The sequence below is a fragment of the Varanus komodoensis genome, unplaced genomic scaffold (genome assembly GCF_004798865.1).
Source record: "Varanus komodoensis strain SLA01 unplaced genomic scaffold, ASM479886v1 scaffold45, whole genome shotgun sequence".
Classification (NCBI taxonomy): domain Eukaryota; kingdom Metazoa; phylum Chordata; class Lepidosauria; order Squamata; family Varanidae; genus Varanus; species Varanus komodoensis.
In genome coordinates, this window is record NW_025336011.1 from 329,958 (window position 1) to 401,308 (window position 71,351).

Genomic DNA, 71,351 nt, shown 5'->3' on the forward strand with positions numbered 1-71,351 from the left:
GGCCAGATATGTGTGCTCCTCCCGCCCTGGGAGCTTCCATTTTAATCGCCTTGGTTGCTCTGAAATTGGCTGCTGCGTGCCCTGGCAAACTAGAAGCGTGATCCCATCTCTGGGTATCTATTAAACAGATGTTTCCACCGTCCATCCATCCATCAAATGTCTCACCAGGTGACTGGGGCTTTGCGGCTCCCTCAGCGTTTCAGCAACTACGCGGACTTAGCGCTGGTCGGCCGCCAGAGGACGGTGTTGGCAAACAAAGCTGGAAGCTCCGGCTGTTCGCGATCTCTTTGTGTGGGCGATTCTTTTGTGTGCTGTTAAGGCTTCATCTTCCAAAAGAGATGCTCAGATGTTGTCAGCTTGGCTGGTCATTAGAAAGCCTCATCTGGAATGCGTAACCCCAGCTGTGCCAAAGACTCTTTACGACAATAACGCTTTGTGCGTGTGCTTCCTTACGGTGCTGGTGCCTATGAGGCTCCGCGTGAATCTAAATGACCCCCACCTAGAAGGCTTCTGTTTCTCCTAGCATGCCCACCAACTCCATGCACACACGATACTCTCTTGCAAAGGGAGAAGTTTCCAATTTCTAACAGGAATGGAGCTGCGGATCAAACTTGCTTGAAAGCCGCACCAGACACATGGCACCGCAAATCTGGGATTTATTCAGGCTAGCGCTTCGTCGCATTTGAACAAGAATGTGTGCAGCCTTCACCCTCATTTTATTCAGTGGGGATGGCTTCAGAGGGAGACAAGGCATGGGGAGAGGATCCTAAATGGGGGAGCAAACGGAGGGTGGAAGGGGAATAAAGAGCCCAAGCCTTCTTTTCAGATGTCTGGCAAGGATGGAAGAAAGAGGGCTATAATGGATGGGGCAGAGGAAGGAACAGGGGTGTGAATGCATGGAGAGAAGCACCTTTTGCAAGTTCAGGCCTCTGGCAAGAGCAGTTTCTCTGTCCCCTGGTAGTCTGTGGGATGGAAACAGGAAAGAGAAAGAAGAAGGGTGCCCCCATGGAGGTTGTTGCGGACCTCCAGCATGTGGCCTATCTCTCCCCCAAGGGTATCGAACCCATCCTTGCATTCTGAGGAAAAAAGAATTCTGCCCATGTTCAGAAGCACTCTCATTTCAATACTTGGAGGATGAACCCTACAATAAGAGCTGGGTTGTGTCTCAGCTGAAGTTCCAATTCTTCTTGGGCTTAGAACCCCCTTAGGTTGCATCTCCAAAGTTCAGCTCTGCCTTCTGACACAATCGTGTCAACTTGATGGTCGACTTGTTGGCCTCGGCCAAGGGAGATGCAGAACGCCCTGCCCTGCATGAAGAGTCTTCTTATCTATCTGCTTTCCCAGTGGCCTCGCACTGGGCAGTGACTGGGCTGGAGGAGAGAATAATTGAGCTGGACGGCATGGCAACAAAAGGCCATCTATTCAATGCCAGCTTTGTCAAGTATCTTGGGGGTGGAGATGGGAGGGGTGCCTGTGAAGAAGGAGGGAAGTTCAAAGGCCTGCTGTACATTTAAATTGCAAGAGGCAGTGTGTTCTAACATCATTTGTTCTGTTTCATGATTTCAACAAAATTTCATAATTAAAAATGATCACATGGGGTCCAAAATATGACAGGGAAGGTGGTATGCAGCAGGTCCTTGTTCTCCTTAAAAAGTGCCCACTCCCTCAAGCTGCCTCTCAGTGCTGTGGAAGGGTCTTTCTTTGCCAACTTTCCAACAGTGCTGCGGATTCTGAGAGCTGCAGCGGACACAGGGAGTGAGGCCTTTACGTTTTGCCTCCTTTTCTGTCGGCTGGTGGCTGCGCACAGCCGTCCATTGTGTGCGTGTCAGAAGCAGCGAGAGCGCTTCCAAAAGCAACTTCTGGCCCCGAGAAAGGTGTCTCTCGTTGGTGAACAAAGCCACACAGCACTGCAGGGAAAGTGACAACTGGGAAGGAAAAGGAAATGATGGGTCCAGCTAAGCAGAGGAATCCTGTCCCTGAAGGGTTATAGCAAAACCAAAGAAGAGTTTTTATTTTAAAGGCTAAGGAATTGGCAAAGCTCTAAGTGTTTGGTGAGTTAGGGCCCAACAGCTGAGAGAATGCCTGCTGTTTCCATGCCACTGTTGGGCATCTTTCGAGCTCCCCTCCAAGGGGGCTGTGATGATCTCACGCTTTCCTTCTTTGTGCGGCTCTGCCTTGGAGAGCCCCTCCTAGCACCAGCCTCCTTCTCTTCTGGCCAGGAGGAAAATGCCGTTTGGACTCCCAGGCTGTTTACGGTGTGATCCTACCCCTGCCGCATAGCAGGAAGGCCCACTGAGTCAAAGCAAGAGGCTCTTACTCCCGCACAAGTGAACGCAGGGATCGTGCCTCCCTCGCAAGGACGCTGCTTGATCCTTCTCTATTGCTGTAGGATCTCGTCTTTGCAAACGGCCCCAGCGGGTTACTCGAGCGAGCGACTAAGCGGTTAACGCTGGGTGCGTGCGAGCGTGCGAAGGCGTGCACCCCTCGCGCAGGATTTCTCCGCATCCCTTGCACGAGGTGTGTGCAGCCTGGGACACACTCGAAGAGCGGCGGGTCGGGCGCCTCTCCTGCGAGCGAGCGAGCGAGCGGCGGGATTGGGGCGGGATCCCTCTAGATCCCTCCTCTCCCCCCACCCGCGCCGCTCGGTGCTAATTGTACGGCTGGGATTAGCTGGGAGCGCAATGAGAGCAGGGAGCGAGGGAGATGCGCAGGCGGAGCCGCTCCCCGCCGCCCTCCTCGCCTAGCCCGGGCTGAGATGCCGCGCACCGCGCTGCCCGAGCCGCGGCGCGGCGACGCCTAGACCCCCGCCCCGGCGCCCAGGCGCGCACCCTCCCCGCGGGGGGGGAGGGAGGGGGGCGGGCGGGCGGCGGCGCGGGGGAGGGGGCGGGGGGCGCGGATGGTGCGCCGCCGCCGCCGCCGCCGCCGCCATGCCGGTGATGAAAGGCTTGCTGGCTCCGCAGAACACCTTCCTGGACAACATCGCCAACAGGTTCGATGGGACACGTAAGTCTCGGGCGCGGCGGGAGCGGGTCTCGACCCGGGTTGGGAGGCGAGGAGGAGCGCGCGCTTGGCCCCTCGAGTTCGCGGAGGATCGCGTAAAAGTCGTGCAGGGAGAATCCTCCCGTGTCTCGCAGCCAGAGCCCCTCCCTCGCTCGCTCGCTCGCTCCCTCCCTCGTTGTGCTAAAGTTAAAACTCCACCTAGAGGGACGCGCCCTGACGCCCCGGGGATGGGCGCTCGGGTCCTGGGCTAGAGTGAGACATTAGCAACGCAGAGGAGCTGTCACGGTGCTTTACCCTTCCCTGCACCCCCACTTCTCTTTCGGTGGCGACGAGGAGGTGGTCGAAAGTCCTAAATCAGCGCCGGTGGAGGGAGGGGGAGATCCCGCCTGGGAGGGGGGAGCAGATGCGTGGTACCTGCCCCAGGACCAGAACAATAAAAGGACCCCCCCACCCTCACACCCCCACACTGCTTCTCTGCCCCCCCCCCCCCCCCCCCCCCCTCCCTTTTTTTTCCCGCCCCCCCCCCCCCGCCATCCCTGGAGTTAACAAAGAGTCAAGAGAGGAAGAGAGAGCCGCTCTTTGTGTTTCTGCAAGCAGCACCGGCAACCGATATCGGGCAGGGGATGGCGGAGAGTCCGACCCCTCTCGTTGCCCGACCTCCAGCACCCAGGGACTGAGCAACTCAAGGTCTCTGGAGCCGAGCACGCACCCCCTCTCCGCGGGTGGCGAGTCTTTTCGCGGAGCCCTCCCCCTCCTTTGAGGTCTCGATGCGCCACAGACGCTGATCTTTCCGCCATCGCGCAGTTACTTTAGGAGTCGCGGGGGAGGAGGAAGCGCTTGGAGTCATCCCGTGCGCCTCCCCAGTCGAGCCCAGTGCGAAGGGGCGAGAGGGACTGGGGTGGGCGAGCAGGCTTTCTAGGCCAGCCGTCACGGGGAGAAGCTCTGAGACCTTCGGCTTCTCTCCTACGGGGACTTCGCCAGGACCCCCCCCCCTTCAGGTCGGTAGTTTTGGACGCTGCTTTCAGTGGTCTTCATGGGGCTCTTCGGATGGAAAGGTCCATGGCCTCACTTGCTTCCAAACGTGGTGCGCACATCCTGCTGGGTCTCCCAGGGGAGGAATTCCCTTTGCACCTGCCCAAAGCCCTGCTCGGAGGGTGCCACTGTTTGGAAAGCCAATTCACAGCATGGGGGGTCAGGTGCTGGGCTGCCCCCTATACGTGTTTGTGTGCACAGGTGTGTGGGTGTACAAATATGCACACTAGTTGGATCACTGAATTCAAGAGGACTGGCTCCCTGCACTTTGAAGTGAGTGAAGTGTATGCACCTTCATCAGAAATTTTCTGCGGGAAGAGGGTGCGTGGGGAAGAAGGTGTTTGGAGGGTCCTTTCTCCCAACTGCAGACTGCCAGAAGTGCAGCTAGGCTGGGAAAAGAGGGGCACCAAGAGAATCACTCCTACATGCTGTCTCCCCCCCCCCCCCCGCCGCCCCTTAGTGCCGGAGGTGGACTGGGGGCACCCAGGCCAAACACATGGCTCATGGCCTTCTGGCAGCCTGTAAACATGTGAAACAGGAATATGAAGAGTGCCTCTTACACTCGCCAGAGGGCTTTCCCTCCCTAATAGGGAATCCTGGTAAAACACCTCAGCCTTCTGGACTTAACGATCCCCTTTGTTATCCTGGATCTCCCCTTCCTCTCTCCCCTCCCCTCTCTGCATTGTTTCCCTTTGTACAGAAAATTTAAGTTGTAAGCTCCTTGGGACAGAGTGCTATCCTTCCTTCCTTCCTTCCTTCCATTTGTTATACTTTTAAAAAATCACATAACTTGATGGTGAAACAAGGGCCTATAACTTACACATATTACTTGTTTGCAGAAACTTTAGGAACGTGTGTGCCTCTGAGATTTGGGGGTTCTTTCTCTCCCTGAATCCCTAGGAGCAAGATGAGGCAAGTGCCTTGAGTTATGAGGTTTGGGAGCTCTTAAAGGCATCAGGATATAAACCAGGCATCTTGGACTCTCCTGAGCTCTGTCAGGGACTCCTGCACACATCTGACTGAACAAGAGCTTCATAATCAGTGGTGCAGTCGGGTAATTTTAGATTCTGGACTTAATTATTTTATGGGGAACTACATTTTAGATGGAAATGTGTATTACAGTTCACCTACATCACAATGTGCCTACTGTGTTTGGGGCTTTCTTGTACATGCCACAGAATGGAGCCCTAAATCCCAACCCTAACAGAACTGCTAGGCACAATCCCTGTTGCCTTGGAGGCCATTCTCCTTAGGCAGCTTCTAATATCAGTTTTCTTTCTTTCATTCGCTTTATACCCTGCTCTACTTTATCCTCACAACAGTCCTGTGAGGTAGGTTAGGTTACTGGTCCAAAGAGACCAAGTGAGCATCGTGGCTGCAGAGATGCCATCGGAGAAGGGATTTGGTGTGGGTTTCTCAGGTCCCAATTAGTAAAATAAACAGGGAGCCAAGGTTCAATTTTGATGCCAGGAAGTACTTCCTGACAGTTAGAACCCCAAGGGTATGGAATGGGCTTCCATGGGAGGGAGCTGAGGCCCCATCAGTGAGGGTGTTCAAGGATAGGCTGGACATGCACATGGTGGGCATGTCGTGAGCGGAGCCGGGGGTCAGACTAGATGGCCCGGGAGACCCCTTCTGACTTGCTCTGTGTCTGTGTTTCTATGAACAGGAGGGAATACAAGGAGGCTGCTTTTCCACACATTGAAGTAAATGGGGTAATACATAGTCATGGCATCACCCTGGGGAAAAGTAGGCATGGCGGCTTTTTTCCCACCCGCATGTGAGCTGGTTAAACATCACACAATCTGCCTAGTTACCCTGAAGGGGTGTGGAAAGCATCCCCACCACTCATCTTGCTGCTGGGTTCAGGTGACACGGCAACCTGCAAAACATGAGAACATTACGCAAATCATGTGCTGCATCACCAGTTTACATGGGGGTGATTGTGTGAATCTGACCAGTGACTGGGTTCGCACAACATGATTTTCTCATAAGCAGGGTTCAGACAACCTCGCCAGCCACCCCTGGTTTCTAAACCAATGCAACCTATCATGTTGTGAGAACCAATAACTGGCATCTCAGGCATGTGTAGAAGGGGTGTGGTGAGCTGCAGCAGGGAGGCCTTGGGCCAAACATCCAGAATCTAATGTTACCAGACTCCTGAACTTCATGGCCAAGGGAAGGATTTAAACCACGATCTGTCCAGTTCTGGTCCAGTACTCTAACCGCTTTGTCATTCTAGCTCTTAGGAGAGGTGATCTAGGAGAACTTCCCAGAGATGCAGGACTGTGGCTAAAAGACAGTGCTGTGCAACAGGGAGTCATTGATTCAAATCTCACCTCTGCCATGAATATTTTAGGTAGCCTCCTAGGCAGGACACTGCTCTGTTTCACACACACCAGCATTTCCAATATGGGGATTTAAAAAACTAACCTCCTTTGCAGGGCTGTTGTAAGAATCAAGAGATGCCCCAGTTCATTTCAGTGAGGCTCCAATCAATGCACTTATTCCTTATGAGCGGCATCAAGGAAATTATTGCCTGCTAATGTGGCTTGGACTGGCTCTAGCAAGCCTTGTGTTAGGCTAATGATGTGAAAGCACCACTCTCTTATCCCAGGTATATGGGATGCTGTGATGTTTCAAGTGCATTCTGACTCTCCTTTATTGTTAATTCATATATTATCTTTTTTTCTGATCTCCGGCATAGTCTCTGGTGCTGAGGTCTTGGTTCAAAATAAACCCAGCCTGATCACTCTCTCTTTCTCTCAATCTCTCCCCCCCCCCCCCCCACCACCACTCTTTTAGCCACCTGCTTTGTCCTGCTGGGAAAAGGATTCATGGGTGGGGAAAGAAGGTGTAGCAATCATGTTTTTAAAAAACACACACAACTAAAATGCCATATTGTGGCTCAAGGATTTTCTCTTAAGAGGATTCCAAGGTAGGGGGTGAGGATTTAAATGCTTCCAGAAAGATCAATGAAAACTCATTTGGCATTTTCTTTTGGGGGATGTCTGGGAAGAGCTTTCATAATGAAACATGTTACTCTTCCCTTCCATTCAACTCTCTGTAACTGCCAGAGCTCTCCTCTGGAGCAAGGGAGAAGTTCCTGCTGAATTTTGAAGGAAGGGGGTGCTGTCACTCACGTACATCTGAATTAAACAGAACAGGCACTTTGTCTGGATTTAAGGGTGTCTTGTATTTACAGGGTAGGACTGTATTCGTAGGTTCCTTGATTATCTAGAGAGATTTTTGCCCTCACCCATGCCACCAAAGGAGTCTGGGTTCTTCTCAGTTAGGTCCGTATCCAGTGTTATTTCTATTTTGGGTAGACCCATTGCCATGTATGGAACAGAAATTAGACAAACTCATAGGGTAGTAAAAGGTCTCAATTCAGAACCGTGGACAGCTCCCAAACTCATTGTACGGGTCTTCCTTGTGCCTTGGTTGGGACTTCTTGCGTCCTTCACACAAGAAAGGTGCTCCATCCCAAATCCTTGGCACAGTCCAATACTCTCTTCAGACTCTAGGTGTTTATTCCAGCCTGCTGTTTAGGCAGGGGAAGTTCCAAGGGGAAGTTCCAAGGGGAAGTTTCAATAAAAGAGTTTCAATGTCCCACCTGCTTTAGAAACCACATCTTCTTTGTCATGGAGGTTTTTAGCTTGATGGATACTGACTGGCAATAGGACTTTGCACATGCACAGGAGTATCCATCATACACCCCATCCATTTGGGTAAAGGCTTGAAAATAAATTCCAAAGTGGGTGGGACTGATGGATCAAATAAGAGACTGGTGCTCACACAAATTGATGTCAAAAGGCAGCACTCTCAGACCTTGGCAAGGACTTCTAGGACAACAGAATGAGGTAGACATAGAGTCAGTTTTGGAAGCAAGCATGGCTTAGCAGCCAGGTCCCTTCCAGAAGGGGACTAATGTATAGTGAATTCTAACAAGGGCAGCTCCTTGTGCAGGCAGTGCTATCCAGTGGTTACAGCAAAAGGGGAGGAAAGTCAGGACTCTGAAGCCCCTATTCTGACTCTAACTGGGAAACCCTTTCATGGATCCTGCTTGACTGCAGCATGTTACAGGAGGCGCTTAACCAGGAGATTAACATGAAATCTACAGAGCCATGATTCCCCATTGCTTGTAAAGCTCATTCATCCCTTGGCTCAATTGCTTTGGATTTTCAATTCACATCCTTCATTGCCTCCCACATGAATGGCTGCTGTTGGGATTATCTGCATCACAGTAACCTTATGTCCTCATGGCCAATCCTGTTCTGGAGGCTGGCTGACTTGAATCTCTGAGCCTGATTCCTGTCCATCTTAGGTAGTTCCGTAGTTGGTAGCAGCCACAACGATGTGAGTCTTAAAGACTGTGTTGTGCAAAGTGGGTAACTTTAAGTCCTTGTGCCATCTAGGTAGGTATAAATTGTGCAAACTTACACATTCCATGGAACTTTTCATCACTCGGTGGAATCGTAGGAGAATGGAAATAGGAAAAGTGAGACTATTTCTGTGTTACAAATATGGAGAGTTCGCAGAGTTGAACTTTTGTGTTACTGTGATGGGACAAATGTGACCAAAGGTCTACCTTTTACAATACAAGAAGTCAAGCAATCTGGCTTACATAGAAACAGAAACAGAGCAAGACAGAAGGGGTCTCCTGGGCCATCTAGTCTGACCCCTGGCTTCTGCTGGCTCTGCTCATGACTTGTCTACTATGTGCTTTACAAGCAATGGGGAATCTATTCAAGGGTGTTCAAGGATAATCTAGCCTATCCTTGAACACCCTCACTGATGGGGCTTCAACCACCTCCCGGGGAAGCCCATTCGACACCCTCGGGGTCCTAACTGTCAGGAAGTGCTTCCTGGCATCCAAATTGAACCTTGGCTCCCTGAGCTTTGCTCCGTTGGAGCACATCCTGCCCTGCTCTGCAGGGGAGAACAGGTCTCTACCCACCTCTGTGTGACACTCCCTCATATACCTGTATGTCGCCAACAGATCCCCTCGGAGTCTCCTCTTCTCCAGGCTGAAAAGACCCAGTTCCCTCAGTCTGGCCTCATACGGCATCCCCTGCAAACCGGCCACCAACCTTGTGGCCCTACGCTGCACTGACTCCAACCTGACTATATCCTTTCTGTAATGAGGGGCCCAAAACTGAACACAATACTCCAGTTGCGGGCGCACTAGAGTAATGTAGAGTGGTAGTAATACCTCTCTTGATCTAGAAGCCACACTTCTGGCTATGCAACCAAGGGTGGCATTCAACCTCTTGACCACCGCATCACACTGCTGACTCATGTTTAGCCTGCAGTCAACCAGCACCCCGAGGTCCCTTTCACAAGTGCTGCTCTCCAGCCACTTGTCTCCTAACCTGTACTTATGACAGGTTATGTTTCCAGAGGTGAGGCTAAACACATCTGGCCCATGCCCTGGAGACCATGAAAGAACTCTGGGGAGCAGCTTGCAGTCATTGTGCATAATACTTCAAATAGATAAGCTAATGGTCTAATTTGGAATAGACTCGTAGTTGGAGGACATCTTGTGGGCTGTCTAGTCCAAACCTCTTCTCAATGCAGGAAGCCAGAGTTAGATAATTGTCCACCTTCTGCTTGAAGACCCCTGTCTCTCAAGGCAGAGCCCAGCACCCCTCAAGGTAATTGCTTCCATTGCCAAACTACTCTCATCAAGAACTCTCTCCTAATGTTTTCCCCAAATATGCCCTCCTGCAACTTAAGCCCAATTGATCTAGTCTTGCCCTCTGGGGCAACAGGGAACAAGTCTTTGCCCTCTTCTGTGTGGAAGCCCTCTTGATATTTAAAGAATGGTGCTATCCCCTTCCTTGCCTTGAACATACCCAGTTCCATCCTAGAAGCCTCACAGGACTTCTTTCCATACCTGATTAGCCTCACTGATCTCCTCTGAGCCAGTGTCAGTTTGTCTACAGTTTGCCTTCAACTTCGACTATTGTGTCCATTTCTAAGTTCAATCCCTAGAAATGGACGCAATCGTGCAGCTGAGGCCTGACTAGTGCAAAATGGAACGATTCCTTCCTGTCACCTGGAAATCATAGTTCTAGTAATATAGCCCAAAATCACATTTGCCTTTTTTGCAGTGGCATCACACTTATCCCTCTTGAACAGCTAGTGATCCAGGGCAACCCCATGATCACCTGCACTACATGTGAAATATATTTATACCAGTGCATTTCCATCCGATTGTCACTTTTGGTATCACGTGGTTGCTTCCCCACGAATTTCCAACTGTTTCACTGAGCCTTCCCCAGCTATGAAACCCGCCCATCTTTGTGCCCCCTTTGTCCCTCTTCTCAACACTCTGCCTATTCTGCTGCTTAGCCGCACCCCAAGCAGCTGTGAGCTGTGAGCAACTTACCGCACTCCTCCTCTTCAGTGCTCCCAACGGAATCAAAATCCACACGTGGGGGAAGCCTGAGCCTTGACTGCTGTCGGTCCTGTGGCTTAAGGAGGAGTGGACAGACTTCAGGCCTACTCTGGGGTTTGATTAGAATTCCAAGATTCACCAGCCAGAGCAAAGCACAGAAGAGGTACAGCTAGATTTAATTCAGCAGCTAGAAATCGGTGTCTGGTTGTTGCTTGAGTGGCAAAATTGAGTGGAGCTCACCATCCTTCCACCCCGAAATCCTATCCTGAGTTTCCCCCATCTCAGCCATATAATTTAGTTGGGTGGAGGGGGTCATTTTGGTTTTGCTATTGTGTAACAAGCAGGGGTAAGAACAGTTTGCCACTCTACTGTAAATCACCAAGGGATCTACTGGTAGATTCTGATCCATCTGCTCCCCAGCCTTCTGTTAAGCAATTTGAGCCTTTGCCGCAGGGATCCCACAAGCTCCTAGCATAAAAAAAGTGTATTTTACTATGTGGAGGTGCCTGGTTGTAAGGGGTGAGAACGCTAGTATCTCCTGCCCCAGCTGAGACTGAATTTGGCTGCTTCTTCCCTGTTTGCCCTTCCCAGTGCCTTATTACTGCTGAGGATGCAGCTTGAATAAAGATGTGGGATTTGAACAGATCTGCTCTGATAAAGCAACTTTTGGACCGCTCCCAAATCACGCTTTGAGACCACTGGGAGGCTCCTCGGATGAGCTGCTGTTTGCTGATACTCAGTCTGAAAGTTGGTGTGTGTTCTCCCAGGGAGTGCAGCTTACAGGCGGTCGTTCTAGCGTGGGGGGGGGGGGGCGGAAAGAGTGTGTGCACTGCTCAGGACCATGGAGAGTGCACATTTTAATACACTGCCATCTAAGCAGCCCCCTAATCCTGCATCCTAGAAGCCAAAAACTGGACTTAGCTACAGATGTAAACTATTTTTTGACATACACACGCTCATTCACTCGCCTCTCCCAAGTTAATCCAAGCCGTGACCTGAGGTGACCGAGAGTTAAACTCCAATTGGGGTGGGGGGACAGGGGTGGGGAACATGTGTTGCACTCCTGGTGCTGGTAGACGCAACTCCCATCACCTCTAGCCACTGCAGCCAATCGTGAGGCATGATGGGAGTTGTAGTCCAGAAGTATGGGGCTAGCTGCATGTTCACTCTCTGTGGGGTACTGTGATGGGAAAGCGCTCCAGTCAAAGCTGGAGGAAAGACCAAAAACTGGAATCATGCTCAGTGGGGCACAGAGGCTGCCCGCTTCAAATCCAGGTCTGCTCCCTGATGAAGGGAATGCTGCGGCTCCAGTCATACCCTTCCAACCCATCCTTCCTTGCAGATGGCCAGCAAGGAGGAAAGTGTCCTTTGTACATGCACTGAGGCCTAATTATGATGTCACAACCCCCAAGGGAGGGTGCCAATGCAGAGCAAGATGTAGAGCTGAGTCCTAGCTCAAAATAAGCACTGGGAAGATGGTAACAGGACTAGTTACTTCCATCAGAGCTATCAGAACATGGTGAAGTATGTCACAGGTGTCAGTACTTGCTGATTGACTGCCTTGCTCTAAACTGGATCAAGACATTTTAATGTCTCATGCAGGAAATCAAAATTCCCCTCCTCCCACTTGGGGGGGGGGACAATCAACTGCATGGGGGGTACAATTGCATGGAGGGTGAAATTTTTTTTTGCTCAAGCTTCCCTGCCTTTCCTATTTGTTTCAGTGCTAGTTGTGATTGACATGGAATGTATATATGTTTGCATTGGTCCGGAAGGAATGGACAAGCAATCCCACCTGTGTGTTGGGGCTGTGACCCACAATTACCGCATCCAGTTAACGATCCTTGACTCTTTTCGTGGACATGGACCTGGGTCCCATTTAGGGCAAAGCTTTGACCTTGCTAGGAGGAAATCCTAGCCCAAATGTCTTCTTTGGCACCTTCTGCACTGAAGGCCATCTGTCCATCTTGGCATTCTGCCTGCCCGCAAGGTGGCAACATCCTGATCAACACTGTGGAAAACATCTAATCAAAACAGGGACTGGGAGCCAGAAGCGGGAAGGTTGCAGTGTGTATATCTTGTGGTAGAAACCTATTTTGCGTGGAGAGGCGAAGTCATGCAGCTAAGGAGCAAAAATAAATTGTGCCAAGTGGGGGCTGACAAGTCTTCCTTTTTCTAGGGCATCCCACGAGATTCTGGTCTCTGGCAGTCTCAGAGATTTGCTACAGTTTTGGTTACAGTGCAGAATCCAAGGGTGGAGTGGGGCTAGACAGATGCGTCACCCGATTTTATATCTTGATGGCCACAGTGCTGCCATTAGAGCAGAACTTGGCAGCAGATGCCCAGGGCCCTGCTTAGCAGGATAAGCAGGAAGGGCTTCCAATACCCCTGCATGGGTTTATTACAGTTTGAAGTAATGCATTATTTCCATCAGAAGAGGTGCCCCTCCTGTAAGGACATGATGACCAGAGTATAAAATTATCTAATTGCAGTAGGACATGGTCCTCTGTCTCATCCTCAGCTAGCGCACTGGAGTCAGCTGCTGTTCCCCATCACCACCACCAGTTGACCCACCTTCTGCTCAGTCTCATTCTCTTGCTCACCCTTTTTCTTCTCCAGCCATCCTGCTTTTCTCCCGTCCACAGGGCTAAAATCCATGCTTCCCTAATCACACCCTACAAGATTGTTTCATCTCCTTAAAAAGCAGGTTTCTAGTTCCGAAGACTGCAGGAGATGCAAATCAAAACAAGTAGGCAATGCCCAGCGTGATCTCAGAAAACAGTGGAGCAAAGCTTCCATTTCTTATTTGGGTGGTGGGGACTCTTGAGTTCTTTGTATTTTGCTCCAGAAACAGGATCTGATATTTAAAATAGATGTTCACCTACCTGACCAAGCCTTGCATATGTTCTGAGCATCAGCATCTTCTTTTTTGGCCTTAATGCTCTGCTTTTGCTTTAAGCAATCCACTATATCCGAGAAGTGGGCATGGGGTAGGAGGAGAGAGAAAAAAGCAAGATACACTGCCTGTGCCTGGTGGACACACACTAACACCAGTTCACTCATTATCACAATTTCTCTTCGAGGCTTCTGACAGGGATCAAGTCAGCTTAGCGCACATCTCTCCTATAGTCATCACCAGAGGGGACAGGTGTGTGTCGGGTTCCTACAATTGCTGAGTCTCTGGGAAGCAAACTACACAGTCAGCCCAATGATCCACAGTCATTTGCATCAATGAGGAGGCTGTAGGCCCTGTGGGCATGGAGTGGGCATCTCCAACAGGGAGGAGGCGTCATGAAGGAGAATTGGACCCCAGTGATGGCCGCCATCCCACACCTTTCAGCTGAAATTGCTTTTTCCCCCCCAGGAGAACTTCCCACACTGAAACTCCAAAGCTCCAGAGTGAAGGCTGCTGAAATAAACCATAGGTTTTTCTCAATTGTCCACTCCATTTCAAATTTTAGATTGTAAGCTCCTTGGCACAGGGAGCTCTTGTGCTTTTCATAAAACACGCTGATGACACTATAGCAGTCAATCTGTAATTACTCCAACTTGGTTATTATGTTTTGCCCTTTTTATAGTCGTTTATATTCTGCATCTTTGGGCCTAAAACGACTCCCAGAGCAGCTATCAAAACATATGAAACATCCTATTGTATTAAAACGCTAGACAAGAAAACTGATTCAACAGCAATATACTAGATAAGACTATGAAATGGTGCAACCAGCAAAAATGCAGAAAATAAAGAAACACTAAGATGGCACAGTTTATATATACTGATCAAAACACTCCTGTCAGCAGTCTTCCCATTGCATTCTGCACCAGCAGAAGCTCCCAGACAATTTTTGAGGGCATCCCTATGCAGAACATATTAGAGCAATCTAATGTTTAAGTAATTAGGGCAAGCACAACTGTGGCAAGATCAGCTACCTTTCCAATAGGCAGCCATTCCTATGCTGGACAAAGCTGGGCAAATGTTTTCCTGGAGAGAGCCAGCATCTGCTCATCTGGGAGAAGAGAGGGGTGCGGCAGCTGAGCCGTTGGCCCTACAAAGAGTCCACTGCTGCCAGTGCTTGCTCTGGATGTCCCATGCCAGGTGGCTGGGTCTGTGAGCCATCATTCAAATTTCCTGCCCCAGCTCAGAACTGTGTGTTCCAGGAGCATTCTGGGAAATGAAAGTGGCTGCTCAGGAACAGCCAATGCAGCTGCCGCCGCCGCCATTGGGGCCCATCAGCGCAGGAGCGACTCACCAGAGGCCTTCAAAACCCTGAACATGGCCCTGATCGGGGCACTCACCACCCTAGAATGGCCAAGTGCACTTGGAACCCCAAACTCCAAGACAGGCTGAACATTATCCAGAGCAGTCTTCCTTCCTACTGTCAGTACTTCCATTCCACTTGAATTAAGCTTTTGTTTGTTAGGCCAAATATGCTCCTTTGTGGACTTCAGATCCCGCTCCTGCCAGCTCCACACCTTTCCTCTGGACCCAGATGGTAGAGAGCTTGGGCCGGGTGCTGTTGAAATACAGGTGACAGAAACCCCGTTCTTGACTCCAGGTGCCCCCTCTTAACAGCTTGATGTGAGGGTCACAAGTGCCCAACGGGCCTGGCTTTAATTCTGAGGGGACCTCCAGCCAAGGCCTTCTTGTGGGTTCTCCTCAATCTCACAGGAGAGCAGCAGCCAAGGGAAGGGGTGGCAGGGTCCTGATCAGCACAAGGTGGCTGCCTTTAAATTTCCCACAATGCCTTTGGCACAGTGCCATTCCAGGTCATGTTGGGAAGTCAGAATAGCAGCTGCCCATTGCTGCTGAATAGATAGCCGTTATTAATGGGCTGGGTTGGATCAGCAGCTGCCCCAGGATGCTGGAGCTGGGCTCAATATCACTGAACAGCAGAACGAGAAAATGCCCAGCGTAAACAGAAGAGTTTGAGCCAGGCTTCAAGGCTGTCTCCAGAGACAGACACACACAAGAGCCTCTGGAGACAAAGAGTTCCACTAGGTAGGTGACATAACAAAAACAGCCCTGAATACTAACCCTGTAATGAGGAAGTGCAAAGCAGCAGTGTTTTCCTTTGTTCTTGATCTCAGCAGGCAAAGGGCCTCCCATGGAAAGAGGGCTGTCATGAAATGGTGCCTCGGTTGGTGTCATTTACTGAGTATTGAGAGAAGGCTAAGTGGTGAGACCAGATTGCCACAAGGAGCTTTGGTCATTTCAGACCAAATGCTTCCAAAATGTTAGGACCTACAGGGCACTGCTGTTATTTAGAGATAATATAACGAATCAAGAACACTGCATTTTTTTAAAGAAAGAAGTGCTGCATAGGAATCTTCCCTGCTATTTGAACTTGGAGGGGGTGGTGGAATAAAGCTCTACTGTTCATAGACTCATAGAATAGTAGAGATGGAAGGGGCCGTGAAGGCCATCAGGTCCAACCCCCTGCGGTTGCAGGACACCAATTTACACCATCCCATTCAGGTGCTGTCCAATTTCATTTTGAATTCAGTTTTAAGTTTGTGGGGGCAAGTTGCATTGACTCATTGCTGAAGCATAGGCACTTGATATATGCTCAGAGGAACTTTTCTTCATTAGGTAGTATGACTTCATTTTTGGATGAAGGCAGGCAGTGGCTCTTATGTGATTTAAAATTGGGTTCCTGCTATTATTACTACTGCTGCTACTACTATTATTATTACATTTATATCCCACCTTTCTTCGTCTTGTAAAGAACTTACACAGGCAGCTTACAAGTTTCTCCTTCTTTCCATTTTCTCATAACAACAGCAACCCCAAGAGGTGGGTTAGACTGAGAGTTTGTGACTGGCCCAAAGTCACCCACTGAGCTCCATGGCTGAGTGGAGACTAAAACCTGGAGCTCCCAGTTCCCCAGTCTAGCGCTCCATCCATTGCACCATACAGGCCCTTACACTGCGTTGGGAGACTAGTCACTGCCCATGGTACTTATGTGCACATACACATTTCTCTTATGGACCTCGTCGAACCTGATTGTCCAGAGGCAAATGCGGAATAAATGTGCATGCCATGAGCACCGATCCCTGTTTTAAATGGTCTTCAAGTCTTGGGGTGCTGGTGGAACTGATTGTCTTTCTCCTGCTTTGGTTACTTCAGAAAAGGGCTTGGCCATCAATGAGACTGTAATGGGTACAGTTAAGAGCAAAGAGTCAGGGCCACAAAGATAATAACACCTGCAAGAAATTTTTGTGCGGTTAACTGCTGGAGGAGGTGTTTCCCTAGAGCAGGGTTCAGAACCTCAGGCCCAGGGGAAATGTGGCAGCCGGGGTCAGGTTTTCCTACATGGTTACACACCCTTTCCCCATTTCCATGCCCTTTTCCTGAAACATCAGTCATTCTATTTCCTGACTTTTGTGCAGCTTTTCCCCCACCCAAAGAGGTTATAATGCCTCCCCTAAGACTTAGTCACCAATATTAAAATCTCTCACCTAAAACACATTGATGTTTTTAGAACTTGAGGTCTGTTCTTTTGCTTTTGGCTCTACTCACCACTGCAGTGTGGCCCCTGAGAGATGCCTCAAGATGGAGTTCAGCCTTCTGATGGAAAGAAGGCCCTAAAGCAGACTGGACCTGGGCCATATAAGCCATCATAATAATCAAAACCAGTGCTGGAAAAAATGGTGTCTCCTTTGCTCTAGCAAATACAGGGTTAAAGAGAAAATATGTGTTTATGCAGGTGTAGCAGAATCTGCTCATAGACAAGAGAGATCAAAACAGAATCTGTCTAAGGATAAGTCTTTGAGCTGTATCTTGCAAGGTCATCCTTGGGTAAGTTCTGAAGGGAGGAAGGAAAATTCCCAGACTTGTGGAGGGGGGCCCATGAGAAAGTTGTCAGTGATGTTGTAAACAAGAAAAGCTTTGCTCTAATTTTAATTGGGGCATTCCCAAGGCATTCTGCCTAGACATGTGCATATTCCATGTTGTCTCATCTTGCCTTATTCCTAATAAACGTTGCTGGCTTTGCTTTTCCAATCCAAGGTATTTGGCTCCATTGCCTGCAGGATCTGACATCAGCCTCTGGATTCCTGGGTCGTTTCCTCACCAGCCTAATAACTCAGGTCATAGGTCTGTCTTCTCTGCTCATTGCAGATAGCAACTTCCTCCTGGCCAACGCTCAGGTGCACCGTGGCTTCCCCATCGTCTACTGCTCGGACGGATTCTGTGACCTCACTGGCTTTGCCAGGACTGAAGTCATGCAGAAGAACTGCAGCTGCCGCTTCCTCTATGGCAGCGAAACCAGCGAGACTGTTCTGCAGCGCATTGAGAAAGTGCTGGAGGGAAAGCAGGAATACCAGACAGAAGTCTGCTTCTACAAGAAGGGGGGTGAGTATTGGGGGTCCCGTGCAAGGGTCTTTTCCTCTTTGGAGTGGGATTTACTGGGACCCAAATGCAGTAGCTTTGGAACAAAATCTATGGACATCTGTTCAGACCTCTGCCTTTTATGTGACTGCATACTTCTGCTAGGATCAAGAGCCACAGAACTCCTTGCTAGTCGAACTTTAGGACAGCCTAGTGGATTTGTGTATATTCTGCAAGTACCATGTGCAGAGACTAGTAATGAGAGTAGAAATTAGCCATCCTGAAACTCTTAACTGTCCTTGTTAAAAAGGCATCTTTCTTGTCCTCAGGTGTTCAGAGGTAGACTTCAAAGTGTGCATGTCAGTGCCTAGTGAAATGTAAGAAGCTAAACTGGGGAAGACCACAATTTGCAGCCGGGGATAAGGCAGTGGCAGCTTCTGTAGCTCGGTGCTTGTGCCCTGACTATGAAATAGATTTATAGTAAGTTAGTTTCTACAGGTGGTAGAATTCAGGCTTCTTTGGTACAGATTGATGGGCAGAAAGAGAGCCTAGCGGGCAGATTGGCTGCAGAGTTGTGGGTACATCCCAAATCCAGCAGAGACAGTGGTGATTTTCCAGTAAGGTTTGGTTTATGGTGGCTCATCATATTATTGTTTCCCTCCAACAGATTACAAAGGGAAAGGAAAAACCTACAGCTGCTTAAGGCTGGTTGAGGGTCTGACTCTGGTGCCTCACTAGGGAATAGAGGGGCTTTGAAGCCAGTGGATCCAAATTGTTCCTGCCACTGGAATAACCTTTTTAGGAGTTGTATGCCTACAGAGGCTTCTGCAGGCACCAATGGAGCCCTGAAGTATGTAGATTACTGTCCCCGCTTCTGTTGCCAGAGTTCTTCCCTGCTGCTGCTGGAGGCCTCTGTTGCATCCAGGCTTCTGCCCCAGCCAGCAGATAGGTGAGCTGGAATAGCATTGGGAGTGATGCAAACTGCTGTAGGCTGGAGGTCCTTCCTACACCAGGATACTCTGGTCCAGAGTATAGACCAGAGCATGCACAGGCCTGCCACTGCTGCAGTTCAGAGGGTTTCTGGGTTCTTTCTGCAGTCCTGGGGAAAGAATGTGCCCAGTGAGACACACTCCTACATGGCTAGAGGCAGGTGCCAACTCATATCAGTGTGCTAGCATCAGCCCAGGATACCCGTTATCTCCTTGGTGCAATTTGAGTTGTAGGTTTGTTGTTGTGTTCCAACAAAACAAAAACCTACTCCCCACCCCCAACACCCTCAGAAGCTTGTGCTTTGCAAACCCAGGAAACAATTTGCCCATCTGGTTCTTAGCAACCACTGGAGTGTCCAGGATGAGGGATGTTTCAGGTGGGAGCTGCATTTTGGGTACGAGGAGCCTGCAGAGATGTGGTTTTCAGGGCTGCTTCTGTTTCCTGAAACCAGGAGGCTATGAGGCAGCCTTGCCCAATCTGACACCCTCCACAACTGATGGGAAAGTACCAGGTTGAAAAAGGCTGCTATGAGGCAATTACCACATGAAAAAAGAAGCTTTTCCTGCTGCTGAAGGCTGCTCCAGCAAATAACCCATTGAGTGTAATATTATAACTTGAAACGTCAAAGAAGATAATTGTCTTTGTCAATAGATTAAAAACATATAAGAATCGCTCCAGCATTTTAGAAAAGTACCCATAAGAAAAATGCTAGTAATTATTTTATCTGATTTTATCCACTGATTACTATTCCAATATTGGGAAATCAAGTCCAGCTGCCTTTGCAAAAAGAAGAAATTTCAAAAGTAGCTCCAAGAGCACAAAAAGTAAAGGACAAAAGGGAGAAAATCACAAATAATTGCCAAAGGAAAATGCAATTTATTGATAAAAATAAATACCCTTTACGTTTCAATAAAGGTCCTCTTCAGAAGTAACTGCAAATATTAATAGCTAAAAATTAAATCAGTGTAAAAACCAGACCACTCTTCCGTAAAATGGGATATCTGTCAGGCTTCCAGGATCAGCTTTGGGGTTTTTTTCATTAGGACTTTGATGTCCACCAACCTTGGGTGTAAAATAGGGGGTCTCACAAGCAGGCAAGCACCATGAAATAAAGAACAGAGTGCCCCTGAGCAAACACACAGTCCAGGAATGTGTCATTTGGACCAGAACTGAGTTCATAAATCCTTTTTCACACACAAAACACATTCCTGCTTTTCCCTCAGGAATTCTTTTCCAGCAACATAATTTAGTGGGGTGGGGATGCATTTTTAGACAATTCAGTCTCAAAGATCCCTGCTGATCTAGTGCAAATCTTTCTGACATGGTGGCCAGGTGCCCTACTTTATGGAGCCCTGTTCTCTGTTTTAAGAGCTGCCAAAGGACTGCAATGATACAGCTTATATGGTATTGGCATTCCCATAGTATTCAAGGATTGGTAATTTGAGGACTTGCCCAACAGACACATAGCCTGTGCAGTTCAAGAGGCCTGTATATTGTTGTGGAGAAAAAGATTCATAAATGCTCATCAAAATACAGTAATACTTCAAGTTATTCCTAATTCATGTAGCTTGCTTTGGGCAGAGAAACATTTCAGGAACAGTCTTCCATTTCGAGGTATCCTCTTATTTGTGAGCCGTCCAGTCCAAGAATAATAAGGAGGTAGAGGGGCCCAGGACCTTGAAGTTTCCCATCAACTACGTATCTCCTGGATGGTGTCAAGCGGGGCACACAATCACCTAGCCAACCTTTCTCGTTCTATTGCCTGTCTGTATAAACTAGAGCAATGGTCTCTAAATCTGCTGTCATAACATAAATAAGCATGATGCAAACGTTAAGCAAATTGGTGCTCTTTTTCTGTGGGTCATGTGCTTTTTTTTTTTTTGGACAGGGTGAGATGTAAGAGGCTGCTATAGATATACCACTAGACCTTAATCTAATTTCTGCTATCAAAGGTTTTACACACAAGAAATTCACTCACAAGAAATTGACATTATTATTTATTTCTGGTTTTATCTATTTAGTACTCTGTTGCTCTTCTTATGAATGCAGTTCTAGGTCTACCGAAGCAGGATGGTGGCATTTCCTCACACCAGTTTGCTTTTCTGGCTATTGATGTCTGATGAAGCCACTTGTTAAAATGCTCCATGCCACTAATTTGCATGGATAGATGCTCTTTCAACGCCTGCCTGAGGCTGAGCTCTTTTTCGCTTTGTTTCTCTAGCTGCCAGTGCACTATCTACTCCCAAGCCTCTCTCTGGGGATTCCGTGAAGCCTGGCACCTGATGTGTGCTTTGCCAACCCTTTCTAAATCGTTGGATCACACTGCATTTATTTATTTATTAAAACATTTCTATGCCGCCCCTTGCCGAAGCCTTGGGGCGGCTTACAACACAATAAAATACAATAAAATACAAAAATAACAATATAAAATTAAAATTAACAATATAAAATAAATAAAAAATATAAAAGAAGTCGCCCTGGCCAGACTGTAGCAATCAAGCCAAGCTGACAAGAGGACAACTTGATCCAGTCACCACCTTTTGGTGTTAGAGTGCGTTTGAGCCAGGTGGAGAAGGCTTTTCTACCCCAAATTCACGTACCAAAAATAAACAAACAAATAAATCTGAGGGAAAAGTGCCTTTGTGCATATGCAGAGTTCTTTTGTCCAGTCACACTCCAAACGTACAACCATTCCAAGCTCTCACAGTCTGTTTAGGAGGCTAGCCATGCCCTTCATGTGTGTTCAAGGAAAGCTGCGGAAAGAGTTTTCCTGAGCTTGGTTTAGTCTCAGCTATAAGGAAGTAAAGCAGTGGTTGGGTTTTGATCTTTTCCTTTCTCCCCTGCGTGCAGATTTGATGCAGGGCCTTGTTTTTTCCTTCTTCCCTGCTTGCAGGAACAGCCTTTTGGTGCCTGCTGAACATTGTCCCCATCAGGAACGAGAAGGGAGAGGTGGTCCTTTTCCTCTTCTCCTTCAAGGACATCACGGAGAGCCGTGGAAAAAGCCAGTCCAGTGAAAAGAAGGATGGTGAGGCCCTGGCAGGGAGCTAAACAGGACCAGGGAGCGGATCACCAAATCTGCCGGGGTGGGTGGGAGTGGGGGCAGCAGGTTAGAGACATTGGAAGCCAGAGTGTGTAGTGGGTTTCGTCTCCACATATTTCTCTAAAAGGCCAGAATCAGTCCTGTGTGAAACAGTTGCCTTAAAGTGGTGCTTTGCATAACAACAGGGATGGCTTCAGCAACATGTTGTTGCCAGGAATAATTCGCCCTGACCCCCCACCACCCATAAACCCACAGCTATTGTGAGGATTGCAGCTAAACTCAGAGGGAGCAGGGAAATCAGGTGGTGGGAGTGGATTATGTCATCTCCCTGCTAATCAAAAAGTCCTGGTGCTTCAACCCTCTGAGTCCTGGCTGTGCTACACCACCGGTACCCTCTTCTAGAGGCTACACTTTGGGTAGTTATTTGACCAAGATTGCTGTAAGTGGGAATCCTGTTGACCACACAGGACTGGCTGGACTCATAAAGTCCTTTCTACCTCTTAATCTGAGAGTTGAGAACTGTAACTAAAGATCTAGCTGGCTAGCTCATATCTGTATGTGAAATTACCCTTCCTGTTATCCCTTCAGTCACTCTTAAAATCCTCCAGCCTCCAAAGATTGTTGTCCATTTCCTATTGTGTCCTGTGTGATATTCCTCATGCCCCCCTGATTCAACCTTTCACTTACGTACTTACAACGCTGTTCTGTTTGGGACTGTTCCATTGATAACAGCTTTGGGAGCTTCCCAGGATATCACACTGTTGTAAACCTGATTGGTTATGACTTACTTGTGAGAGACAATATGAAGGATCCTGAAGTCAACATTTCAGGGTGGGTGGGGAGACTGAGAGACAGCAATACCTTGAGGGGGAATAGGAAGGAAAACGAAGGGGAACAACACGACTGTGTTGAAGTCCTATACATAAACATTAGCCACCTTTCTGGAGATCAGTATGGTGACATCTGCTTTTCCTCTCCTTTTCCAGAAAAGCATCGCTGTAAGAATGCGGGGAGCTCCCACCTGCGAGCTGCCAGGAAACAAGGGAGTACAGCCCTGCACCATCTTGCTCGTCAATTCACCAAGAAGGAACGGACAGAGATGAAGATTAACAGTGTAAAGAGACGACCTACTTATGGGGAGGGGAAGGTTGGGAGAGCTCTGTGGTTTTAACTTTCCCAACTTTACTGCTGTTTGACCTATTGACAACCCCAAACTTCTTTATCCTGACCATTGTCAAAATAGCATCCTCTGGGGTAATTTTGCCATTCTGGATTGGGGGTTACTTGGCAGGATTGGGGTGTTTGTGTGTATCTCTGGACAGAGGTGGGGGCAAAGAGACTAAATAAGTATGAATTATCTACACAGCTTGGGTTCTTGGGTGGTACAGAAACATGCTGCCTAAAGGCTCGATCCAATGCATTTTCTGGCTAAAAATGCAGAGAATTTCACCCTAACTCACCGTGAGAGTGTCACTAAAAATGGTTTATAAAAACTTTAAATAAATACACAAGAATGCTGGGAGAAAGCACAGCTTGTGCAGCCTTCTTACAATTTTATGCATCTGCTGTGCATCCAACGAAGCTTCCTAGTCGTTATAAGGCAGTTCTTTAGAGTAATGGCTCCTGATGTGGGCCCATTCACACATTCTCTCTCTGAGTAGAGGGCAGCCTCAGAGATGCGCTGTCCACAGAGACGATTTGGGGTAGCTGCCAGTGCCTGCAGTGTTAATAGCATTAAGCCCATCACTTTGAAGGCTGCTAATGCTGCAACTGCAACTGAGGGTCACCTTTCAATTGCAAGCTTTACCCTCAGTGGCTTCTGGCAGCGGAGAGAGCAACCTAGCAGATGCGTATCCTCAGGCACCAGAACTGAAAAGGATGCCTTGAGGTGGGAGGCAAAAACCATCCAAAGCCTTGTGAAGTTTTACAGAGGGAAGTGCAGACTTCACAAATCTGGTGCTTTCCAGTAGTTTTGGACTATTAGTCCCAGCATTCCTGACATTGCCCCTGTTGGTTGGTGTTGCTGGGAGTTGAAGTCCAAAAAGTTCAGAGAGGTCCAGTTTGGGGATGCTGATGACTAATGAGTTTAAAGGGATCGTGGGTGTGTTTCAGAAAGAGAGAGCACTTGTAATCAAAAGAGATACATGGGGCTCAGACCTATATGAAAGCCTTGAAACCCAGCAGCTAAATGGCTATAAGAGGTCCAAGAACTCTGCACATGCTCCCTTCTTCACATGAAATCATATGAACTACCTCATTTAGGAGAACAAAAGTCTTGGCACTGGGAACATGTGATACACAATCTGAGATTCTATGTAGACTTTCTCTTTTGGGGTAACAGGAGGATATGCAGGAGTCCGTCTCACATAGGTAGCTAATGTGGTGGTCCAAGAGCTAAGCATGGGAACTGCTTTGTTTATTGCAGGCTTTCTAAAAGCAAAGGGGCAGCGACCTGCTTGTTTTCTCACTGTTTTTACCGGTTCAGTTGGGGTGCAGCAAGACAGAGGTTGCTGCATGTTCTGCTCAGTATGTTTCAGGCTCCTTTATTGCTTTCAAGCAGCTGGTGCTCATGCTGCTGGGAGCGATGGAAGCTGTGGTCCAGCACACTCTGATGGCATCGGGTTGGGGAAGGCTGCTTTTACATGCATTGCCAATTTGTGAGGTTTGTTTGGCTTCGGGCATGTTCCCTCGCCCATTTCCGCAGTGCCCCCTTTTGCTTTTGAGTGGATTTTGCTTTGTAGGAGAAATTAATAGCCAGATGTCTCAGCTTCTTCCCAGACTGCATATTCAAGAGCTGCGGCCACGCAGCTGCCTGCTTGACTTTGCCACAGGAACTAGCGTGTTTGTTTCTGTGTGTCTGTGGTGTGCAAGCATGGGGAGGGGGTGCCGGTGGCCCAGCAGCAGCTGGAAAGTCAGTCCGAGCACAAAGGGCCCCCTGCCGACAACCAAGACCTCTCTTCTCTCCCTCTGCTGCTCTTGATGCCTTGACAGCTGTTCCTCGGATGACCTAACGCCGAGGCAGATTAAAAGGCTTTCGGCTGTTTGAGGGAAGGGTGGTGCTTGGGTGCTGTGGTGGAGAGAGACGCTGTTGATCGGCAGCCTCCACAGCTGCTCTGGCAAGCCAGCCACCCCAGTTACAGGCCGGGTAAACCCCTTCCGTGCCATGTGAAAATCCAGAGACTTACACTAAGCTGATAATGGTGGCCGACCCCTGCCAGGTTGGGGTAGGGATGGGCCGCTTCCCAATCCTCATCCATACTTGGGGAGCTAAGGAGCTTTGGTGTGTATGGGAGGGGGGGTGGCTAGGAGGAAAGTGGTCCCAGAGGGATCGGAGGGGATTATCCCAATGGGTAACAGCGGTGGGAGGTGAGGGGGTGAGGGGTTGCCTTGGGCAATGCCCAGCCTTTCTTCTGATTTCCAGAACTGGCACACCTTTGAGGGGCTTGTCACCATGTGGGATGGCTGGCAGATGGACAAAAAGGATATGGGGTACAATTGCCTGAAAACTCTATTGCTGAGGAAATAGACATGCTCTGGTCCCTTAGGAAAGGCCCAAAGCACCACACTTGCATCCAGAAGGTCCCAGGCCGAGTCTCTAGTATCTCTCAGTGGAGCTGGGAAAGAGCCCTGACCAAAATGGTGGGCAGCCATGGCTGCCAGTCCACACGGACATACCAGTGCAGTGGACTTCTAGGTAAGAAGACCTATCCCATATAAGCCAGCCTCCTGTGCTCATGTGTTTTCTCTCCTTCGACTCATAGACCCTGACCCATAAACCCCAACCTGGGGTGGTTCTCACTCCAGCAAGGGAGTTTTTATTAACTGAATTTTATTGAGATTCTTGGTGTTTTATTGCCATTGTTCCAAGCTCCTCCTGAGTGGTGAGGGGTACAGTGCTTGCCTAGGTTGGTGAGAGAGATGTTTACATTGCTGAAGGCTTATATCATTTTAGAATATTTAAGTTCATTTGCAAATATACTAGTTGAGTGACTATAGGTGGTGGCAGGCAGCACAGTCCTCCATCTCGCACCAAGCACACTGCAAGCCCTCGAATCGCCTAGGGAAGTCACAGCATCCCCTTGATGCTTTTAACCTCAGAGAGTTTAATATTCTCTGTCTTGCCGGGTTCCACAATCTACTGCTATCCTTTTGTTCTGTTTCTTCTGCACAGTTCACAGTCTCACCAGGGCCTCCATGGCTTATTTCAGCCAAGCTAGGTTGCGGCATGTGCCAGAGGCCATTTTGATTATTCAAGCCTTGGCAGAGACCCACTGTGATTTATTTTGATGTCTAAATCCAGCAAGGTCAGGTTTACCATGGCTAATAACTCACCCAGAACCCAGGTTTTAGGGTTGTGGGTAGTTTGTTAACCCTGCCAACAGCCCATCCTTGCTGGATGTGGATAAGCCATGATGGCTGCTCACTGAGCAAAACAGCCACCAAGCTATGCTGAGTGTGCAGACCAGACCGCTGACTGTTCAAAAACTCTAAACTTTCCTTTTGACACCATTAGCCTTCTCCTGTCCAAAAATAACCAGTCCAAGATCTTTCACAGCTGTCAGAAAATAGTCATACAGCATTGCTGTTGCTATTGTATGTATAAACTGATAGATTAAATCCAGTCTAAATTAGCCTGCCTTAAGGGACTATTGAATTAATCATGATGAATTAGTTATGACTAACCTAAGTCCCATTGAGTTCAGTGGGGCTTAAATGCAACTTCTTTAATGGGTTCACACAACATGCTAAGCCATGGCTGGTAGTGAGGCATGTTTCTTTTAATCATTTAGTTTTTTTGTTTGTTTTAGTGTGTCTTGTTGTGTTGTCCAAATTTGGCAGTATGGCTTGTTAAGGATTTTTTTTTCATTATAGCTGCCTTGATAGCATTTGCTGGAGAGCAGGATAAAAGTGTGTTCATTTGAACATATGAATGCGGCTTGAGGATCTCCCCTTTGCTTGGGAGTGCACAAACTTTTTGGCTCCAGGGTGCACCAGGCAATACTGGAGTTGCACACTCAAAAGTCCTGGGATTTCCTTGCTAATGACAGATCAGAGATAAGGGAAGGGAACCCCGGAGGTCTCTGTTGCTAGGAATATTTTACTTATCTCCCATCTCTCGAGGTTTCTGTTGCTAGGAATATTTTGCTTATCTCCCATCTCTCATCAGAGACTGAATACAGTGAAGGATTTCTCCTGCTAGCCCTGATGCAATAAGTGGGGTTTGCTAGGCCAAAAGGAACAGCTTAGCGGGTTGCAATGTTTGCACTCTTGCCTTAGCTCCAGAATGAATATAGAAAAATGAATGAATAATATAGAAAATGAATAAAATGTAGAAAAAAGGTATCCTGAATATCCCCCTCTGCCTTTTGCAGGACCTTCTGTAAGAGGTGGTAATCAGGGGCTTTTGGAACATGTACTTCTAATTCCTTTCATGGGTGATAGTGGGGAGATCTTGTATTTTAAATCCAGGGTAGCTGAGGGTTTCTTTCTTTCTTTTCTCTTGCCACCACTTCAACTTTGCCGGCAGTCATTCCTGAGAATCACATTATGACACAGTGTCACTTCCAGGGATGTTCTTGTGGGTGGAAGGGAAATATGGTCACCCCTAGAAAATCTACTTATGGTTGTCCTGGACACTCTTCATCCCGTGAACCACTGAGAAGCAAATGACTAAGATGTTGGATGCTTAAAAAGGTGCTTGTCTCCTGTGCTCTTCAGGATGTCTTCGAAAACAAGCCTTCTGTGCCCGAGTATAAAGTGGCCTCCATCCAGAAGTCTCGCTTCGTCCTGCTCCACTACAGCGTCTTCAAGGCCCTCTGGGACTGGCTGATTCTCCTGGCCACTTTCTATGTGGCTGTGACTGTTCCATACAATGTGTGCTTCACCGATACCGACGACAGTCTGACGGCTGCTCGCAGCACCATCGTCAGCGACATTGTTGTGGAGATGCTTTTCATAGTCGGTGAGGAGGGCATGGCTTCTACCTCCTCCCAGGGTCAGGGAGGGGGGACAAAAGAGGACACCAAGTTGCATAACATGCGTGTATACAAATGTATAGGTATAATTTTAGAAGTGATAGGCATCACACCATAGTGGAGAAGACACGCTAGTGCTGCAATTTTTAACACACTTACTAGGGAGTAAGTCCCACCGAATTTAGTGGGACTTACTTCTGAGCAAATATGCATGGATTGTACTTTGGGTGACCTGCATGCCTGATGTCAGTGGGTGGGCAAGGTCACTGCTCTCCCCTTCTTTGATTTTAACTCAGATTTGGCTTGGACAGCCCTTCAAATAGAGGACTGTAAAGCTGGACACCTGCCCATGTTAGAGACAGATCAGTCAAGTAACTTCAGTGGAGCAATGGGAGCATCTAGCCCAGGCACAACTGAGACAGGAATGGAAAATGTGCCCAAAAGCTGTTATAACAGAGATCATTTAATAGACAGAAAACATCAGTGCATAACTGAATGTTAACTTATCAATAACCCCCAGATATCATTAAATTATGTCCTCTGTACCCAAGCTGCTACCTTCCAGACTTGCAGGCTACTGCTGGCAGCAGGTTGTGAAAGCTGAATTATGCTATGTTTTCCTTCCTGTTTTACACAATCGAACTTGTTTTCAAGGTGGTAGAGGAAAAGCAGATAGAATGGGCCTCTGATAGGTTCACACTGCTGGACAACATGATTACTGAATGCTGGGGAGAAATAACCATTCTTATTTCTCTTATTATTATTTAATTTCTATACCTCCCCACAGCTCAAGCTCTCTGGGTGGTTTACACAGTCCATAAAAACAGATGATAAAAGTACAATAAAATATTATAAAATTAGAAAAAAAATTTAAAAGTTCAAAACAGCTTAAAACAAATAATAAAAACTGACAATAGCAAGGAATAACAAAAAGAAAGAAAGAAAAGAAAGAGTGAGTGGGCAACTCTTGATCCCCCTCAAGCCCCTGGGTAGCCAAGACAGTCTTTAAAAGCCTCAGAAAAGAGGGCCATATTAACCTGGCACCAAAAAGATGACAGATTTGGCACCAGCCAGTCAGCAGGGGAGAGGTTATTGTATAGATGGGACGCCACTACCAAGAAAACCATTCCCCTTGTCGCCACCCTCTGCACTTTCCTTGGAGTTGGCACTTGGAGGAAGGCCCCAAAGGTTGAGCGTTGTGTCCAGGTAGATCGCAAATGGGAGAGGCACTCTGAAAGGAATTGCAGTCCTACTCCGTGTAAGGCTTTATAGGTTAAAACCAGCACCTTACTTCCAACTTGCTCTGCTTAAGAGCTTCCAGCGGATGGGCATATTGGAGAACAAGTGTGACTGGTCTATACTGGCTTGATCCAATGGGATCTTTACGGTGGATTGCACTTCTGTTTTGACATGGTTGGAACTCACCCATATTTCTCTTTCTGTACCATCACTGATATGGGGTGAGGGAGGGAGCAACTGATGAGCAGAACCAACCGGCGCATGTGCACAGTGTGTGAACTTGCTGTCTTTTCTCTCTTGGCAGACATTATTTTGAACTTCCGGACCACATACGTCAGCCAGTCAGGCCAGGTGGTTTATGATACCCGTTCTATCTGCCTCCATTACGTGGCCACTTGGTTCTTTGTGGACTTGATTGCTGCCTTGCCCTTTGACCTCCTCTATGCCTTCAACGTCCCAGTGGTGAGTGGTGTTTTCAGTCTGCCTGCCGGAGATCAGCAGCAGTTCGTGCAAGGGCAGGGAGGGCCTCGCTCCTTTTGTTGGGACCGCTGTGTGTTGCTTTCTAAAAAGAGATGCTTTCTGAGAGGCGCCATCCTGTAAGCTGCACGATCAGAAGCAGACGCTCTCTGTTCTTTCAAGGAGGACTGTAATAGTTGCAACAAACTGACAAGGTGCCACAGAAATTGTAAATTGTGATAACAAAGACCTGTCCCCTGCCCTGTTATCCCAAAGGTATAAATGGGAGATGGGCTGCAGTTACTGTGTTGTGACTAAACTCAGTACTTGGCACATGCTCAGAGGCAATCTGATGGAATACTTATAAAGGTGTATTTCTGTTCCATTAATTAGCTCAACAGCTCTTATAGCAAGGCTAGATCAGTATTATTCTCATCCCTGCAAGTGGTAATTGCAATGCAACCAAAATGTTGCAATGCAGAGTGTTGCAGTTCAGGGTTCCAGACAGACATGCCTTCTTTCAGAACATTCCATTCCAACTCTTTGCTTCCTGTTCACCCCTTCCAGCTGTTCGCCAAAATTCCCATACAAGTTCCTATACAAAGCTGCAATCCTATGAGAATTTAGACAATAAAAACGCCTGGGTCAAGCTGGGATTTGCAGGACCATTTTCTGTCTATGCTTTCATAAAATTGCACCAAAATGTATTAGCTCTGCATTCCATTTTTAGAATTCTCTCCCACTCTTAATTCTGCTGTTGCTGGTGTTTTCAAGTTTCCAAATGTGCTTGTAGGTTTTCCAAACTGTTTTAAAGGTAATGTTTGTAAAGCCTTTACATTGTTTTAGCTTTAACTGTAAATAATCATACGGCACCCCATTTGGGCTGAAAGGTGATTAATAAATGTTGAATTTAAAATCAATTTTGGAAGACAGAGGGAGGTAGCTATTTTGCAGGAAGGAAGATGTGGCCCACTTTGTGGAACAGACAGCCCAAAATAATTGTTCTATGCTGCTTCTTGGTAACACTTGCTGTGAGGAGAGAGCAAGGAGGGAAAATACATGCAAAGAATTGGAAAAAAAAATTGTTTGGACACCGCTACCATTCTGCATAATGGTAGGGTTGCCCCTCTATTTGGATCAGGTTATCTAGCTGAGAGGTTTCAGACTTACTGATATGGAAAACCAAGCAGAATAAATGTTAGCTAGGATTAGTTGCAATGGATTCAAGCCACAAGCAGTATCCTTGATTTGGTGGCCAACTTCTCTAATTTAGAGGGCTAGAAAGGAAAGACTAGGAAAAACTATCTGAGACCCTGAGCTACTGTTGTAAATCAAGCTTGCTGCAAGTCAGGATATACAATTATGGCCTAGATTTCAAAAGTTTATTACATTTTTAACCCACTTTTCAAGATCTCAAGGTGGTGTATGAAGTTTTACCCTCTGCTTCTTTATCAGCACAATAACCCTGGGAAGTAGATTGCAACGATTACATGTGAACCAAGTAGTTATGAATGCTGTTGGTAGGAATTCCCTTAATTTCCTGGGGACCAATGGAAGGAAATTCAGTGTGGTGTAATGGTTAAGACTGCGATTCTGGGACTCAGGTGATCTGGGTTCTGGTCCCCACTCAGCCATGGAGCTCAGTGGCTAGTCACAGGCTCTGATCCCACCTACCTTATGTAAGTTGCCTTGAGTTCCTTGGAAGGAAAAAAATGGGATATAAATATGATAATTGAATGCCCTCTGGGCCAAATTTAGTTTTCATGTTTCTATAAGAGAGGAAATGAACGGCATGGACATCCAGCATCCATGTCAATGGGACTTGTTCACAAGGTATTTTCCTGTTCCAACTGTCCCCCCACTTTATCCCACGGGCTGAATGGGCCGACTATCTGACACTCTCCTACCTCTTTCTCTCTCCCTCCTGTTTCAGACATACCTGGTGCACCTGCTGAAGACAGTCCGCCTCCTGCGCTTGTTACGTTTGCTCCAAAAACTGGACCGCTATTCTCAGTACAGTGCGATGGTCCTGACCTTACTCATGTCCATGTTCGCCCTGCTGGCCCACTGGATGGCTTGCATCTGGTATGTCATCGGCCGGCAGGAGAGCAACGACCCAGTGACCTGGGACATTGGTGAGCTTAGGGAATGTTTGGGAAGCTCTTCTTCTGGCAGAAATCCCAGGCTTGTGGCACTGAGTGGAATTAGATGTGCCTCCTCTTGGAACGGATTGCCAGGGCACTGTGTACTCTGAGAAGAGAGTGGGGTGTGAGCAAGACAAGTGTAATATTTTTAGACCACTGGGGCTGCTTTCAAAAAGCCTGCACTGTGTTCTGCACAAAAATCCTTTTTTCTTCCCCGAGTCATGCTCTGCAAAAATGTTGGCACAGTTCACTTTGATCCAGGGGAAATCTGTTCTTGGAGAGCGCAGAGTACCTGGCCACCTATCACAACACCAACACTTGCCCCATACATGCAGTCCCCAGAGCAGTTTTGCTGTTAGGTTTTTTGGGATGCATGTCTGATAAAACACATAGTACGTTAAGCAACATAATGGGTGGATGGCTCACCCGAAGCATGGCAGGGAAGAGAAGGATTGATGGATGATCCAGTCTTTGTCTGTCTGCTGTCTGAACTTTGTCTGAACTATGAAAGAGGTTGAAAAGCCTTGGGAACTGCATTTATATATGCTGCCTCTGCCTCTGCTATGAGCTGGAATGTTAAATATATGGGCAGAATATCTGCAAGGTTTCCAGAATATCCTGTTCAAGGCTGGAGTCTGCAGGCAGTGCTGGCTCAGCTCAGCAGATGAGCAGGCTACCTTGTGGATGACCAGGACCATTTCCATTCCAGTGTGGTGCTGGGATCAGAATCAGGCCCAAAGGACCACAGGGCAGTAAACCTGACCTATTGCTCCAGCAGTAACCAAGCCCTGACTGCCCTTTTTAGGATGTCTGGCTGGTGTCTTGGCCTTCATCCCCTCTGGGAATGTTAGAAGTTATGGAGAGATACCTTATTTCTCAAGTGTGGAACAGCCTTCTGATGGCCCCTGGATGTGATATGGCAGCAGAAGGGTGCCCTTCCACAGTGCAAAGGTTTCTGGGGAGTCAGAGGGGCAGAGCAGTGTTTAGAGTTAGACCCGACTTCCCCAACTTGCTAGCCATCCAACTATGTCAGTCTACAGCCCCCACAGTCCCCAACCAGAAGACCCAACGGTCCAGCTGGCTGTGGTAATGGGAGCCATGGTCCAACACTGATGCAAGCTCCAGCGTTATGAAGGCCCTCAGGCAGGACACCATCCATGGGGCCTTCCCCCAGTGAATCTACCTTCTCAACACTGCGGTCAGCAACCGCTCATGCTCCTCCACTGCTTTCGCATCATTGCTACTACATGCTTGCTTGCTAGACAAAGAGACGGTGAGGCAGCAGCGAGTGGCTTTTACTGCCTGTCTTCCCCAGCATTGCTTTTGTCTGGGCTGGAGTGAGAAGCAGGTGAATGAGCTGGCTGCAGTGGGAAGGGGATGAGTAAGTCCAGGAGGCTTTTGTCACTGGGCCTCTGTTGGGGTGTGTGTCCTTGGCAGTTGCCCAAAATCCTGTCTGACATGTTTGATGGGTGCAAGGTCAGGGAAGATTGCCCCAGGCAAAGTAGGTGGGATACTGTGGCCTTTTGAGGTTCCTTTGCCATGGGAGACTCTCTGGGAGCGCTTCTTGCTCCGTAGTCCAGGTGTGTTTTGCCCCTACATCACCAGCACCCCTCCTCTGATAGCCTCTGTGAGTCTGATGAGCCCAAGAGGATTAACACCTCCCTGTGCCCAGCAGGCTGGCTCCATGAACTGGGCAAGCGGATAGAGGCCCCGTACATCAACAGCTCCGTGGGCGGACCGTCCATCCGCAGTGCCTACATCGCCTCCCTGTACTTTACCCTCAGCAGCCTGACCAGCGTGGGCTTTGGCAACGTCTGTGCCAACACAGATGCTGAAAAGATCTTCTCCATCTGTACCATGCTCATCGGAGGTGAGTCCCGACCAAGCATTTACTTATTTAAAACTTTTGTATACTGTCCCATCACAGAGGTCTCAGGGCAGGTCACATCAACAACAATAAACGCATGGCTACGTGGGTCTCACAACAAGCGCACCATGAAAAACTAGTAGATCTGGCACTGCCATCCAGAGAGTTTAGGATCTGGGGAATCTCAATTTATGATTTCTTTAAAAAGAAAGAAAAAAGAAACTTTCCAACCCTTCAGGATGTAATCCTGTGAATATTTAGAGAGAGAAAACGCCTCTGGGTTGCAGGCTGGATAATTCTGGTTGCTGTAGGACTTTTTTTTTGTCCCTACATGTTGTACTAATCTGTGATTATTTGACCATTCCCCTCACGCAGACTGGGTAAATCTGTATTAGATTGCAGCAAAAGCAAACAGCTACAAGATACCCCATGGATGTGATTGAAAAACTTCCTAAATCTGCCACAGAATTGCACCCTAAGCTACTGTGCTTTGGGCTACTTAGTATTTTTATTTATTTTATTTTATTTTTCGATTTATATCCTGCCTTTTCCCTCAAAGGACTCAAGGCAGCTTACATCATTCTCCTCCTCCATCTTATCCCCACAACAACCCTGTGAGGTAGGTTGGGCTGAGAGTCTGTGACTGGCCCAAAGTCACCCAGTTGGCTCCATGGCCGAGTGGAGACTAGAACCCAGATCGTCTGAGTTCCAGTCCCATGCTCTTAACCACTACACCACACTGGAAGTGACTCTGGGCTTAACCCTAAGTGAGAAAGGTGTGGACATTAAACAGTGTGAAAAATAGAATGAGGGATGGTGATGGTTGGGATTACTTTATAGTTTTGTCTAATTTAAAATAGTGGTTTAAGTTTACTGCAGTTCCCTAGGAGAGTGGACAATGTCTATCACAGCTATTAGCCATGACTGCTAAATTAAACCTCCATGTTCAAAGACAGAGAAGTGAAACAACAATAAGGGAAGGCATGTTTTTATCCTTCTCAGAAGTGTACGGCTTTCCTGTGTTGGAAACTGGAGTCCAACCTGGATGGTCTGACCCAACAAGGCTTTTCTTGTGCATTTCTCTCCTCCTTGCTCCAGCTCTGATGCATGCTGTCGTCTTTGGCAACGTGACGGCCATCATCCAGCGTATGTATTCACGGCGCTCCCTCTACCATACCCGCATGAAGGATCTCAAGGACTTCATCCGTGTCCATCACCTGCCCCAGCAGCTCAAGCAGCGAATGCTGGAGTACTTTCAGACCACATGGTCTGTCAACAATGGCATTGATGCCAATGAGGTAGGGAAGGCTCGTTCAGTGAGTTTCTTTGGGAAAGAGGTGGGGAGGCAGTGCTGACCGAATGGCTAAAAAGGTGGAGATAAACCCATCAAACCTGGGAAGGGATGGACAAAGCTGTCAATTTCAATTTCTCTTTGTTTCTCATTTTCCCAGTTATAAATATGCTTTGTTCCAGTGTTGAGAATTTCTGCAGTCTTCAGTTTGGTTCATCCCAAATTTGGAGATTTTTTAAAACTCTGTATGAACTTAGGTATTTGGGGGGCACATTTCTCCCAATACATGCATTTAAAAAGAATATTTATCCTAAGGTACCCATTTTTTGCAAGCAATTTCCCTAATACCATGAATTCTTTAACATTATCTCCCTAGCAATATACATTTATATAAATAATACATATTTCTGTGCACATGTTTTATTGAAGAACACCACTGCAAATTTCAGAGAAGTGTAGCTTTCAAAGGATAACTGAGTTTCAACACAGAGTGGCTCAAAAGCATGCAAATAATAAAGTTCACATTAAAAATGGAGTATTAACTCCATTAACTCTATTAAAATTACCTAGTTGCATCACTGTTAGGTTCCAGTCCTGCTCCTCCAGGCTTCTCCCCAAGCCCTGATCTGTCAGGTACCTCCCCAAATTTTCAGCCTCTTCCCCCTAATACCCGAGAAGGGGAATAAAACAGAGCAGTTGGTAGGCACAGCGCTTGGTCACTTGGGGGTCTGATGGTGCTGGGGTAGCACAGGGACACCACTGGAAGTTACAAGGGAGTGTCGTGCTCGAATTGCAACAAACCCAATGCAACAGCCTCCCTTTCCCCCTGCCTTCCACGGCAGCTCCTGCGTGACTTTCCAGATGAGCTGCGGGCTGACATTGCTATGCATCTGAACAAGGACATCTTGCAGCTGCCACTGTTTGAGAGTGCCAGCCGTGGCTGCCTGCGCGCCTTATCCCTGCACATCAAGACCTCCTTCTGCGCTCCCGGCGAGTACCTTCTCCGCCAGGGAGATGCCCTGCAAGCAAACTACTTCGTCTGCTCGGGCTCCCTTGAAGTTCTCAAGGACAACATTGTGCTGGCCATTTTGGGTAAGGCTCCAGAAGAGCAGGGGTGAGGCAGCCCCACGGTGAGATCTGTGTCCTTGGGGAGGGTAGCCATCTCTGTGTTGGGATGAGGCTGAAGCCACGGTGGCTGCATATTAATGCTGGCCTCGAATCTCTGCCTGAGGTGTGCAGCAAGGCTGCTGCAGATCTAAGAGATAGATTGATGGATTGCTTTTCTATGCCACCATTTATTCTAAAGAGACTCACAATGGTTTACAAAGATTAAACAAGCAGATGGAAGCTCAGCAAATGGAAGCTGATGGGCAATGTAGAAAGCTGGGTTCTTGCAATCCAGGCAGTGGTGTGGTGGAGTCATTAGGGCTCACAGGGATGCTTTTTCATTAGCAGCAACACGAATATGATTGGCTGCCACTTCTAAGCTTAGCTGCATTCTTCATAGCTCCAGGGGGAAATGGAAATTTTCTCAGCAACAAACTATTGTTCCCTATTGGAAAGCAATATCTTTTGGGGTGGCAGGTCTGGAATGGGCCATTCAGGGTCATACTCTTTACTCAGACCCTGCTCCTGGTCAAGGTGAAAACTGCTAGAACTGGTTCCTTGATGCAGATCAAGCTGGCAGTCTGAATCTGGGGGTTCTTCATGGAGCCACGAAGCTGGGGTTTGTCATGCTGAGTGCCCGCACTTTAAAACTCAGCTCTACAGCACCGGATCCAATCCAGTGATTTTATGCTGCTGGCAATCACATGCCCAATGTTCTCTTGTGTGCCTGAAGAAGGCTGCAAGGGCTGACTGCATCACAATCAAGCTGCTTACAGTCTCAGCAAACAAAACTCCCAGTTCAGAGCCCAGGCACTCTGTGACTTGGGGGCCTTTGACTATGAGAAAGTGGAGGGCAGTGTGGTTCTCCTTTCCTCATTGCATTCACTTACATCGCACATCTTGACCCCTTGCAGGTAAAGGGGATCTCATTGGTGCCGACCTGCCCAGCAAAGACCAGGTCATCAAAACCAATGCTGATGTCAAGGCACTGACCTACTGTGACCTCCAATACATCAGCCTGCGTGGGCTCTTTGAGGTGCTGGAGCTGTACCCTGAATATTCGGCCAAGTTCATGGCAGACATCCACCAGGACCTCACCTTCAACCTCCGTGAGGGCAGTGAGATTGAGGTAGGTGGGCCTCAGCAGTGAGTTAAACCAGTGTCTACCTCTTCCGTTCCCCCCTTTCTCTGTATGGCTAGCCAGCCACATGCAGGAGCAGACCCCATGGTATTCCTAGGAAACTTTCACATCCTGTGCTGCACTCTCTGGCCCCCTTCATCACCCCAGACCATGCTCCTGGTCCCGTGACTGTATCAGTACCCTTCCACCTTTGCTTCTTACACCCTTGTCTGAGCAGAGAGAAAGCATTCCTCAGTTGCAGGGAAGCTAAAGGCAGCCTTCAGACAGACAACTTTTTAATACAGGGGAGTGTGTGTGTGTGTGTGTGTGTGTGTGTGTGTGTGTGTCTATAAGATTTATATCCTGCTTTTTTCTTACAATGAACACAAAGTAGCTTACATCATTCTCCTGCTGCTCTCAATCTTATCCCCACAACAACAACTGTGTTCTTAACCACCAGCAGACGCACCTGGAATAGTTACCTCTGTCTCTCTCTGGGGATGACAGAGGTAACTATTCCAGGTGCGTCTGCTCGCTTTTGCCTCGCTGTCACTGTTGGTCCAGCAGTGTTTTTGAAGCACCACAAACACCCACAGGCAACAGTATCCACCCCGTGCCATGTTCACTTTTGGAAAAGATAAAAATAAATGTAAGATGCTGGGTGAGCATCTTTCAGAGGCAAGAATGCTGGAGCTACGTGGGCTGTGAAGTCACCCGGAAAGTCTGTCTATTCCCAGAAGTTCACGTAGAGAGGGAACTATGACAGGCCCAGTCAATGTGTGAGTGCTCTCCCCTTCTTCTCCAGCTATTGGAGCTCAAAGACATACTGCCTCTCCTGCAGGAGGTAGCATGTAGCAGGGGTCTCCAGTGCGAACCCCATGGGCACCTATGTGACCATGGGCATTTCTTCTGGTGCTTGTTGGGGTCCCTGGCCCTGCTGACTTCAATTTTAGATGTTAAGCTTAAAAAAACAAACAAACCTCTGAAGCTGGCATACTGCAAAGTGAAGTGCTGACATCTTCATTTAGATTCCAAGGGCTGGTTTTGTATTTTGGAGTACTGCCTTGAACTTATTTATTTATATGTTATATTTATAGCCTGCCTTTTTTTCCTTCTAAGGAACTCAGGGCAGCTTTACATCATTCTCCTAAACTTCTCAATCTTATCCTGACATCGGCAATAACCCTGTGAGATAGGTTGGGCTGAGAGTCTGGCCCAAAGTCACCCAGTGAGACTAGAACCCAGAACGCCTGTGTCCCAGTCCTGCTATATTACTGTCCCCTTCTGGGAAGGTAACAGCTGAACTGAGATTTGCCACACTGGGAACAGAATTGGTTATGAGATTCACTTTGTATGTTGCTCTACTTGGAAGCAGTTCAGTGCAGGGAGAATAATTTACAAGGATCAGGCAGGATTATTCATTTGGGATATTTGGTTCCCAGTTTTCTTCCTAACAACAGGCCTCCAAGACAGCTTAAAGTGAGAAAGAAGGAACATGCAATAAATTTTGTTTTGTTTTTTAAGAGCTAGGCTCTGATGTCCAACTGCTACTCTTTAAAGGCTGTGCCTTGGTGATATGGAAAAACACCCGCACCCTGGAAGCTGATTTTGTCTCTGGGACTGGCAAACCTCTCAGGCAGTTAGATAATGTGTGGTGGGGTGGGGGAGGTTTTTGGTCCGTTAGCACATTGGCAGTTAGAGAAAATCTCCCAGGCGTCACCACAAAATGGCTTCCCTGAGAGGTATGGGAAAGAACAAGTACGTAACCTGCTGAAAATAACGAGTATAAGCAAAAGGTGGGTTTTGAGTCTTAATACACTGAACAGCTCCCTTGAACAGAGATCTTATTTCACAGCCATCACAGTTCCCAATAAGGAAATGTGTTGATTTTTTTTTTTAAAGATGGGAGTGGTAAGGCACTTTGCTGGGCACCAGAAAAAGTGGCTGGAGGTACATTGGTGCCCATGAGTACCACTTTGCCATGCTTCTGGCTCTTGCAGATGGCAGTGGTGCCATAAGCAGAGCAATCTGTGGATTTAGAAGTTTCCTTTTTTTGCATGGAGTAGAATTAAGTGGTGATAATTCCCCTGGATTTGGGGTGGGGAAGCTTGGGAGGGCAATTTTTAGCAGAAAAAGGAAAGAGTTAGGAAGCTTCCTTTCTTCTCCTTCCCTCCTCACCAGTGCCAATGTTCCACTTTAAATAGCAGCTTCTCCTGCTGCATTTTATGAAATGGAACATGAAATGAAATTGAATTTGGTTTCTCAGGTTGCCCACCATGTGTGTGTGGGCTTCTCTGAATGCTTTACAATGAGAAAAGCCTGCCAAAAGAAACCCTAAATAGCCTTGTACAAGGAAAGAGAGCACACTGGGGAGAAGTCTGGACTGATCCTCTTTCTCCACCCTCGATAGGATTCTATGCACATGATGAATCAGAACAAGGCATTGGCCATCCAGCTGCCTGTGGGAGGGAAACTGCACCATCCAGCTTCTGTTCCCCAGCAGCTGGCACTGAAAGGCATACTGCCTTTGGCACCAGAGGTAATATGTAGCCATCACGACTAGTAGATTTTGATAGCCCTATCCTCCAAGAATTTGTACAGTCTCCTAAGCAGCCAGGTTGGTGGCCGTGATTATGTCTTGTGGTAACCCATTCTGTAATTTAACTATGCTATAATTTAATTAGGGCATGTTCTCTATTTCCATGGGGAAATTCCATAGTTTAGCAAAGAAGGTAGCAGATGACAGGCCAAGAAAAGCGTTAGCATGCACTGGCCGTAAAGCTACCTCTGCAAGGCAGCTGCAACCTTATAAGCCAGTCTGACCTTCCCCTCAGCTGGGCAATCACAGTTCAGTTTGGGGGGGGGGGCAACAGCTGGGAAGTGGAACCACATCAGGCTATTGTAGATGTTGGAAGATTCAGCAGTTCCTTATTATCATGCTGAAGGTTTGAGGTGGCCAAAGTTGCTCTGCTGAATAGCTGTTTTTGCCCCGCATTTTCCCTGTTGAGATAGAGAGGTTGGATGATTTCCAAAATTAATACATTAATAGTGTTTATTGCTAATAGTGTTTATTGTTCATTGTGCATGTAGGCCCTACAGTGCCTAGGGATACAACTGTAGTTGCTCTTCAGGGAAAAAAACTTTGGCAACATGTGCCCTCAAGGCTTTGCTTAACTAAACCAAGCCCATACAAGATGGCCTTTTTACTGAAGGTTTTCAGCAATATCGAATACTAGTTAGGAAATGGACCAGACATGAGAGCCCTGCTTTTATTTTAAAAAAAGAAAGAAACTAAATCATGGGAACTTTACGAAGTAACATTGGCTAGGAAGAATTTCATTGAAACTTGCAGCAATCATAATAGCTTGGCAACCTGCGTCCAATATCCAAATTTAGGAGTGCCCAATCAACACAGGAGGACAGATGAGGACTTAGGACATTCTGGCCATTCCCTGCCCCATTTCCCCTTCTTCCTGTCTGCCGTTTCCCCCTTGGCCAGGCTTGCCCATCCTCCTGCTGATTGTGATGGTGGTTTTTGTCCACTAGGACCAAGACCGTGACCAGCCAGTAATCGCCCGTAGGCCCTCCAACAGCCGTCGGATGGTAACATGCTTTGGGCGCTACCGGCCTGGGCTACATTCGAGCCAGTGACCTAGAGGTGAAAGGTCGTGTGTGCCAACCCAGTCTTCTCCCTCCTCACCCTGCCTTCCCTGCTACACACCTCACTGCTCCCACTTGGCATAGCAATGAACCGCTCAGTGTCAAACGCTCCCTGGAACTTCCCCCCGCCTCTTTCCTCTCCTCCTGACACTTGGATGCAAATTCGTCTATCCATAGGTTTGCCTGCTGTGCCGGTAGCACACACTTTCAGGTCCTCAGAGGGATAGGAGATGTGTGCCCTAAGTCAAGGAACAAGTTCTTAGCACAGGCTCTCACCCAGGGAGGAAATGCTGAGTCTCTGGACAGAACGTGTCACTTTGCAAAGACCAGGGGTGTATCTGCGCTACAGAAGCACTGCTCAGACAGGTAGAATAAAAGGCAGGCGCCAAAGCCAGCCTAAACACCATCAGTAGAGCACCTTTTCCCTCTCTGTACAGTAGGGGTAAGTACCCTGGTGCTCTCCAGATCTTTTGGACAACAATTCCATTAACCCATGACCTTTGAGTTGTGGGGCTTCTGGAGGGGTCCCAAGTCGCCCTCCCTGGCCACACATTATCCTGGCCCTTCAGGGATGCGGGAGGGCAGAGCATGACACCACACACTGCCCCTCTCTTCCATGAGTGTCCATTCTTTCTTAATACTGAGGCCCTCATTTCCCGAGAGAATCTGTCTAGGGTGCCATGCCAGTGTGAGTGGGGTTGGAGGCAGTTGTGGTGGAGCTGAAGCTGAAGTGGGCAGTTTGCGAAGTGGACATAGTCCACATAGAACTAAGCCAATGTCTGGAGGTTGCCTGTCTTTGTTCTACCTGGCTGAACATCTGAAGAGAACTTCACTTAAGCTGGTATGATAGTCATTTCCTCTTCCCAGGTAACTCTGGGAACTGGGGTGGTGTGAAATGTGTGTGTGGACTGGGATGTCTTCTCCTGAGGAAGGGGACTGGAAGAAGAAAACATAAAAAGGCAGGCAGGTAGGCGAAGGGAGGCAGTGCTAGGTGGTAGGACAAAGAACAGGAACCTTGAGGCTAGACTTGCCTTGTTCTTGGGACTGACAGTCTGGAGGAAGGGAGTCAGGCACAGCCAAGAGTTGTTCAGACAGTCAGACTCCAGGCCAGAGACAGCAACTGTTTGTGACTTGGGGAAGCCCTGGTGGCCCCTTCTATCTCCTGACATTTTGCAGTGGCAGGAAAGTGCAGTGGAAAGTGGGGAGGCCCACAGCTCTCTTTCTTAGGCTCCAGCAAGCTGACATAGTGGTGTAGGAAACAAACTATCAAGGTCCCACCACTAAAGGTGTCAGGTCAAGATTTCTGTTTCGTTATAGTGACTACCAGATAACGACTGCTGGTCTCACTTCTGCAGGAAAAATGCTGGTATTTGATAGTTAGGCCAAAATGGCAGCCACAGGATCATAGTGCCCTCATGCAGTGTTCTGGTGGAGTAAAGGTTTCATGACCTACCACAGGTGTGAAAACCATAGCAAAAAAATGTCTCTTAGGTGTCTTTTCTTCAACCTTCAGCTGGGTCATCAGTCTAGCAGCCAAAGGCAGTCAGCTTTGGGGGCAGTGGAAACCACAAGAGCAAACTGACTTACCTGATGTTGCCGTGTTCTTTTCCAGGGCCTTCTCCGATTCTCCAGGTCCCCGCGTTTATCCCAGGTAGCTTGGATTTTATGCTGTGGAACAGATGGGCAAGGGTTGGAGAGGCTGTTTTGATTATAGACAAAATGAACCAACAAAATCAAATTCTCCTGCTTTGATTGTCAGGCACTTGCTGAGCAGGGCTGGGTCTTAGGACGCCTTAGGAAAGGCATTCAGCAAACCAGTCATCTGGCATAATCCTTCCATAATGAGCTACACAGATTGAGGATGTGCAACAGTTCTGGGGTTTTATATCAAACAGTGGTATGAGATGGGCTCTCTGATGTCCCCTGCTTCTGGGCCAGACGGACTCTGGGGTATTGTTCCTTGTTTCACAGCCTGCAGTTTCTTCCTTTGACCAGTCCTGGTGGTGCAGGAAACAGGGAACCGTTGCTCCTGGCCTGAGCCCTGAGTGCAAAGGATGGCACCAGGCTGGGCATGACTGGGGAGGCCCACATCCCTGCAAGGACTGATGGACATGCTCTGGAACCTGCTGGTCCTGCCACGGCTCCTGCTTGCTGTTGCTGCCTGATATTTTTTCTTCTCCAAAAATATAAGCAAGGACAGGAGTGAGGAGATGAAGCAACATTTCAGAATGGGAGGAGGCCAGCAAGTGGGCAGTAGAAAAGGGAGGCACTCAGAGGAGGGATGCCCACTAAGGAGGGAGGCCCATTGAAAGGATGTTGCCCAGGAACCACTGCAACCTGGAGCCAGCTCTGCCACCGTGCCCAGAAAAGTCTAGTGGGGCAACCAAGACGTTACAAGTACTGAATCTGGCAAGTTAATATTTATCCAGTCGTTAAATATCCTGGCCTTTAAAACCCATCCAGACCAGTTTTAATGTACATTTGTTCATGTGTAAGGACATGATCATGCCTCAAAATTAAATACCTTAAAAGTTCCATAGATTTCCATATGAAGAGAGTTAAGCATTTGTTTAACTCTCCCATATAACTTCATTAGGCTTAAAAGTACATTAACATATGTTTAGGAAACCTATGGCAGGATTCATCCAAAGTTAACATTTGAAAGCCAAGGCTGATAATTGTTTGAAACTGAAATTTAAAATTTTAATCTGAATTGCTGCCAAACTATGAATCTGTGTAGTACTGCTGCTTTCCTCTTAATTCAGGACTGCTTTTGGTCTTCATCAGAATTTTAATTTCCTAAATAATAGACTGTTCTGACTTTTGCCGATATGGTTATTTATGGATGACCATGCAGCAGCACTTCCATTTCTTGGTGCAATCATAGCTATGGTAACCTTTAACAAGGGAAGAAAAGGAAAATCGTTATTTTTTCAAAGGAATTTTGATACAGTAGTTTCTATATTTAAAAACATTACGTAAAAGATGGGTGTTAATGATAAATAGATTTATGATGGCTAAGAGCATGTTTATACATGAAGCCGAACCTGGTTTACAATGCAAATGTAAACTAGCTTATATTGCTCCTTTACACGACAAATGCTTATTTTCCATGTTAGCAATGATTAAAGGGTCATACGCATAACATAAGAGAGGCTTACACTGATTAGGACTCACATGTAAAAGAGTGATTTCTACCCCTCAACCATAATCTTCCTTCCTTTTTCTTGGCCAGTCTCACCCAGAAAGTGGTGCTACCCCTGAAAAGCCCCTGTCCTCCATCCAGGAATATGGCGAAGATCCTGAGGACTTTTTCCAGCCCTCACCTGCCACCATCACCCGCCGCAAACTCCTGTTGCCCAACCTCAACAGCCCCGTGAGGCGGGGCTCCCTCAGCAGCCTGCTAGGAGATGACCTGCGTCAGTTCTCAGCCCTGCGGCGAACCTGCCGGTCCCCGGCCCGCTGCAACCGGGGCCACAGCTCTCCTCCGCGGTGGCGTCGGGAGGAGCGACACCCTGACAGAGAGGGCATCAGTGCCAGGATACCTGGCAAGCTCCTCATTCCCTCTCTCATGCACTACGGACCCCCTGACCTCAGCCCCAGGTAAGGGCCCTTCATGTTTCTGGACGGGCATGACTGGCAAAAGAATGTGACCTATTGTGAATGATCTGCAGGGAAGGATCAATTTCATTAGGTGCATTCAGGTGGATGGGAAGCATGCAAGAGGAGCGCAGCGGCTTGTGTTCATTTCACCACACTTATGCAGGAGAGTATCCTGGCAGATTGTGCCCCACATTTGGTAGCGAGAGGAGAAGGACTCGAGGCACTGCTTTACTGGTGTTTTTGCAACTGATAAAACCCAACAATAAGCCATGGTGGGAAAACCTCCCAAAACTGTTATTCCCTGGACTGAATGAATGATGTTCTTATGTCTAGTGCTTCATGGGATTTATATTTTTCAGATATTTCCTTGATAAAAATTTTCCTTGAAATACTTTTGGAACCATATGCTGTATTTGTACAGCAATCTCTGTTCCTGAATATTTTAGTCACTCTTATTAGATCACACTATTTGTGCATCTAGTACCTCATCTCTAAAAAAAGGGAGGTGCTTGGGCTCAAAACTTGTGACTGGATGGATGGGCAGTGTGTGCTCCTCCCAGTACCCCAGCGCAGCCTCTGCAACCTCCTCCAGATCTGAGGGTAACCCAGATCTTTTTTTTTTAATATATTTTGTACAGCATTCCAAAGGGTCAAAAATAGTTTGCACAGGTGTTAATTTTGACTCTTTGGACACTGTTGCCACTCTAGATGGCATTTCATTTTTTTCCTTCTACCCCTGTTTAGGGAATCTGCTGAGTGGAAGTAACTCACTAGGGGACCTGGTGGGGCAAAAAATGGCCCCTGGACCTCATGCAGTTGCCCATCCATGAGTTATCCCTTCTGATTTGGAAGCTCTGCTCCCCTAACTTCAAGTGAATGGGTGACTCTTCTCTGTTATGAAGTACAGGCATTCTGCAAGCCTCAGACCCACTCTTTTGATTAGCAACACATATAAAACCTTTCTGGTTCAAATTAAAGAAACATCTAATTCTTTGTTTTGCCCACAAGAGCAGAAGATGCCATGGGGAAGCTCACAAGTAGGGCATGATGGAGAGAGCGACCTCTTCTTGTTTATCCTCAGCATCTGGTACATAGAGGCATTCATCTCTGAAGGTGGATGCTCTGCTCTTGAAGAATAGCCTTGCTTGACCCTGTCCTCCTACCTTTGACCCCCTCTTAAGCTAACCTCTCTCCCTTAGAATTGTTGATGGAATTGAAGATGATGGCGGAGCTTCAGAGTCACAAACCTTTAGTTTCAACATGGATCAGCCCCCACAGAGCTCGGTGCAAGAGCCTCCTATGTCAGGTAACCATGGCAGCAGAGGAGAGGGGTCCTTCCAACTGACTTAGAGAGTAAAAACCAACTTACCGCTTAACCTTCAATAAGCATTGAAGAAACTGCTTGTAATTATTGAGCTTGGCCTCTACCGAGCACCAGGGCTCATTAACAAACAACCAAGTTAAGGGGGATTGCTCAACCCACCATAAGAGCATTTCTGTTACGATACTTTACTTGGGAGGGCTCAGAGAATATTTTGAAACCATCACATATTGCAGAATTGCTGAAGCCAAGATATGTTGCCATTACAAGCAATCTGAACTGGAGAGCATTGGAAGCCCTGTGTAAAAAAAGCAAGATATAGGAATAATAAAGTTATGTTCTTTAAAAACCCACATCAACATGATGAGACAATGCAGAGACAATCTCTTAATAAGCCAAGAAATGAATATGTCTTTTGGCTATGCTCACAGCTTTTTGTTCTTCCCTTCTTCGTGCAAACTACTTGAAGCCTTCCTGGTTTAGCGATAGCTTCTCCTTTGGTCTGGACCAGGAAACTTTGTTTAACAACAAATCAGAGGATATGCAAGCTACATGATGCACTTGATACAGTATACCAGAAACAAACAAAATGACTACTGAATAATGATTAGTCTAATTTATAAATTTTATAGATTTATACATTGTATTAGTTTTAAAGTTTTAAATCTATTTTATAAACTGGATTAACAGTTATAGAGTGGTCACTTTGTCTGTTAGTGGTCTTTGGTAAGACTAATTTTGTTTTTGGAGTATGTTTAACAGCTCCAAAACAATCCAGAATGTTAAAATACTTCAAAACATGGTTTAATATTCTGGTTTGTTCCAAAGCTGTTAGCTGTAGTTTATCTATTTGGATACAATAGGAAATCATAATTCAACACTTTTTGGTTTCTTTGCTTGTTTGTGCAAAGGAAGGAGTAAAGAGACTTGCAGCAGGGGCAAGAGTCTTGTCCATATCTCAACATATTACCTTGATTATTTTCCAGATCCAAGAGGTTCTCCCAGCCTGTAAGATACTCTGAAAGTGCTAGTATGTTAATATTCTTTACCATATGATTTAGAAGATTCCACTTGTCCATGCTTTCTGTAGGGTTATAAAACCTGATTCATAGTGTAGGTGAAGAAAAGGGCACAGAAATTCAGCTGCTCAGTTTACAGTGGGTGGGGATGGAGAGAGAGGATGGATTCCTTCAGTTTTAGAAGGCTACAGGGGACAGATGTGATTTGATTAAACCTGAAGAAAGCCAGTGCATGGTGCATCATTAAGAGACTCCTTAGCTCTTTCCCCTGTCTTTGAACACTGTTGTGGGGTAATTTGCAAATTCATCTTTGGTTCTTTCCCCAGAGGAGAATTTAATTGTGGATAGGATTCAGCTTGACCCTCTCAGCCCCAGACTCAGCTTCCCTAACCCCAAAATTGTAGGCAGGCTGTCAGGCAGCAAAGTCTAAATATTAGATTTCTTATACAAACCTTCTTTGTTATCTTTGTATCTCTGTAGGAAAACAAATGCAATGAAAGGTCTTGTTTTTATAGCCTTTTGAAGCTCATTTTCAGCTTTGTATTATGTTTAAATGAAAGGAATATACGAAGTTCTTCGTCATGGCCTCTGTGCATCACACATATGGGTACTGCGCCTATGCAGTGCCTGTGGCCGGAAGATTGACAGCTAACGGTTTTTGGCAGGAAGCTCCGCTCCCCCTCCCCCTGTGGCCTATAAAGAGCGGAGCGTCCGCCATTTTGTTCAGTCTTTGTGACTGCCGTTCGCTGTGCCTCGTGCTGCTTTCGACTTTCGCTTAGAGCTGTTACCTTGCTCTCGATTGTCCTTCTTTCCCAGTTTTTTCTTCTCCTTGCTCCCAGTTCATTGTTCCTCGTAGTTTTTCTCGTTATTTCTACTTTCGATCTATCTATCAAAACACACACACACACACACTTACCCTCTGCACTATCCCTCTCTTCTTCTTCTTCTCCTGTGATGGCGCAGCGAGCGGCTTTCCACAAATGTGTGGACTGCGGGTCAAAAATGGCACCAACTGACCCGCATGACCTATGCCTCCTCTGCCTGGGAGAGGGGCATAGGACGGATAAATGCGTGCATTGCCTGGCCTTCTCCAAGCAGGCCAGGAAGAACCGCGAAAACCGCCTCCGGAGACTCCTTTGGGATCAGCTCTGATGCAATCAGACTCACTTGTTGCCGTCCCAAAACCTAGCTCCGCTTCTGTGGCCCCACCCTCACGGCCTTTGGATGAAGGTGCGTCTGCTTCGGTGGCTCCCTCTGCTTCACTTAAAAAGAAGCATGGAAAGCGGAAGCATGCCAAATCTGAGAAGTCGGCAGGCCATAAAAAGGCCAGGAAGGAGAAGGTCCATATACGCCCGCCCGCCCCCTGAGATCTGCGGGAGAGGCCCTTCTCCGGGAACCCTCCATGAAGGAAATTAGGAGGGTAGGTACTCAGAGGAGGGCTTTCTCAGCGGTGGCACCCAATCTATGGAATGCGCTCCCCAGAGAGGTCCGCCTGGCGCTGTTGTTATTTGTTTTTCGGTGCCAGGTGAAGACCTTTTTATTCAAACATCATTTTAATTGCTAATATTATTTGCTTAATTCTTCGGCCAGGGCGACTTATTTTATAATGTTAATGTGTTTTATATTTTTAGTGTTTTATATTTTAACTGATATTTTGTAAGCCGCCCCAAGGCTTCGGCGAATGGGGCGGCATAGAAATGTTTAAATAAATAAATAAAGGTCTCCAAGCCTCCCAAGAAACCCAAGAATTTGGACTGTCCGGACCGTCCCCGACATCGGGACTTGGATCCGATGGGCCCTTCGGTACCGGTGGCGCTTACGGTACCGACTCCGCCCGAACCGGTCCTCCAGGAGGCTATGCGGGTTACCCCTCAAGGGTCTCCCCGCCGTGTGGTTGACCTCCCGCCTGCACCCCTTCCAACTCTACGGGGTTCAATATCCGATGGGGAAATCCAGGACTCCCCTCCTAGGGCAAGGTTACCGACACCCATGCCCGCGGTCACGATGGAAGCGGACGTTGGACTGTCCCCACCGGGGAGCCAGAGGAGCCGCTCTGTAGAGCAATGTCTGGAGAGCTGGCATCGCCCCTACTACCATACTTGGGGCGATCCGCTCTCCGTAGGGTACTACCCTGCTCCCAGGGCACGATCCTCTCCTCCATCCCGTGACCAACCAAGCTCATTGGATCCAAGGCGGGTGTCTCCTCGATCCCCACAGGGTGGAAGCAGCCGCTCCTTCTCCCCAGCAGAGTCATCATCTTCGGCCCCACCCTACTACGGTGCCGATTCGGCTGACTAGGAAGTCGACTCAACCTCTCCGGACATCGCTGTGACATCCCAGGGTCCTGCGTCGCCTGATGAGTCCCACGTCTCCTTCGCGGAGCTGATGTCTAGACTTGTCCAGTCCCTGGACATCGATGCTGCCCAGCGCCCGGGACCGACGACGGACAAGTTCTACGATGTCATCCGTGGGGAGCAATCGACATCCATCGTCCTGCCGCTCATAACCACCTTGCGGCAGGCGATGACGCAGCCCTGGGACTTGCCATCACATCCTCAGCTGACGTCCAGGAGATATGAGTTGATGTACAGGATTTGGGAGGAGGACATCCCCTTCCTCCTCCGATATCCCAAACCGAACTCTGCAGTCGTTGAATCCTCACAGGGCAGAGAGGTGCGAGGGCACACAGCTCCAAGGGATAAAGAGGGCCGAAAAATAGACTCCCTGGCTAGGCGAGTCTAAGCTGCTTCAGGCCTGGGGCTCCGTATATCAAATTAGAGGCGACGTTGGCGAGGTATCAGTACTTTATTATGCAGCGCCTGCACAACATCGTCTCCACCCTCCCGGACCACCAGGGTGACCTCGCAAAGGTCCTGATTAAGGAAGCCATGCAGGTCGCGGTGCAGCAGTTATCCACGGCGAGGCACCATGTGGATACTGACTCACGGGCCTTGGTCGGTGCCGTTTCTCTCTGAAGGCATGCATGGCTTCGGAATTGTAATTTTCTGGAAGAAACCAAGCGCCGGATCGAGGAAATGCCTTTCGATGGATCTGGGCTTTTCCATTCTCGCACCAACCACAAGCTCAAGAAGCTGCATGAATCGAGGATGATGGCATGCAAGATGGAGATACAGTCCCACGCCAGATGTAAGTGGTCCTGGAATCGTCCATCCTACAGGCAATCATATCAACTGAGGCAGCAGCCACAACACCGCCAGCAACAGCAACAGCAGCGCCGCCGTCCTCAGCCCCAACAACGCTTCCAACAAGGCCGCCGTCGTTTCGACGATCGGAGGCAATGTTGACGGGACTGGCGAACCATTCCTCACACTCCACCAATACCCACCCCCCTCTCATCTGGGGATCGGCTTCGAAGCCGACTCCCCATTTGGGAGTCCATCACATCTGATCAGTGGGTATTGTCCATCGTTCAATACGGCTATCAAATAGAATTCGACATCGTTCCTCCGTCGAGTCCAATCTGGTCCACTTCATGTTCACCGGTACTGCTCGACGAAATACATCAACTTCCTCGTAAAGGAGCGATTCGTCAAGTATTCCCATCTGATGGACTCCACGGATTCTATTCCAGATACTTCACGGTCCCTAAGCGGGATGGTGGTCTACGTCCGATTTTGGACTTACGGAATTTAAATAAGTTTATTGTACCAAAAAAGTTTCGTATGACTACCCTTCAAAACATTTTGCCATTGCTAAGGAGAGAGGATTGGTTCGCCTCATTGGACTTGAAGGACGCCTACTTCCGTATTTCAATTCACCCAAGTTACAGGTGTTTCCTTCATTTTGCGGTTGCAAACCAACTTTATGAGTTTACAGTTTTGCCTTTTGGACTGGCTATGGCTCCGAGGGTTTTTACCAAGTGTATGGCTCCTGTCTGTGCCTTCCTATGCCTCCAGGGCATAAAAATTTATCCGTACCTCGATGACTGGCTGTTGGTGTCGCAGTCCAGAGAAGGACTCCTTGCGGCCATCCATACAACTTGTGCCTTGCTCAATAGCCTAGGCCTACATATTAATACCAAGAAATCTTCTCTTCTCCCGACACAGACGCTCACCTTCATTGGAGCCCGCTTGGATTCGACATTGGAAAAAGCCTTCCTCCCTCAGGACAGACAACAGACTCTTGCTCGCCACATCCATCGAATCCGATGAGAGGGAACGGTCCTGGCGAGGTCTATCCAGAGGATCCTGGGGCATATGGCTTCCTCAGTTGCCATAGTTCCACATGCCAGGCTTCAGCTTTGCCCACTGCAACTCTTTTTCAACAAGGTGTACCATCCTCAAAGAGATCCGCAGTCAAGACTGATGCGGATCCCAACTTCCGTGCTTCACTCTCTGTGTTGGTGGTTGGAACAGACCAATCTTACAATAGGAGTCCCCTTCAAGGCGCGACCTCATATGATTACCCTTGGCACCGACGCGTCTCTTCTAGGATGGGGAGCGATATGCTCCGGCCTATCTACCCAGGGTACGTGGAATCGTCTAGAATCCACGAATCATATCAACTTCCTAGAACTACTGGCAGTTTTCAAAGCCCTGGGCTCTTTCGAGGACATCCTTCATCATCAGATTGTTCAGATAACTTCAGACAATATAGCTACCGTCTTTTATCTGAACAAGCAAGGGGGAACAAAGTCACCGACTCTAGCCAGGCTTTCTATGAAAATTTAGGACTGGTGCATCCGGAGACACATCACGCTGATGGCTGTTCATCTAGCTGGTGTAGACAATGTGCAGGCGGATCTTCTCAGCAAGCACATGTTCACCTCTCACGAGTGGGAACTGGATCCCCGTACGCACAACCACTTTTCCGGAGCTGGGGGTTTCCCGACGTGGACTTATTCGCTACCCAACAGAACAGGGTGTGCGAGGCTTACTGTTCGAGAGCAGGAATCGGACACGCATCCCTAGGGGACGCATTCATGATCCCTTGGAACAATATGAACTTCTATGCCTTCCCTCCGATCCCTCTTCTGATGAGGGTCATAGTAAAGATAGTGCACGACCAAGCATTGGGGCTACTAGTTGCCCCTTGGTGGCCACGTCAAGCGTGGTTTGCGAAACTACTCGACATCTCTCGCGGGGAATTTCTTCATCTTCCATCGCTCCCATACCTTATAACACAGGAGGACGGCACACTTCGCCACCCGGATTTGCTCTCATTGAACCTAACAGTGTGGCGAATTCGATGATTGACGTTCCATCGGTGCCGACGATGGTTTCGAAAGTTACGAATCCGACAGCTTCTACTAATCTGTCGGTACCGACGATGACTTCGACCACCTCGGATCCGATTGTCGAACCCAATCACTCGGGTGCTTCCCCCCTCTCTGGTCTCGCTGTACTATCCGGTTCGAGACAAGACCCGTCGAATCCGAATCCAACGTTTTTGCACCCTGATATTCAGCATATCATTGACTGCCTTAAAGCCGTCCACAAGGAAGTCATATAAGGCTAAATGGAAACGTTTTTCCGCCTTTGCCGAGTTGCGTTCGTTCTCTCCATTCCTCTCATCCATTCAACAGATTCTTCAGTTCCTCCTGGAATTGCACCATTCCGGACTGAAGCCGTCATCCATTAAAGTGTATACAGCCGCAATAGCCTACTACTGTGGCTTAGTCGACGGATCACCTCTGTTTTCTCATCCTATCCTCAAAAGATTTTTGAAGGGACTGTATAATCTTAACCTATCAATTAGACCGGTTATGCCCACATGGAGCCTCTCTGTAGTTCTACCGGCCCTTATGAAGGCCCCCTTCGAAACTTTGGCGATGGTGGATCTTCGATTGGTCTCTTGGAAGACGGCTTTTCTTGTAGCTGTCACTTCAGCCCGGAGGGCCAGTGAACTTTGCGCGCTTTGCATAGACCCTCCTTATTTAAACTTTCACAGGGAGAAGGTCATTTTACGCCTCAACCCGTCTTTTTTGCCTAAAGTGTCTACACCTTTCCATACGGGACAAGACATTGTGCTGCCTGCCTTTTTTCTGTCACCGTCGACTCCATTGGAAAGATCTTTGCATTCACTCGATGTTCGCCGTTGCTTAGCCTTCTACCGATCGCGAATGGAGTCTATTCGACGATCCAATAAACTATTCATCAAATATTCTGCTAGGGATCAGGGCGATCCAGTCACTCCGCAGAGACTTTCTAAGTGGATAGTCCACACTATAGTCTTATGCTATCAATTAGCTAAGCTCGAACTGCCTTCAGTTCCTCGAGGCCATTCTGCTAGAGCTGTTGCAACCTCGTCTGCATTCGCATCCGGGCTCCCGATTGATGACGTCTGCTGAGCCGCTACTTGAGCGAACCCTTGCACCTTCGCCAGGCATTACCGTCTTGATGTTCGAGCTCGACGGGATTGCTTCTTCGGTAGAGCTGTTCTCTCCTCCATTCTTCAATGAGGACACCTTCCCTCCTCCTTTATGGCAAGCTTGTTAATCTACCCATATGTGTGATGCACAGAGGTCACGACGAAGAAAAGCAGGTTGCTTACCTGTAACTGATGTTCTTCGAGTGGCCATCTGTGCAGTCACACAACCCACCCGCTGGCCCCGCTCGGTGTCGGTGAGTGGATGCATCGACCGCTCGGTGTCGGTGAGTGAATGCATCTTTCGGTACCGACTATGCCCTTTTTCACGGTACCAACATCAAAACAAACAAACAAACAAACAAAGTTTTTTCAATAAGATAGTGTACGTTCGGTCGCAAAGACTGAACAAAATGGCGGACGCTCCACTCTTTATAGGCCACAGGGGGAGGGGGAGCAGAGCTTCCCACCAAAAACCATTAGCTGTCAAACTTCCAGCCACAGGCACTGCGCAGGCGCAGTACCCATATGTGTGACTGCACAGATGGCCACTCGAAGAACATCAGTTACAGGTAAGCAACCTGCTTTAATGAATGTAACAGAAATGCTATCATGCTATGGTCATATTTTGCTTGCTAATGGACAATTGAGGTTTCTAGGGCTAGCTGGAAAAAAAAAGCTTGATTAGGTGGCCAGAAGTTATTTAATTAGTATAAATGAGCCGTGACTACTAGTTAGGGAATTACCCTGCATGCATAGATTGGGACTGGAAAGCAATAGCTTGGCAGCTGGCTGGGGAGCATAACCTTTGCAGACTGGGCAGGAACATGCTGCTTGCCTTGAGAAAACATGCAGTTTAGCTGAATACCTCCCCCACCCCATTTGCTCTGCTGCAGAAACACAGATTGTCTCAAACGCCCTCTCCCCACAAGGAAATTTCTCTGTCCCTAGAATAAAATGGCCATTCACACCTTGCTAAAACTAAAGAAAAGGAGAAGCATCACCAGAACAAAGCACAAAAGGTGATGCAGTTTTGCATAAAATCTGAATGTGCCAATTTGTATTCATAGAAGCAATGTAGAATAATTGCTGTAAATTAAATGAAATACAATACATCTCAGTGCCAAGCTCCAGGCTTCTGAGGACCTTGGGCTGAGATAGCCTCAAGGGGTTCCCACCTCCAGTGGTTCTACTTCCTCACCTGTGTTGTCACTCACTGCTGTCGCTCCTCATCTTATTTTCTCATCATTGCCACCACTTGTTTGCCTGACAGAAAAAAAGAAAGCAAGCCAGGCACAGGTCACAGCACCTCCTGCTTCTCATTTTCACGACTGCAGTTGTTTGAACCAGAGGAAGAGGCAGGTGAACAAGGAGGTTGCGGTGCTGGAGAAGAAGCGGGGTGACTCCAGGAGGCTCTTGTCTGTGAGCCCATGGTGCTTTGCAGACCCTTAGCAGGAGCTCAGCCATACCTACCCTCAGTGCTGGTTCTGATGCATCTCGGCACAGTGTGGAAGATTGACCAAGTGAATCTTGAGGGCTTAGTCAGTCTGCTGTCCTGGTGCTCACTCTCAATGGGCCGTTTCAAGGCCCTTCCTCTGCCTCTAAACTGATCTCCCTTCAAACAAAGAGCTGCAAACAAAAGGTTGACTTAAAGAGAGGATCATCCTCTGCAAAAGTAGGACACAGGGCCACCCCCCTGCCCCCGCAATATTCTACCAAGAAGAACCAGAGAGTATGGAACAAGACGGACAGTTCCCTGTTGTAAGCTGAGTTGTGTGAGGAGTTTTGTTGACTAGCCCTTGACCCCTCACCAGGACTATCAGAAGAAGAGTGGCTTATGATAAACACAAGTATGCAAATTGAACTGATTTGCATAATTTACACACAGTTTGTAAGATTCAGCCTTTCTGGTGCCAAACGTGGCCTCTAGTTTGGCTGCAACTGCTGACTACAAATGCAGGCTCACGTGACAGAAGCCTTCTCCATACCTGTCCCTCTGCCACCAAATTCCCTTACGGATAGGAAGGTGGCATGTCTGGCAGAAGCCTTGGTTAGGGCCCTTCTCTGTCACATTACCTGCTCTGTGTACAGGGTTTGTTTGTTTGCTAAGGAAGAACATCCAGTTCTGTGACCCCATCTACGTCTGACATGGTACAATCCAAACACAAGTTTACCACTTCAGCAAAAAGTAAGCCTTTGCACTTTCCTTGGTGTGGAATTTTGATTTAAAAAAACAACTTTTATCACAAAACAAAGTAAAGATCCAGATTTTAGGTGTTCAGTCCAGTGTGAAGACTCCTTGCTCATACAAACCCAGTGTCGGGGTCAATTAGAAGGCAACCTATTGACAATTTATCTCATGTTTGCGTGTCTCCCTTTCCCTTGGATTTTCTTACAGGGATCGAACAAGCCAACCCCATGTTAGATGCAGAAACTGACGAGGTAAAGCAGAACATCAAGAGGCTGAATCAAGAGGTGGGATGCAGGTCTTTATTTGTGGAAGGGCTCACTAGAGCTCAGTCCTGATATCTCTTTTCTATGGCAAGACTCACCCCTGGAAAATGCAATGACAAGGATAGATAAGAGAGTCTCTGAACAGGTGCAGAGTTGGTTTCTCTTGCCACCTTGACCTGGGTTCAGACAATAGGCTGTTGTGGAAACATGGGTTGTTCTTGAAGCATGGCTTGTCATGTTTTCTGGACCCGGCCAAGATACCAAACCATGGTGAACAACCCACAGGTCACAAACCAACAACAACCATGAGTTCTCTTAATGAATTGTTCGTAGTTAACACGACATTCTTAGTAAGCACAGCTTTCAACAACCCATGGTTCAGCAACAACTGACATTCAATCCATACTCAATGTCTGAGTGTGTGTTATTGTGGTGCATGAACCTAGTCATTGAGTGACAACAGAAAACCTCACACATGTGGGATGGGGGCAAAGGGCCCCCCAAGCAGAAGGCAGTGTTCCTGGCAAGTGTGAGGCCTGGCACCTCTTTCACCAAAACTTCAGCACTGCCGTGTATTTTAACCAATCTTTGGTCTATTTAAGGTCCCTCCTTCCCACCCACCCCTGTGCCCAAAGGTGTGGAAAAGATGGATGGTGCAAAGCATCAGTGCTTGCTGCCAGAGCCTGTTTTATCTTTTTTTGGCTTGTCTGCGTTGGATCCTGCCCTGGAGGGAAGGAAAAGGGATGAGGGAGCTGATTTTTATGTGCCTCCCTGGTGTTGGCGTTTCTGACTCAGGGTGTCAGGGTTTAAAATTAGCACGGGGATGGTGACAATTTCATAGCAACAAAGCCAGCCTTCTTGTCTCCCCCACCACATACACACACACGAAGCCACCTGTGTTCTCTCTCATTGTTAGTAGGACCCAACTTAGGCACAGCTTTTCCCCATCCCAGGAGCCTCCCTCCAAGGCCATGTGGCAGCTTCCCTTCCTTCCTTCTGCTGCTGCTACATAAAAGTGTTCTAACTGTTGAATGAGCATGGCAGAAACAGAAGTCGAGGCTCAGAAATCCATCCTCACCACATCTTTTGATGAGTCTGTTGGCCATCCTGCCGGAGGACGGCCCCAGAGTGCCCCCCCCCCCAAATCAGCAGCTTGGCTGTCCTTCGTGAATAGGAGAGCTGCGACTGTTAGGGCAAGAGGGAGCACAAGTGGCAGAATGTCCCTGGCTGTGATGAAAGCAGAGACCTACGGCTGTTGCAGTGATACAGGAACACAATCATGAGTTGTACACTTTTAAATGGTTGAGCAGGGCTCTCCAGATACAGCGCCAAGAGAAGTGTGATGGAGGCAGTGCTTCATTTCTGAAGAGTTGTGCTGATTGCCTTCCATCCAGCTTGGAAGAAAATCTCCATCCTTAATTTTGGGGATAAGCTCTAGCTCAGCCTTCCCCAACCTTGTGCCCTCCGGACACAGTTTGGACTGCAACACCCAGAATCCCCAGTCAATGGCCCTGCTGGATGGGAATTCTGGGAGTTGTGGTCCAAATGCCTCTGAAGGGCACCAGGTTGGGGAAGGCTATTCTAGCTGCTCAGTGTGTATAGTACAGGAAAGGCACTTTGTATGTGCTCAGAAGTACTCTCTTCAATATATAACGTTGCTTGATACCTTAGCTCCACTTCAAGAAGGATCATTGTCTAAAATGAGAGGGAGTATGTGTGTGGGAGGGGAGGCTTCATAACAGGAAATAAAGGGGTTGCATCTGACCACATGGAAGTGCAAAGGATTGTGGCATTAATCAGCCGTTCCACTGTTGGTGCAATTTCCCTCCACACAGCCTGTTGTTAAGATCTGGCAGCACCTTCGAGAAGTTACATTCAACCGTCTCTACTGGCTTCTGCCCAAGGTTGCTGAAGCTGCTTTCCCTAAACATGGTATTGTGAAGCGGCTGAGAATCCACTCTGAACTAGTCAACACAGGCAGCCATTTTCCTGGCCAGCTCTGGAGTAAGAATCACCTCTAGGTGACATGGCAAGGAAGCTTTTGAATACTCTAAGAGAAATTACTATTTTTAAATTCCAGGCCATAAACAGTCACAAATGGCGAACATGGTTAGCTTTGCAGCAAGTGGGCTAGTAACAGAAAAAAGTTTATGGCTCCAATGTTCCTATGGACATTTTGTGAAATTATTTTAAATTCATCTGTTAAAAACAAGGACCCCTGTAATGGAAGTTATGATTAAAACTCTAAGTCTTTTTGCGTCCACCTGGCTGAATCCTACTCACTACCAGTACTATTTGCAGGAAGGAATCCTATGGGGTTGAATGAAATATGTGGTTCTTTCCTGCTTCTATAACACATGAAGCAGCTGCTACAAGACTAAGAGGCCATTTCTCTTTTTGCAGACAGGAAGCAAGGAAATTGAGATTGAGAGATGTGGGACTTGGCATGACCCACTAGAGTGTCTGTGCCTGAGATGGGAATTGACTCAAGATGCAACTGGACAGCCATCTGAGAGGGATGGTTTAACTCAATGCCCTGTGCTGAGTAGGGAGGTCAACCCGATGGCCTTCTGGCCCCTTCCAACTCTGCTATGATTCTATGAATCTACTGAATTAGCTTCAAATTCAAGGCTTGGCGGGGGAGGAGATGCACTCATAACAGGCTGCTACTGGAATGTAACAGCTGAGATATCAAGAGATGATCCTCAAAGTCCCTGCCACAAATTCACTAGGTGACCCATTATCCCTCTGGTTTACCCTACCTGGGAATAGTCAGGTACAGTTAATGTACAGGGATATAATAAGAATTACTGAAACAATTTATGTGCAACCTTCTTAAAATGTCAGATAACTGCTAGGTACGATTTCTTCTCTGATTTCTATGCCGCCTCCTCCCCAGATCAACAACCTGAACCGTGAAGTTTCCCATCTCAGCCGGGAACTGCAACACCTGATGAACCTCCTTCAGAGCCAGCTGGCTGCACCGTCTTCCTACATCCCTGCCTTGAGCTGCCCCCACCACTGTGGCCAAGCCTCGCCTTCCCCACCTCCTGTCAGCAGACTGCCTTCATCTCAGGCCTCAGTTTCCATGCCACCCTCTGGCCTCCCAACCTCCTCAAGTGTAGACTTTTCTGCCTTCACAAATTCCCTGCCTCCAGCCACCTCCCAAAACACAGAGCCCTTGGAACTCTGGGAGCAGAGGGGTTCCACTTCCGGCGGCCCTGCAAGCCCATCCTACCAGTACCACTCACCTCGGGCAGACACGGGACAGGGAAGCCACCACTCTGGGCAGACAGCCAGTATGGCCTCCTCTCATTCGAGCTCGCCCGTCTTGTGTCCTGTTACCTCTCTCTCTCCGAGAAACTCTTTCTCTACCTGCTCGGGACAGGGCTGTCCATCAGCACGTTTCTACTTTCGATCAAGTTCAGACAGCTTTCACTGATGCCAAGGAACCTCCTGCTTGCCACAGCTTCTTCCTTACAGCTGTTCGGTGCTCAGGACTCTGCACCAGTCTTTGTATTGTTTGTGGGGCAGGGTGGGGGGTTGTTTCTTTTGTTACTGGCAGATTTTTTAAAGTTCATTCCATGGGATGGAGGGGAATTCTTCCTAAAAGAGCTGAAATGAAGTGAAATTTTGGCTTCCAGGTTTTGAATATTTGATTTTCAGGGTTGTTTTATAAAGGCACACAAGTAATAACAACAGACCAGCTCAATGGTAGATCACGTGGATACATTTTGAAGGCAATAAACTTATGTGCTGACTTTCCTGATTTAACATGTTATATCCTGATTGTCTCCAGATCCTTAAACCTAACAGTATCCAGTCTGTCATGGTCATGTGAAAATAAGGTAGGGCTGCTCTATATGATGCATTTATTGTACACTGGTGAGCCTTCACTCACAAAAGTTAGTGGGTTCTTTACACAAAATCATCCACCTCAAAGGCTTTTCCATCATTTAGTAGCCATTTTCACAGGTGTTTGGGGCTTTTTTAAAAAGAGCAACAATAATGAGGTACTACATTTTAAAAGTGCAATGAACTGGAATAAAGGCTCCTGTCATTTGGCAATTGCACTATACTGCAGTATCACCTTGTGGCTGGATATTGCAACAGATCATAAGGCAGAGAAAAACCCTGGAAAAATGCTGTGTGTGAACCATGCTCTCTCTGACAAAGAAAACAAGAGAAGAATCCACAAAACATGTAGAGAAGCCAGAAGGAAGGATGGATGAACGAATGGATGGATGGACCACAGCAGGTCCAAGCTGTACTGATGGGGCAGGGGGGTTGAATGTGTCCTCCTGCTGCGCGTGTTAACACAAGGCATGGACCTTCAGGGAGTTTGCCTTTGTTGATATGGAAACTGAATAAGAGTGATATTCATGAAGTTCTCATTCATTTTAATGAGATGTGTATGGCAGAATTTGCAGTGGTTTGTGCCCTGTGGTACAGCTCCTTCCAGCCACCCCCTTTGGTGCCCAAAATCTACTATCTGTGGCATCCATCTCAACTGGTTTCACATTAGAGCTACTTATGTATTTCTTCAAGAAGGTTTCAGTAAGTGGCAATTGTTAGATATTTTTCCTCTAGATTTGTTTCATCTTCACTGTGTTCTTTCCTTCCGCAAAAATATCAGAACTGGGATATTTGTTGATCTGGCCAATGGTTGCTCTTCAGTCCTGCTAGAGAAGCAAAATACTTTTTTCTATTAAATTATTTTCTCTCCTTCCGTCTTTATTTTAACTTTCATGTGGTGGGGGAGGTATGCAATCCTTCTGTGAAACATCTAAAAATTAAAGATGTTGTTTATTTCTACCTGTTCTGGCTGTTTCTGAGGGCAGACAGTGTGGGGAAGGGTAAACCAGAACTAGAGGAGAGAGCTCTGGGTAAATACTGTGGCATTGGCCTCATTTTTCCTAGTCTGAAGGAAGTAAATTGGCTAATTAGAGAAAGGCAGTCTCTTTCTCTCTCATCTTCCCTGGGGTTTAATACATCCTGACAGCTCCACATGTTCTGACTGCAAACCTGGTCCTCCTTTTCTAACCAAAAGGTGCTGGAGATCAAGCTTGCTGGCAAGTTACGTCCTCTGATCAGACAGCCCAACCCCAGAGATACAGAAGCTGGCTAAGGGTACTTAGTGATTAAGGAGACCCGGGCCGTACACGCATGGAGGCATTCAGTTGTACAGCAAGAACTGGATCTCATGGTCAAAGTTCAGGGCCCTGCAGACTAGGCCCAGGTAGCAGCAGGTGAGTGGGCATTGGCAAACAACCAATTGGGCATGTACATGGTTAAAGATGCTCATTGCATTATTTTTCTTTAAAAATGGATTGCTTTGTTCTACAATAAAATGTTGCTTATTCCCAAGAAGAGGGTTTAGCAAACTCCAACTTATCACCACAGACATGATAGTGCTATGGCTTTAAATGCAAAAGTGCTCATTCTCAAAATACTGGGTGGGAGTTTTTTCGTTTGCTTTTTGGTCAGGTTGAGAAAGCAATGTTTCTGTGTAAGCTTTGCCTTTTGTTTTAATTTATCAGAAAAGTAGAAGTTTTTTAAAGCATGGAATAGCTGGGGCAGGAAGTGAAAGAAAAGGTAATTGTGTGCTTCACAAGTAAAATAATATACATCACTATATAAGGGGTAGGGGGCTTGAGACAATTAACTTCAGAGTTTAAAATTACCCAGCTGCACCACCAAAGGCACTCACTAGGTTCAGACAACACAATAACCACAGACAACTCATGAAAATAACTCATGGGTTTTTTGGTTGGGATGTGGGTTGTTTATGGTTAACAAGCCATGGATTCTTAGCATGGCTGGACAACACAATAACCCAGATTTCAACAACAACCCACACTCAATCCCTACTCAGTCTGTGTTGGGTTATCATGTTGTCTGAAGTTAGTAATCACCTATCCTGACAGTTCTGGGGCCATTGTGACAGTTCTCCTTGTTGTATGGTGGGAGGCTTTGTATGGAATGCATTCAATAATGTGAGCCCCCCACTCACCCACCCAGGAAGGTCTGGAGACACTGGTTTATCCCCATAGTGAGAGCAAGATTTGTTCGGTCAGGGACATATTCTGCAAACCTGACTTAGTCTCAGATGGGAATTCTTGGAACTCTGGCTCTCTGGTCCCTTCCTTTCCTTGAAATGTGCAACCATTAATGCTTGAAAGACTGCCATGCTGGGAGAGAGCCTGCTTTATCTACTTGTTTATTTCTGAAGGGGGTCAGCTAGGCAGAGAGAAAGTGAGTATGTTTACTCCTGCTCAACCAGCTTTCTTCCTACTGGGGAAATATTAAAGACAGGTCTCCAGGGGCAGGTCGGGACAGCTACGTGTTCTCTCCAATCAGCAATACACTATAAGGCAGACTTCCCCAATCAGGTATCCTCCAGAATCTGTGCTGAACTACAATCCACCTTTTCCCAGACAGCATGGCCAATGCTGACTGGGAATGGTGGGAGCTGTAATGTAGCCAATTTATTTATTTTAGGATTGGTGGGGTTTTAATGTTTGTATTCCACCCAGAGAGCCCTCTGGGCTATTGGGGTGGTATATAAATGCAATAAATAAATAAATAATCCAACACGTCCGGCAGGTGCTAGGTCAGGTCAGGGAAGGCAGCAGTAAGGCCACTAGGGCAGGTGTCAGAACCGGGAAGGACTGGCCACCTACAGTTGCAGGGGAGCTCAGAACGAATGGCTAGAGCCTCCTGCCTTTGTGACTTGTGCTCAACTGCTCTCCCTGAGCATGCAAGCAGGGAGAATGAGTGGAGCAGCAGATTGGGCTCAGAAGGGAAATGAATGGGCATCAAGAGCATCCTACCCAAGCTTGTTCCTCTGCCAGATCAGGAGCCAGCACCTAAAGCAAAGCGAGAAGATGGTGGCAGTGTCGCACATTTTGCTGCCAGCCCCTTTGGGTTCAAGGAGCTCATATGTAGGTTTGGGAAACCTTCTGCCCTGCCCGCCCCCCATGGTATTGGAGGCCAACTCCCATCAGCCCTATTTGCAATGGTCAGTGGCCAGCGACTTGCAATCCAAAAACATAATTGCTCTAACAGATAGTTTCAATCTGTTTCTCTGTGGTCTAAGAAGAATCCTTTGTCACTGTTGTTTTCCAGAAGAAATGACAGCTACTATAGATGCAATAAATAATAATGAATTGGACTGATCTAAAGCTCTTTGAACTAATATTGGAGCCTGTAGCAGAAAGTGTCACACTCAGTACCAGTGGTGACAGCTTGCTGGAAACAGAGAAGTGGATAGTGCTGATTTTCAGAGCGCAAAAGAACAGAAATGTGACTTGGAGTATGCACATTTTTTGAATGAAAGGTACAGGGTACTGCTATTATGTGATGGCAAGGAGGTGCTGCTCCCTAGGTGTGAGGGTGGAAAGTGTGACCATTCACCTTTAGAATGTTTAATTTGTCAAAGGAGAGGTGAAAATTATTCTAACTCTATGAAAGACTGAGTGATTATGCCTCAGTTCTTCTAGTGCATCAGAGCTGTAGGTGACTTTAAAGGGGATGGGATAAATTCATGGAAGATATGGCTATATGCTACCTCCAGTAGCAGGAACAGTTCACCAGTTTCGGAGGGAACATGTATAGGAGGGAGCTGTTGTATTTACGTCCTACTTGTGAGTTTCCCACAGCCTGGCCACTGTGAGAACAGAATGCTGGACTGGGCGGCCCTTGATCATGGCTCTATTATGTTCTTATATGATATCACAGCAGGGTCCATCATAGTATCACAAAGTCTGAGTTTGGGGTTTAACTATACAGAAGAAACAGTAGCATCTGCTAAATGAACACACACACACACAAAACATCCAAGCTTTCCACACCCATTCCTCTTTTTTCCCTTGTTTGAGTACCATCCTAGCCCTGCATGGCTGAGTGTCTAAGACCACATGCTTGTTACCATGGCAACTGTTGCCACTGCTTTGATGGTCATTCCTAAGCAAAATAGAGAATGCCTTGGAAGGGGGTGGCAGTACCAGTGTAGATGTCCCATTACAGTTTGGTTCTTCATTTCCCTTATGGACAGCCCCCTGATTGCTTCTTCCCTTCCCTAGGATTAGGCCCTGTTGTCATGATGGGACCCACGTCTCCTAGCAACCAGCAACTCAGCTGCCTCTGCCTTGGCAACGCTGGCCTTCCTTCCTTTCTAATAAGACCTGAAGGGGCATTTAATGTCAGCACTCACCACAGAGAATGGACATTGTGCAGTTACATGATGCCAGCAGCAAGCTCCGACCTAATCCATCAATGCTTGTCCAAAGGAAGCAAATTACATATAAGCATAGTTTAAAAAAAAAGTGAAACAAAACAAATACAGTGGCTCCTTTACTTGGAAGAGCAAACATGGTTCAAAGTTATATTTACATTTCTAAAAATTATATAAAATAAATTACATCATACACACAAAAGCCTATCCTTGTACAGTGTTTGAATTCAGAATTTTATGTCAATCTGATGCTGATTTTGTTTTTAAAATTCAGGGAAAATAGTACCCCTGAACAAGGGGCGTTTCACCTCCTGCAAGGTAATTACAACCAGTTCCTACATCTTTGAGATCAGAGGCAAGAACCTCTAGGTCAAAAAGTGTGGCAGAAAGACTAAAGTCTCATCCCCTTTCTTATTCTGAATATGGTTGGGGATCCTAGAAGAGCGTGTTGAGCCAGTCAGGGAGAGAAAATCTGCTTTTGCTTGCCCTGAAACGACCTCTACTGGTCAGTTCCAAAACAACAGGCGTGAGAGTTCTGCAAAAACTACCTTTTTTAGTGGGTGGAAGAGCAAGAGGAAAGTGTGCGTGCAAGCACACTGGAACAACTTAATTTGTCCATGGTTTTGACAGTCCCCTTCATTGAAAGAAGGACAAGAGGTTAATGTTGCACTATGGAGTGCTCCTGCTCAGGGATCTATGCCTTCTTCCAGGATATTTCATTAGACCCTCTGTACCCACCTTCCCCTTTGCCCAAACATGATCACTGAGAATGTTCAGTCCTCATTCAACTGTTTTTGATAATCTTTTTTTGCCCCTTATACGGATTTCTTGCCCTTCTGTAAACTTTGGAATTCCCCAGAGCATACTGGGGAATCTCAAAGCTTACAGAGCCACCCTCTTGTTTCTCAGTGGCTCCATTAAGACTCCAAGCCTGCAGACACTCCAGACTTAACTGAGTCTGCTGTCAGAGGAAGTGGTGGCTTAAGGCTATTTTTTTCTTCTCTCCATCACTGTGGGCCTTTTTGAATCACCTTCAAGTCAAAGGATAATATGCAACCAGCCCATCTTTCCCTTACTGTCCACAGATTGAAGGAGTTGACCCTTAAAAGGTAACTACTAAATACTTTAGATGAATAAATGTTGTATTTAGATTGGATTTAGTCTAGACACACACTCCATCTCTCTCTCACTACATTTGTGATTTTCAGTCTCTTCCCCATTCCTCTTCAGAGTAAGTAACTTGTCATAAATATGCAGGCATGTTGTTATTTTATACATGCCATTATATAATGCATGTACAAAAAAGGTGAACACTTTCCTTCAACTAAGGTGTTACTCCCATAAGATGCTACATGCCAGGGCAGCTTTGAGCCAAAGATATAGGTATTTGTTATATTCTGCTAGTACTTCATGAAATATATTGGCTTCCAGGCCCAATTTAAAGCTCTGGTTTCAAAGCTTTGTGGCTTGGAACCAGGTTACCTCGGAGGTTTTCATATAAACTTGCCCAGACCTTAGGCTGCATGTTTCTTGTGATTTGTTAAAGTTTTGTAAACTGATCAGAGAAAATGTTAGACAGTCTTTTAAATAAGATTTAAAAAATCTGCAATCCTATACTCCAATTAATGGATGAATTTCAGTTGTTGCGGCCTGAAGATGTGGACAAGATGCTTGGACAAGTATGCCCTACCACTTGCTTACTAGACCCATGCCCATCTTGGCTACTTAAGAAAGCCAAGGACGGGATTGGGACTTGGATCCTGGAGGTGGTCAACGCCTCTTTAAGAGACGGTCAGGTACCTGCCCATTTAAAGGAGGCAGTAGTCCGGCCAGTCCTAAAGAAATATCCCTGGATCCAGAGGTGGCCGCCAATTATAGACTGGTGGCCAACATCCCATTCCTGGGCAAGGTGCTAGAGCAGGTGGTGGAGGGACAACTCCAACCACTCTTGGATGAAACTGATTATCTGGACCCATTTCAGTCTGGCTTCAGACCCAGGTATGCAACTGAATCTGCCTTGGTCGCCCTGTATGATGATCTGTGCAGGGAGAGAGACAGGGGGAGTGCGTCCCTGTTAGTTCTCCTGGACCTCTCAGTGGCTTTCGATACCATCGACCATGGTATCCTTCTGAATAGACTAGCAGGATTGGGAGTTGGAGGCACCACGTGGCAGTGGTTCCGCTCCTACCTCAATGGCCAATTTCAGAAGGTGGTGCTGGGAGACTATGGCTCTGCGCCATGGCAGTTATGCCATGGAGTTCCGCAGGGGTCCATTTTCTCCCCTTTGCTATTTAACATCTACATGAAACCGCTGGGAGAGGTCATCAGGAGTGTGGGCTGCGGAGTCATCAGTACGTTGAGGATACCCAGCTCTACCTCTCATTTTCCACCAATCCAGATGAGGCAGTGGCTGTGCTGAACCGGTGCCTAGCCGAGGTAATGGGCTGGATGAGGGCCAATAAACTGAACCTCAATCCAGACAAGATGGAGGTCCTGTTGGTGGGTGGTTCAGGCCTCGGGATGGGGGACTTGGGCCTTGTCCTAAATGGGGTTGCACTCCCTCTGAGGGACAGTGTTCGCAGCTTAGGAGTGCTCCTCGACCCTGAGCTGTCTCTAGAAGCTCAGGTGACAGCGGTGGTGAGGAGCGCCTTCCTTCAGCTTTGGCTGATACATCAGCTGCGTCCCTTCCTGGAGAATGACTGCCTGGTGACAGTGACACATGAGCTGGTAACTTCCCAATTAGATTTCTGTAACGTGCTCTACGTGGGGCTACCCTTGAAGACGGTCCGGATACTTCAATTGGTGCAGAATAGAGCTGCCAGATTGCTGGCGGGGACTGGGCGTTGTTCTCATATAACCCCAGTTCTCTGTCAGCTCCACTGGCTCCTGATTGAAGTCTGGGCCCAATTCAAGGTGTTGGTTATGACCTATAAAGCCCTAAACAGCTTGGGACCTGGATATCTAAAGGAACTCTTGCGCCCATATATGCCCTCCCGCCCCTTGAGATCAGCAATGGATGCCCTTCTCCGGGAACCCTCTGTGAATGATATTAGGAGGGTGAGTACCCGGAGGAGGGCTTTCTCTGCAGTGGCACCCCATCTATGGAATGCGCTCCCCAGAGAGGTCTGCCTGGCGCCGTCATTATTTGTTTTTCGGCGCCAGGCTAAGACGTTTTTATTTAAAACTTATTTTAATTGTTAAATTATTGAATTAATTAGGATTTTAAATTTTTTAGCCGAGAATGCACCAGGGGTTTTTAAACGATTTTTTAAATTGTTATATTATCATTATTTATGTATGTATTTATGTATTCTTTGTGAGTTGCCCCGAGGCTTTGTTGCAATGGGGGTGGCATAGAAATGTTTTAAATAAATAAATAAATACTCAATTACCTAAGGGTAAGTGCTGTGAAGCAAAAAGGGTGCACTTATGTAAATGTTCTATATTAGAAAACCAACATCACCCTATTTTCTTTTCTTAAATTAACAAGATTAAGACTGCAATCCTGTCTAGCTACTCACCTGGGATTAAGCCCCATTCAAGACCATGGGATACTTCTTGATACTTCTTCTGAGTAGACATGTATAGGATTGTCCTGTAAAAAATGCTACTGTTGTTGGAATGAGAGGTATAATAGTCTCTTCACCTTCAACTCCCATTTGATTGGGCAAGGGAAAGTATGGAATAAATAACAGGAAAACATGGAAAGGCTGGGAGTGGAGGGTGCCCCACCAACATGGGTAAAATTCCATAAATGATGCAGAACAATGGTGTCTTTTTTGGAAGCAAGGAATAAACCAAGAGTTGGTTCTCTGAGGAGAAGGAGAAGTGTTACTGTTAATAATTAGAAAATATTGCACAGCTGTTTCATTCTTTACTCTTTAATAGATTTTCTGCATTAGAACATAACAAAAGGCACAGTATGTCATTATCTGGACCCCATAACTTGCGAATAAGTCAGAGTGCACCCTTTGCATTTGAAGGTGATGGTGGGTGAAAGGCCACCCATCTTCCTCCACTATAGCACTTCACAGGATCCTTACACCAAAATACACAACACCAAAATACACAACTGGACTATAATCTAGCTGTGTTGTATACTATACATTGAGTTCAACCAACCCAGCTGTAGCACTGTGAACTGCAACTTGTTCACCATCATTATCCTGGTTGGGTTCAAACAATATAACCCACATTTCAACAGCCACCCACACTTAAATCCTTGAGCGTGGGTTATCATAGCATCGAAACTCAAACAATTTTCCGTCGGGTTGTAAACTGTGGATTCTTCACCATGGTTTATTATCTCAGCTGAGTTCAGACAATACGAGGTACCACTAATGACTCCCCACGGCTTCAGCCTGGAATCTTTTCCTGACAAAGCATACCTTCCTATTTAATTCGCCCCATGACATCACTACAGTTGAGTAGGAAGTGGGACTTGGGACTTCTTTCTTTTGACTGGCGGTGGAACAGCCAGTCAGAAGGAAAGAGGAAGTAGAAAAAACACAGTCAGCAACTAGGAGGAGCCCTTAGCGGAAGCGGAAGAAGCTGGAAAGGAGCCGAGGGCGGAAGTGGCGCTGTTTGAGATTTGGAGTAGGGGTAAAGGGGATACTGAGTGGTCGGCGGACTGGTGGTTGCGGCGACGGTCCCGCAGGCGGGAGCGGGTGAGTGGCTGTTCGAGCGGCGCCAGGGCTTGTTAAGGCAGGAGCGGAGCTAGCCTAGGCATGGGTAGCTTTGGGAAGGGCAAGCCGCTTTTGCTTTCCGAGAAAAGCGGGAGGTTGTAGCCGGGGTGGGTGCGGGGGGAAGTGCTGTAATTTTGCTTCTCTCGCGGATGGGGCGTTTGGCTGTGACCAACGCAGTGGAGCCTCCCTATTTAGAAGCAGTGTAGCCTTTGTGTCCCCGTTGCTGGCGCACCGACAGAGGAGGGTTTCTTGCCTTCGTGCCCGGCTTATGGTCTTCCTGGTGGCGTCCGTTCCACCACTGCTAGCAACATAGATGGGCCTCTGCTGTGATCCAACGGGACATGCTCTTATCTTTGGGGCTTCTAATATGGGTGTATGCTCTTGTTAAGCGAGACTGCTGCTGCAGGTAGCGGCTTTATGGATTGCGATAAATAAAATTGTGCCCCTGCGCTGAGGGACTTACATTAAAAAAAAAAAAAAAAAAGCCGCGACGGTAGGAAGGGGGCAAGGGAAAGGGAGAGGTGGCTATTGCCAAGTGTGCTTGAATGTTCGTGTTCAGACGGAGGATTTTTTTTCTTGTATGGAAGTGTGCTGTATTTACAACTGGGAATGCCGTTGCTTCTTTTGAGGTGCTGCTGTGCCTTTAACAGAAGTGGTGTAGAAAAATTCAACAGGTGCAGTTTTCATAGTGTGCAGTAGCTTGAGAGCAGGAAAAGGGAACGTGTGACCCTCCAAATGTTGAACTGCAACTCTTATCAGCCATCACCATTGACTATGCTAGCTAAGGCTCATATGAAGGGCTACCCATTGTCAGACCCTGCTTTTATATAGGACATCCTGCTTTTAGGATAAGGAGGCTGGCTGGATTGATTGTAGGCCACCCAATTCTGATCTGCTTCGGAGTGTTTCTAGAAACCCTGGACCACTGTTAATATTTGCTGCAAGTGTGGGTTGTGTTGAAGCATCTTCAGTTCCTTTTCCAAATGTGCATGCCTATAACAAAAATAAATTAAAGCATTTTTAAAGGAGCTGTGTTGACTATAAAAATCACTCACTCCTCTTAAATTGGGCTCCATTTTTAAATTGTGCACAACCAATAAATGTCCAGTTTTGTTTATATGAATCCTATACGAATTTGTTTATATGATTGCTGCCTGTTTTTCATAGATGGATTTTCTCTTGAAAGGAGCTGGCTTTGGAGCAGTATAGTGGCTGAAAGAGTGAGCTATGAATGGAAGTTCTGTTTGATATTGGGCCACCATTTCTCTCTTTTTGTTCTCTTCCCAACAATGGGGCAAGTCTGGTTTACAATTACAGGCCTATAAGAAATACTGGTATAATATAGAAAAGTGAACTAAATAATGTTTATGAACAGTCTGTAGAAAGACAGAGTGCTACTTGTTAAAGAGAACAGAACTTCCCTTGTATTTTTTGTTCCTTTTGTCATCTGCTTTCTTCTTAATCCATCCCAACCATTTATTGTCAGTCTTTGACTGCCACCATCACTCTGCTCCTGCTCCATTTCCTCTCACCTGTCTCTAGATTTTTTTTTAAGCCTATGGGGCATGGACAGTTTTGCCTGAATGCTCAGTGTTGCTTGTACAGCTAAATATTTTTCTGTAGGAATTTTGCCGCCTCCAAACTGCAAGCATCCTTTCCATATTACATGACTGCTCATTGAAGTTGCCTATTAAATATTGATTCCAACACAGTTTACCTTAGTTTCATAGCTTTTCCCATGTATAGACTTCTGTGTCTGTTGTTTGTTTCCTTCTTATGATAAGGCTGAAAAGGCAGGTGAGGTGTGTAGAACACATATCAAAGCTTGTTCACAATATTATTTAAAGTTTTTCTATACTGTCATTCATTAAAAACCTTGTGATGGTTTACGAAATTGTCCTGTCACACTCAAGTGCAGCCTTTCCAAATCTGGTACCCTCTGTATGTTTTGGACTACACTTCCCAGCATTCTTGACCATTAGCCATGCTGGCTAGGGTAGATGGAAGTTGGAGCTCAAAACATCTGGAAAGCACCAGGCTGGGGAAGACTGCTCTAGGGTGGCCAAGAAACAGGCCTCCTGTGATAAGCTGTTCAGGTAGGAGCAGACCTGATGCTTATGCAAAGCTGCTGAAAGAGCAGGGTAGCTCTTGTTCCTCCAGTGGACCTACTTTTTCTCCTGTGTAAATGAATAGTGGTGGTTTGCTTCTATGGAAATAAGTGCCACACTAGGGATGCTGCTGTGGTGTGCGCTGGACCCCCACCCCCTTGGCTTGAGTGGATTCCTTCTCACGCACTGGATTCTGTAAGGTAGCTATCTCTAACCTAGGGAGTGGCCATTCTGGTTCTGGGTGATGGGAGTTGTAGTCCCATACATCTGGAGGGCATGAGGTTGGGGAGGCTGCTGTAGACCAGCGTTTAGGCCTGCAGGATTGACACTGTCTCCATTCTAGAACCTGAGTTTCATCAGCTGGATCATGATCCAGGAAGCTAGTTTGAAGTGCCAGAAGTTGAACATGCTGTTTTTCTATACAAAGTCCATTCCTGATTACTCCAAGTTTTCTTTATTTCAGCAGTATAAACTAGGGTGAAGAGTCATTTTGTTAAAGAATTCAGAGTGAGAAATTCTTACCAAGTCATCCAAGGATTTGCTGGAAGATCCAATCTACTTGCTCTCCACAGCTGCTGTAGAGGGGTATTACATTTATTTAGTTAGGGGTTTTTTTTTTGTTTTGTTTTTTGAAAAAAGTTACTGCAAGCTATAGCCCAATTTAGGGCTCCCTTTGTGGTGTACATTCCATTAAAAATCAACAATACAGTAAAAAACTCCATAACATACAACAATATTACAAAAAGAGAAGGTATAGCAGTTTAAAATACCAGTTAAAAGTTCATAAAATATAGACAATATAAAAATGTAACAATAAAATTTTAATTATTAGAATATCTAGAAAATAGAACAGTCTTAGTCTAGCATCAAAATGCTAGTAATGAGAGCACCAGGCATATTTCTTTGGGGATCCCATTGCAGAGGTGAGGTGCAACCACTGAGAAGGC

At 47.2% G+C, this 71,351-nt stretch overlaps 2 protein-coding genes across 2 annotated transcripts in view; both read left to right on the top strand.

Moving 5' to 3' along the window:
- The first annotated feature begins 2,927 nt into the window (after window positions 1-2,927).
- Window positions 2,928-58,817, top strand: KCNH4 (potassium voltage-gated channel subfamily H member 4). The gene is made up of 16 exons (XM_044444614.1): window positions 2,928-3,003; window positions 17,553-17,786; window positions 21,646-21,777; window positions 22,779-22,906; window positions 27,511-27,754; window positions 29,311-29,468; window positions 31,396-31,597; window positions 33,282-33,476; window positions 34,572-34,771; window positions 35,607-35,856; window positions 36,786-37,000; window positions 42,264-42,302; window positions 43,887-44,254; window positions 45,454-45,560; window positions 55,320-55,396; window positions 58,275-58,817. The coding sequence occupies exons 1-16, from the start codon at window positions 2,928-2,930 to the stop codon at window positions 58,815-58,817; spliced, it is 3,168 nt and encodes a 1,055-aa protein (XP_044300549.1).
- A 9,347-nt stretch (window positions 58,818-68,164) lies between these two features.
- RAB5C (RAB5C, member RAS oncogene family) overlaps window positions 68,165-71,351 on the top strand; it is a 14,366-nt gene continuing 11,179 nt past the window's right edge. Inside the window, exon 1 of the mRNA XM_044444788.1 lies at window positions 68,165-68,278. The gene's annotated coding sequence lies outside the window, so the exon portion shown is untranslated. The remainder of the gene's footprint in view (window positions 68,279-71,351) is intronic.

Excerpts from the sequence above, each read along its gene's own strand:
- KCNH4 (XM_044444614.1), top strand. The coding sequence starts at position 2,928 with ATGCCGGTGATGAAAGGCTTGCTGGCTCCGCAGAACACCTTCCTGGAC. Across the intron at positions 44,255-45,453 it reads CCCCCTGACCTCAGCCCCAG|AATTGTTGATGGAATTGAAG; the intron begins GTAAGGGCCCTT and ends TCTCTCCCTTAG. Across the intron at positions 45,561-55,319 it reads GCAAGAGCCTCCTATGTCAG|GGATCGAACAAGCCAACCCC; the intron begins GTAACCATGGCA and ends ATTTTCTTACAG.